This window comes from Benincasa hispida, chromosome 2 (genome assembly GCF_027475165.1).
Source record: "Benincasa hispida cultivar pf3 chromosome 2, pf3_genome.v1.1, whole genome shotgun sequence".
Lineage (NCBI taxonomy): Eukaryota > Viridiplantae > Streptophyta > Magnoliopsida > Cucurbitales > Cucurbitaceae > Benincasa > Benincasa hispida.
The window spans coordinates 25,957,397-26,029,485 of NC_143479.1; the positions used below are offsets into that span (position 1 = coordinate 25,957,397).

Sequence of the window (72,089 nt, forward strand, 5' to 3'; positions counted from 1 at the left end):
TTCAAGACAACGTTGACTCAAAAGTTCATACTTCCATTTAAGGATGAACCCTCGGTCTTGCAATTTCCACTCCAACAATATTCTCATATAGAGCAAGATCATTGGACGTCGTTCGTCAATGAACGATTGAGTGAAGAATATGAGGTAAGTCACTCACAATAAATTACATGTCAACATTACCATTGTTTTGATAGGTAACTTCAACTAGATTTGTTATACAGAAAATCAGTCGTCTTAAAAAAGAAAGACGTGTGAAATGTGTATATAATCACCACATTTCTCGAAAGGGCTATGTGAATATTGCCCAAGAATTAGTGAGTTATTCGACTTAAATTAATTTTTTTATTCTAATATGTTTATGCTAATTAAATATGTATGTTCATGTAAAACCTATCGAATGACTCTTTTTATCGGGTGACTTTATGGAAAGAAGCAAAAAAAGGAAAGAATAATGAATACTTTGATAAAGTTACTCGAGAATGTGCCAATCGGATTGTAAGTATATATTGTGCAAAGTTTAAGATGGCATATATATAATGTTTGGAACTTGTGATGATATAGATATTGTGTGAAAATTGTAATATGTTTTACAAGATAAATTGACTGAAGTTCATGAAGGTGAAGATGTTTTCACCAAAGCATTGGGTACGGAAGAACATTGGGGACGTGTTAAAGGAATGAGTGATTTTGTTTCCCATTCTCAATATTTTAAATTAGTAAAACCAAAGTCCTCAATGAGACAAGAAATTGAAGGAGGCTCTAGTGAAAAAATGTTCGACATGGAAAAGTGTCAAGAGAAAGAACTCATAGTAGACAATCTCATCAGTCCAAATCATCTGTTGGAACTGTTACATTAAGTGCATCTAAAGAAGAAGATATTGAGAAGATGTCTAAAGAAGATTTGGAGGTAATTTATTTGTTGTGACTTTTAAATTTTAATCATATTGTATGTGCTTAACCATACATGACATAAGTTCTTTTAAATTTGTTAAAGGGGACACCGTGCCATTGGGCTATAGGAACTGTAGATAATATTGTTGCAGTAGCCACAACATTTGATGATGATGTGTCATGCTTAACTGTTAAAGTTCTTATTGACATTGTCATTGGAGAATATTTGCCTATACCAATTCCTGTGAAGGGTAAAATAGAGTTCTTAAATCAAGCAATGGGCAACTTTGTAAAATGGCCGCGTGAACTTGTAGTTATGGTTGACGAGAAAAAAATATGTCTCTTTTTCAGTATATGAGTTTAGTTATTTATTATTTCTCCTACTTTGAATTTTTGTAACTTTGGTTATGGTAGGACCAATCAACAATTAATAGCTTCAGCCAGTCCCCCAAATATACTAATACCAATGGTACTATCAAACTATTGAACGGACATGCCATGAATAACATGAACGATGTAGACATGATCCGTATCACTTTGGACGAGCATATATGTAGAAGAGACAAATTTATTTATTTAGGCCGCGATGATCTGATCCAATATTGCAATATGGTTGAAATAGGCTACATGTGTATTTTGACATACATTGCGTAAGTATTACTCATCTAGATTCACTCATGTATACTTTGTTTCCTATTTATAAATAATAACTTTTACTTTGTTTAGGTATCTTTGGGATGAATGTGGTCGTGATATTACGAAGAAGTTTTTTATAATTGATAAAGCAAGAATATCGCCACACGTGAAGTCTCAAGATATCCGATCCAGAAATTTAGCCAATAAACTAGAATTGGCTAATTTAGACCAATTAGTCCTCATTCCATATAACACAGGGTAAGTAGATACAAGTTCTTAAGTTATTTTTAATTTGCATTATACACGTACTAATATTTCAAAATTGTTACTTATTATAGTTATTGTTGGATATTGATTGTAATCAATCTACAAGAAAATTGTGTTTATGTTTTGGACTCTCTTCGAAGTAAGGTTCAAAAGAATTTTCATGGAGTTATAAATATGTAAGTGTAATTGAACTTTCTTAGCTCTTAATTGAAGTATTTATGTTTAACTAATTTTTTTAAACTATTTAGTGGATTGAAAACATGGGAAGCCAAGCATGATCTCTAACACCATCGGTCTTTTCCAAAATGGAAACCTGTAAAGGTAAATTTGCATTTATTTTTTTTTAACAATTTATGTTCATTCGACTTCTTTATAACAATTTAATAATTGTTTTCAACTTCTTTATATGCAGTGCCCTCGTCAATTAGATTCTGTAAGATGCGGGTACTATGTGCAAAAGTATATACACGAAATAGTGTATAATCCTACTACTCTTATTACTAGCCTCGTACGTAAATTATTTATTTTTTATATAGTACTAGCTTTAATTTAATAAATGGACGTAAAGTTATGTTGAATTTATCTTTTTTTTTTTTCCTTTTTGTAGTTCAATACAAAAGACGCATATACGCAAGGAGAGATTGACGTAATTCGAACCCAATGGGCAAGTTTTGTTGGCTGATTTGTGTAAGGATGTAATTCTTGTTTTTTGTCTCAATAGAATGTAAATGCTAGCTTAGAATGAATGTAAATTTATCTAACCATGATCTTTGTGAATGGAATTAGTACTAATTGATATTTGTGAATGAGAGAAACGATGGCTTGATGTAAGTATTCTATGAAAGTCTGGTTCTGGTATTGTTATGCAAATGTTGGTGATTAGTGTGTTTATTTCATATTTGGATGAGTATATGTAATGGATTGAAAATATTGATTCTTGTTTGTGGATAAATTCATAGGTGGAAGACATGATCTGTTTATTATTGGAAGATTTATGTATAATATATTTTTTGTGTTCATGGGGTATTTGGTGCTAAGTATTCATGGAATTAGTACTAATTGATATTTGTGAATGAAAGAAATGATGACTTGGTGTAAGTATTCTATGAAAATCTGGTTCTGGTATTGTTATGTAAATGTTGGTGATTAGTGTGTTTATTTCATATTTTGATGAGTATATGTAATGGATTGAAAATATTGATTCTTGTTTGTGGATAAATTCATAGGTGGAAGACATGATCTGTTTATTATTGGAAGATTTATGTATAATATGTATTTTGTGTTCATGGGGTATTTGGTGTTAAGTATTCATGGAATTAGTACTAATTGATATTTGTGAATGAGAGAAATGATGGCTTGGTGTAAGTATTCTATGAAAGTCTAGTTCTGGTATTGTTATGCAAATGTTGGTGATTAGTGTGTTTATTTTATTTTGATGAGTATATGTAATGGATTGGAAATATTGATTCTTGTTTATGGATAAATTCATAGGTGGAAGACAAATATTGATGGGCTTGCCGTGCAAATTTTTTTATAATTTTTAATATAAAACAATGACGGACATTTTCTGACCCAACACGAGACATTAATTATTGACCAAAAAAATGGATTCGGCAACGAAATTTGAAAAAAACGGACAAATTCGGGCTTCAATGTCGGTTAAGAATTTAAAAAAAAATAACTCAGGCTTTAATGTCGGTTGCAACCGACATTGAAGGCCTTTAAAAAAAATAACACAAGCTTTAATGTCGGTTGCAACCGACATTGAAGGCTGTACTATTAAAGCCCTTTAATGTCGGTTTAAAACCGACATTAAAGGAAACCGACATTAAGGGGCTTTAATAACACTATCTTTAATGTCGGTTGTCAACCAACATTAAATCCCAAAATTCTTCTAGTGCTAAATGATCGTTTTGATTTGACTATGCAATTGTGTAGAAAAGTTCTACTCGATATATAGTATTTGCTAAACTATCGCATAGCTAATGCTACACAATCGAGTAAAGAGTTTACTCGATCGTGTTGCGTTGGCTACTCAATTGCGTAGATGCTCGGGGTAAACGATCGCTGAGTATATGATACTCGATGCATGGCGTGCGCACTAGATAATCGTGTAGGCCAACATGCTCATCGTATAGTCATTGACTACTCGATCACTCGGTATAAGATACTCGATGCTTGTTCCTTGGTCATTTAGACAATCATGCTTCATCGCATAGTCGTTGTCTACACGATTGCGTAGCATGCGTTACTCGATGTGTGCTGCACGATCGCGTGGTCTTCATGCTCATCGCATAGTTCAAAGGCACTTGATCCACGCTACACGATCATTTATACTCGATATGCGTTACTCGAAAATATCGATTTTGAGGCTATTGATTCTTGGTCTTGAACAATGGGGCCCCGCACTCTCATGATCGAGAGGGTCATGGTTTATTAGTTGGACTATAAATCAAATTGTTCAATAGAGGATCAATGGGAGCTTAAGGAGCAAGATGTATTTAAATGGGTAAAATAGTAATTTTGACCTAGCTATAAATACAAACAATCTATGAAGGATTGACTTACTGATTATGGTTAAAGTAGACAGAAATATATCTATAGTGAGGAGGGTGCAAGTATCGAGCTATAGTGGTATGTCTCGATAGTTAACGAATCTTGATTAATTTGGTCTAAAGAGTTTAGCCAATTAATCTCAAATCGTTGGAGCTCATGATTTGGTGGTCCATAAGGTCCATCTACTAGGTTGTTAGTTATATCTTGGATTAGTGAATTGAGCATATTTGAAATGTTCAAATTCAAAATTACAGTTTTGAATTTGAAGGGTTCAAATTCAATTAGGGTTTTTGATTAATTGTATTTGATATAATTAAAATGTTTAATTTTAGTGAAATTAAACGAAATTGGAGAGTTAAAAAATATTTAAATAATGATTTAAATATTTAATGAGGTAAAATATAATATTTGATATTTGATATTAAATTAAATTAATTAAATTAGTTTAATTAATTATCCAATTTAATGAAATTCAAATTTTGAAATTTGTATTTAAAATTGGTAATTTGATTAATTGAAATTTTGGATTTTTTGATAACTCAAAATTATATAAATTAATTTAAAAACTGAAATTTGAAAGATCAATTTTAATTATGTTTTATTTGATCAATTTAATTTTTTAAAAAATTGGACTAAAGATTAGAAAGTGAGAAAATCGAATTTTAGAAATTGAAGTGGCATCAGCTTTGCATCCTGAAGTGCATGGTCCTGCACAATAAATTGAAGATTTTGACTACAATTTGAATAAATGCAAGCTGAAAGTCTGTTGAAACTCTGCTGTGTTTTTCCTCTCCAAACCCTCTTCCTTCTCAATCCTATTGCCCTCAATTCAGTGTTTCTACCATACAATCTAAGGATGAGGATAGTAGAGAAGATCCTCCTAGTGATCTATTGAAAGATTGAAGGACAAATTCGTGAAATTTAACTAAAATTTGAAGGGTTTTCATCAAAGGTAATATGTTTATGAAACCCTCTTTTGAAAGTTTTTTTAATGCATGCTTTTAAACTTAAATTAAGTGTAATTAGAGTACTCATTGATTCTGAATTTTTTTACTTCATGTTACTTTATTCTATCATAGTCCTTTTAGGCTATATACTATAACTTGATTCTCTTTTATGTCTCTACATGAAGTTATAATATTCATATTATATAGCCATGAATTCGTTTCTTAGATTTTATAACATAATGCAATTTCAATTTCAATAACACTTTTATTGAATAAATTCTTCAATAATATTTTTTTTATAAATAGAAATGTTTCTAAGATTACGAACTGTGAGTTTTAGGACATTTCCAATATATAGGTCCCTTTTTCTTGTTTCTTTCACGATTCTCATCAATAAGAGCATGTGAATTATCAAATTTCAATTTCAATAACATGCTTTGTTTGATAACATCCAAGGACAAAACACCTTTTTGAGTGGAGTTACTAATAGTCACAACCAAAGTTTCCTGACTGTCCGACAAAGAACTTAGAAAGAACAAAGCCTACAATTCATCATCAAAATCAATCTTCATAGGCTTTCCGCCTTTCAATTTCAAATTAACAAGTTGCTTGATTAAAAAAAAACTTTATTATGTGTGGTTTTCCTTTCATAAAGACCTTCCAATTTCTTCCATAACTCATATGGGTTGGACTCCTTAGACACATAGTTGAAAATTCTAATACCAACCCACTGCCTAATAGTCACCAAAGTTTTTCTCATTAACTTTTTCCAATCCTTTTCTTCCATTTTCTCTAGTTTTGCAAGTTTAGAAATTGTGCCATCTGCTTTTGTGGTTATTTCAATTAGGTGGAACAAATCTTTTCTATATAACAAATCTTCCATCATCAATCTCCAGATGGAATAATTGATTTATGTCAATTTTATCATCGAACTACCTTTACCATCATTAGTAGACTCCATAACAATGATTAAATTAAAACCTGCTCTGATACCAACTAATAGAACCCAAACAATATAACAATAACACACTAGGATCTCCTCTAAAACAATCAACCAAATAATTGTTCTCCAAAACACCACAATAAATCGTCAAATAATCACCAAGCAATCAACCAACAATGGACAACAATAAACCACAAAGTTCTGGAAGACTAAAAACGAAAAGCACACACGAATTCTACGTGGAAAGCCCCTTCAATATGAAAGTAAAAACCACGGAACTTGTGAGAAGTCCACCCTTATGAACTTCTCTTATTATAATTAGGGGTGATCATCGGCCGGTCGGGGTCGGTTTTCCGACCAGACCGACGCCGAACTGACCAGAATCAGTTTTGAATATGACCAAATTGGTCCCGACCGTCGACTGAGCAGAAACATGACTGGCCAACTGGTCGGTCGGTCAGTCGGTTTGGTCGGTTTTTGCATTTTCCTTTTCCTTTTTTTTATGAAATTATATTTATTTATTAGAATTCTTATAAAAATTGCTGATAGGTAAAAGTTATATTTAGTTATAAATCATTATCGCTATAAATAGCAATTTTTTAATACAAATAAAAAATCAACTATTTATTAACTTATCAATCATGTTTAGTTTTCTCTCTTAATTTGTGATTGTGATTCATAATTCAAGATACTAGTTCATATTTTAATACTTATGGAATAGAGGTATTAAAAATAAGATATTGATATGATTTGATTTGACAACTCTTAATATTTAACAATTAACATGTCCATTGTTTGGGATTGTGTTCGCTTCATTTAGTTGCTTAAATAACCCCTAATACATATTACATCTATATTTGAAAACAAAACTGATATGAGAGTCGAGAGTGTACATCAGAAATAGAAATGTCATATGACTCATAGTCACATACAATCAAATTAGAAATTGCAACATAAAATCAATTGTCAAATACAACTCAATTACAATAAAACATAAAGTCAATTGTCAAATACAACCAAATTACAATAAAATCAAATGATAAATGCTTAATCGATAACTAACAACTTTGCAAAATCTGGAAGGTCATGAATCTATTTTTCATTGTCCATAACCGCTCTGAATCCTATATAATTAAGATTAAGAAGAGAAAGACAACCTCATCAAGATTTTAAACTAACAAGTTACAACTACAAAATACAAATGAATAAAGTTTAAAGTTAAACAATTAAATAAATACATTCTTCAGATAATGAAGCTTCTTCTATGTCATGTTGAACTTTAAGATCTATTGGAACAAAATTTAGCCAATTTTAAGTACAAATAAGAGCCTCCACTATTTTTGGAGCCAATGAACAACGTGATGAATCAACAACACGTGCTCCTATACTAAAAGCCGATTCAGACGCTACAGTAGATACTGTAATTGCCAAAATATCTCTAGCCATACGACTAAAAACCTCAAACCGATGACTGTTCATCTTCCACCATTGAAGTATGTCAAAATCACCTTCATTCTTAACATTGGCTTCCAACAAATAAATATCAATCTCTGAACCCTATTCGAAAGGTGTAGTCTCATCACCGTCAAAATTAATATCAATTGTATCATAGACAAACTCTTCACCCATCTTTTCAGTTGGATCACAATCAATCATGGTCTCTGAGGCTGAGATAACTGGTGTATTAGTAGTAGTACTCCCACTCCCACTCCCACTCTTGAGTATAAGTTGTACTTTACTCATGAAAGAGACGTCTACAACATTGTTCCACTATATTTCCCATAGAATTGGCAAGGCCCAAAAAATTATTTAAGGCAAAAAGATACAAACCTTAGTTTTTTTTCGAGGATCTAGCACAATAGCAATATACAACAATAGATTATTTTTTTCATTGTTCCCCCTAATATTTCTCAAAATTGGCCTTCATGCTATTGGCCATTCCAACTACCATTGCATTTACACTACCAACATTCAAACATATACAATTCTAAACCACTATAATCTGATGCAAAATCATATTTGAAGTAGTGTACAAAGACCCTAAAATTTTCAACGTCACATCATAAAAGACCTTTAAAAACCTAATCAACATCTTAGCATTTGTCCAATCTTCCTTATTTGGTAACAAATCGTGTCTATCAGAAGCATCTTCATCTTCTAATCTATCAAAAGCCTCTTCAAACTTCACAGCTGCCTCAAGTATCAAATATGTAGAGTTCCATCTAGTGGGAACATCAGGACACACATAACTCTTACAAGAAATTTTTTCAATTTCAAAAAACGTGCAGGAGAAGATCTTATAAATCGTGCAGCATATCGAATCCTTTCAATGCAATCATTATGTTCCTTAAAAGCATCACATACTATGAGATTTAATATATGAGCAAAACAACGAACATGCAGAAATTCTCCACCAAACAATAATCTTTCAGAAGATAAGTAATAGCAGTGTCATTCGAACTTGCATTATCAACCGTCAAAGTCATTACCCTTTCAATGCCCAAATCCTTCAAATTCTTTTCAATGGTTTTACCAACAGTATCACCTTTATGATTCTCAATTGGAATAAAACTAAGTATCTTTTTATGTAATCTCCAATCAGAATCTATGAAATGGGCAGTTAGTACCATGTAATTTATATTTTGTCCCAATATCCAACAATCTGTAGTGAGAGAAACTCTATACTTCTTGTTCACAAACATGTCTTTCAAACGCTTTTTCTTATTAACATACAACTTAAGCACATCTCCAGCCACAGTAAACCAAGACAGAACAACAAATCTAGGTTGACTTGCACATGTTAATCTATCGACAAATTTCTTAAATCCTTTACCCTCCACAAACTTGAATGACAATTCGTCAACAATTACCATTTCAACCAACACTTCCCGACAACTCTCTAAACTATATGACTCACATACAAGTTGTGATGTATTATCCCCAACATTGTCTTTGTCTTTACTTTTGAAAGCTAATGTCATTTGGGTTGGATCTCTCTTCTTTTGGTAAGAGTATTTTTTACAATTTTCCAAATGATTCTTCATAGTCCCAGTACCATTACGTTTAGAATGACATGCATAAACAACTCCACAGTACTTACATTGAGCATGGGGTCTTTAGGATCACCTTTTAGCCTCTCAAAATGATCCCAAACCATGGATTTTTTTACAGCCTTCCTTTTTTTTGGTGGATTTGGAACATCTGATATCTCATTTGCTAAATCAACATCAATGATATTTGTATTGGCATCCGTTTCTGCATCTCGTTTATTTTTTGAAGCATCAGCTGCAGTTCCATCAATTTCCATATCCGTTGAATCCATGTAGCTGAACCACACCATGTCAAACGTCAGTATCACACAATTCACAAAAACTCAAAATATTTCAGCTTTACAAAAACTCAAGTCTCAAAGTATTTACAAAAACTCAGCTTCTCAAAGTATTTACACCACCTTCACATACTTTGATAACTCAAAATTAATCTTAGTAAGATTGTTAAGTTCATGCACACTAAGGATGGCTTGGACAATTGTTTTAAAAAAATAATTTCCATTTTTGTTTTCAAAGTACAAGATTATGGCACTGGCCACTGTGTATAATACATTACAATTGCTACCCATACATCCATAATTTTACATATGAAATTAAAACGACTGGGATGGAAGATATCAAGATACAGACTTGCAGAATTGGCAACGGTTGGAATGGAAGGAAGAACGAAGAAGAATGGCTCAACTAGAATGAAAGATACGGCTGGAATGGAAGATACGACTGGAACTGAAACGGCTGGAATGGAAGGCGATCGATGACGGCTAGAATGAAGAAGATGGCTAGAACGAAGAAGAAAGATGGCTGGAACAAGAAGAAAGAAGAAGAACGACGACTGGAAGTGGAAGGATTTGATGGCTAACCGGCTGCTGGCTGGAACGAAGAAGACGGCATGCTACTCAACGAACTCGAACGAAGAAGAAGATTGTTAACCCTAATTTTTTAAAATGGTATTATATATATATATATATATATATATATATATATTAAATAATAAAACGGTTGGGTCGGGTCGAGACTCGACCCATAACGCGTCCGACCGTCGCTAGAATCGATTTGAAAAACCAAAAACTGACACTGACCTCTCTGAGTAGATTTCCGACCGTCCAACTCCATTTCGGCTAGTTTGGGTCGGTCGTGTCGGTTTTTTGGTCTAACATGCTCACCCCTAATTATAATAAAATTGAGGGAAAAAAGAATCATAATCAGTCATACAAGTTCACTACCCACCAATACTTTCATATATAAATGATTAATACTTGAGAGATAAAAAAATGAGAATCACCTAGTTTTATAGGTTTTGTATGACGGTGATTACAGACAAACTAGAGCTTTCAATGATGATCCAATGGTTCAAAATGAGATTCTATGTATCTTGAGCCGGCTGACCAAATTTAAGCACAATCCAACGGTTCAAACTTCAACAAGCAACAACTTTGTGGAAGTTATCGCTGATAACCGAATTGCTGTTTTTCTCTCCGATGTTCTCTTTTTTTTCACTCTCTTTTCCTTAATTCATCCCCATATCACATAAAAGAAAACCTAGGACTTTCAAGATGGACCAACCTGAAAATTAGTCCCAATAGGGCTCATAAAACACAAATTTAAAAATAAAGTCTTACTTGTGCAATAAGTAGGTTAGACATCCACATCAAAAATCAGCTAGACACTCATTGATGTTAAGAATGGAGAATTGACCATGTATGTTAATGATCAGATGACTTCAATTTCCTCTCAACAATGAAATTCCTTAATAATATGGAAGATTGTAGCATAATCAATCAATTGGTAGAGTGCCAGACCAATGATGATGAGAGAAAATAATAAATGGAAGTTGATAATGCAATGTTGGAAATTGATAATGCCATGTTGGAAAGCACCCCACATGAGAAAACATTAGACTGGTACCAATGCTTTGCAGATGCCTTAATTACAAAAGAAAAACAAAAGAAATGGCACGATGCCCATCAACAAATAAAATTCCACAAAGGCCAGAGAGTTCTGTTGTTTAATTCATGACTTCGTCTTTTTCCAAGAAAATTGAAATCTCGGTGGTTTGGACTTTCACAATTCATGAAGTGCACACGCATGGTGCAGTGGACCTGATCTCAGCAAATGGGAAAGATTGCTCAAGGTAGCAAGCATTGGCGAAAGCCATATCAGACGTGTCTCACAATATTTAGCCTCTCTTTGTAAATTAGATAGTTAAAGAGATTTATATTTTACAATAAGACCATATGTAACTCAATTTTAATCCTGAGTGAGTTATGAAGTTCTACCTGTGAAGAACTCCTCCTTTGATTTGCATTAGTGAAAGTGGTCAATGTTGTCGACTCAATATACCTACCATTTTAAGGACTTAACCAAATGGAGAGTTGTGAACGTAATTCCACAACATGGAATTCACTTTTTCCTATATAGCATAAGTAGATGAGTAGTTCTGTTAAGTGCTGACTTTGGAAGTTAAATCAGGGGCTCCATCCTCTCACTGGCTCGAGAATGACTTCGTTTATGATTGGACTATAAACAAATGGCTTATTAGAGATCGATGATACGTAAGAAGATAGAGGTAATTACAGGGGTAAAACGAACATTCGATCCAACTGTAATTACAAACAACTTGTGAAGAATCGACTTACATATAGTTAAAATAACAAGATATGCATTTACAAAATTACAGCATGCTATAGCTTATATTAAATGATTAATTATTTGAATAATATTATAGGTTAAAACCCAATTCAATAAAATTAACAATTGAATTGAAGGGAACCATGAGCGAAAGCAAATTGAAGGATCCCCTGTAATTACAATAAAATTAATAATTGAATAACTGTAATTACCTTCTGAAGCAAATTGAATTCAATAAAATTAATAATTGAATTGAATTAAAATTATTAATGTTCCCTTTAATTTGGGATCCTTCATTGTTTGTAATTATTGAATTGAAGGGAACCATGAGCGAAAGCAAGGTCGTCCTAATTCCTATTTTTCATTTAATGTAGTTTTTACAGTAAATAAATAACAAGATATGCATTTATAAAATTACAGTATGCTTTTAATAAAAAAAAAAAACTTAGAGTTTCAGAAAACCATACCTTTGAAGACTTTTTTTAAGAATCACTCGAACAGAATACAAACACTACCATAATGGTTTTTTCGGTATTCTCAGGCGAGAATCCAGAAGTGGTGGATTCTGACTATTTTGGAATGAGAGAATTCGATTTGAGTAGAGAGGAGGAAGAGTTAAGAATGTTTTCAACAACTCAAACCTCACATAACTATATTTCTCTTTCTCACAGTGTGTGTCACCAAGAAGTAAACTCTCTCCCCTCTTTCTAAAACCAAAAAATACAGCAACCACCCATTTACGTGGGTGGAGAGAAAAGATGGGGAGAGAGTTGTAATTCCCTCCCTCATTTTAATTATAATACTATTTAATATATATATATATAATTATACTTTATATCAAATATGACATATAACTTATAATTTTAATATTGTATCACATACAATATAACCTATAGTCTCTTTTCTCTCTCATATGGCGTTTAACATAAATCACATTTATATTAAATTTAAAATTTTTTAATCCAATTCATATAAATAATATTTGAATCATAATCAAATATTTATTTCCTCTCACTAAAGCTATAATACATCAAATACATTATAATAATTATATAACATATAATTAAAATAACTTAATTATATCATATATAATTAAATCCCTCTATTAATTTAAACAATTCAAATTAATCTAAAAACGGATTCTCATTTAATCCTATTGAGTTGCCAAGGGGACCTCATGGAGTTGTAGCTTGAAGCTCTGACGATACATGAATAATAATCAAACTCTTTAATTAAATTATTCACCATCCGTTAACTATCAGACACTTTACTAAAAACCGATAGATGCACTCTTTGTACTACAGATATATTTTTGTGTCCACTAGTTATAACCAATCAACAGTACGATGACCCTTCACAAATTGCTAGTAAGTACAGCTAGGCCAAAATCACCATTTTGCCCCTCTAGTCACATCTAATTCCTTAAGTACCACTGATCCCTCTAATGAACAAAAGATTATAGTCCAACTATGATTAACCCCTCTCGGGCCAGGTGAGGGTGTGATACCACATTGTTCAAGTCCCAAAATCATCTCTTAAGGGAGCAATTTATCTACTTACCTAGACCTCGGGGAAGGAGTGAACTTCTTTTTGTGTAGCTGTGTTCCCAGCTCTCCAATCAGACGAATCCTCAAAATGGTAGGCTTGTAGAGTCGGCGATCTGGTCACTCTCACCCATACAAATCAAAGGACCGCCTCATAGACAGGGGTTCACAACTCACTCAGAATTCAAGTCATGTTACCTATAGTTATCCTGGTGCAATGTAAGTCTCTATTATGAGCAGTGTTATATAATGAGACTAAACATTTCGTAGTCCAGTCTTATACAAACTCCTTTGTATAGAATATACCCGCTCACATGTCTAGACATGAATGATCAGGATCAAATCATTTGTAGCACTTTACAATAATTGTAACACCTACAAAACGGGCCATACTCGTAGTGTCACCGGGATAAGGTACCCAACCATATCCATCTACTACATACCATTTAGGATATCACTTAAACATGATCCACCCGTATTTTTCTACATACATGTTTAAATTACAAGATAACCTGGGATGTTAGTTTATTGGTTTGTGGTTAATGCAACTAAAATATGAATAAAATATCATATATTTTATTAAATGGACAACGAGTTTGAATAAAATAACATATATTTTTATTAAATAAACAATGAATTTGTTCAATACATTTACAACTATAGGACCCTATGAGATATAGGGCATCAATCCCAATAATCTCCCACTTGACTTAAAGCTAATGGGGTGTATAATATAGTCAAAATACAAAGTACACAAATAATAAACTAGGGCATAACACGTGCCCAATACAAATCTCCCATTTGTCCTAGTCTAGACATGGCTTGTTCCATAGACCCATACTCTGCAGATTACCTTCAAACACCTTAGTCATGAGGGCCTTAGTAAATGGATCAACAACATTATGCTCTGAAGCTATCTGCATGACAATCACGTCTCTTTGATGCACAATCTCTCGAATGAGATGATACTTCCGCTCTATATGCTTCTCGTACTTGTGACTCTTAGGCTCTTGGGAATTAGCCATAACACCACTATTATCACAATCAAGTGTGACGGGCTTTGACATATCTGGAAAAACTTCCAGCTCAGTCAAGAATTTCCTGAGCCGAACAACTTCCTTAGCAGCTTCATAACCCGTTACATACTCATCCTCTATAGTGGAGTCAGCAATGCACCTTTGCTTGGTGCTTCTCTATACTACTGCCCCTCCGTTAAGAGTGAACACTCATCCTGATGTGGATTTCCTAGAGTTCTTATCAGTATGAAAATCAGAGTTCATGTATACCGTAAGGATTAAATCCTTAGAACCATACACGATCATGTGGTCCCTCATTCTTTGTAGATACTTGAGGATGTTTTTAACGACGGTCAAGTGATCTAATCCTGGATTAGATTGATATCTACTAACTATCCCTACTGCATAGCAGACATCAGATCTCGTACATAACATCGCATACATTAGGCTACCAATAGTCGAAGCATAGGGGATCCATCTCATTTTCTCAATCTCTTGAGGTGTTTTAGGATACTGTTCCTCAGACAATATCTCTCCATGTCTGAAAGGAAATAAGCCCCTCTTGGAGTTCTGCATCGAATATTTGACAAGCATCTTGTCAATATACGATGCTTGAGACAGAGCTAGCATTTTTTTTATTTCAATCTCTAAAAATCTGAATACCCAGAACAAACTGAGTCTCTCCTGAATCTTTCATTTAGAATTGAGTCGCTAGCCAGTTCTTAACTTCAGTCAGTAATCCTACATCATTCCCAATGAGTAGGATATCATCTATGTATAACACTAGAAAAATCATTGAACTGTTGATAATTTTCTTGTATACAAAAGGCTGATTAAGCTTGCAAACCTTTTGCTTTTGACCTTGGATTATGAATCTCTTGAGCTGCTCCATGTAAATGGTCTCCTCAAGATTGGCATTTAGAAAGGCAGTCTTGAGGTCCCTCTACCAAATCTCATAGTCATAATATGAGGCAATGGATAGGAGAATCCAGATAGACTTAAGCATGGTAACAGGTGAGAAAGTATCCTTATAGTAAACTCTCTCAACCTGGGTATAATTATTTTCCACGAGTCTAGCCTTGAAGGTTTGCACTTTCCCATCAGCACCTTGTTTCCTCTTATAGATCCATTTACAACCTATAGGTTTAACCCCATCAGATTGATCTACAATATTCCATACGAAATTGAAGTACATAGACTCCATTTCGAGATCCATCGCTTTGATCCATTCATCTTTGTCACTTCTTGTAAGACAATGGATCCTCAACTTCACCATCAGCTACTATAACAAAGATTTCTGTTAAACCCATATAGCGAATAGGTGGGTTCGTAACCCTCCCACTACATCAAGGTTCCATCAATACTTTAGGTGGATTCGACCTACTAGATGATCCTACTTCAATAACTCTTGTTGAGGTACTAGGTTCTTCAATAACTTTTGTTGAAGATTCAGTAGTTTCTTAGGAAATTTCATTCAACACATTCTTACTTCTGGGTTTGTGCTCCCTTATGTGACTTTCATCAAGAAAAATAGCATTTGTCGATACAAACACTTTGTTTTCTTTAGGATCAAAGAAGTAATCACCTCTCGTTCCTTTCGGGTAGCCTACAAATAGTCACAATCTTGAACGTGGTTCTAATTTCTTAGGATTAGCCTCAAGCACATGTGCTGGGCAACCCCTGCTTTTGAAATGACATAAACTAGCTTTACAACTATTCCATAACTCCAAAGGTGTTCTAGCAACACTCTTGGATGGAACACAGTTCAAGATGTACGTTACAGTCTCTACTGCATAACCCCAAAACAAGTCAGATAAGGAAGTGTAACTCATCCTAGATTGAACCATGTCGAATAGGGTTTGAGTCCTTTCTGATACACCATTTTGTTGAGGTGTATCAGGTGCTAAGAGTTGGGATACTATTTCCATTCTATCAAATAATTCTGGAATGTTAAATCCATAAACTCTCCACCTCAATCAGATCGAAATGTTTTAATCATTTTGTTTAATACATTTTCAACTTCAACCTTGAATTCTCTAAACTTTTCAAAAGATTCAGACTTATGTTGCATTAAATAAACACATCCATATCTTGAATAATCATTAGTAAAAATGAAAAATATTCATAACTTCCCCTAGTTTTTACATTCATCGGACCACAGAGGTCTAAATGTACTAGCTCTAAAGATTCTTTGGCCCTGTGACCCTTTCCAGTAAAAGGTCTATTAGTCATCATGCCTTCAAGACATGATTCACATACACGTAAAGAATTTTCTTTTAACTCGTTTAGAAGTCCATTCTTCACCAACCTATCAATACTACTGAGAATGATGTGTCTTAGTCTTCGGTGCCAAAGTTGGGCATTTTCTTTAGGAGAAATTTTAAGCCTTTTATGTTGAGTTACTGCAGTCTTAAACATTTATGTGTTATAGAGGGCATTAATTGCTAACAGTCTTAGTATATAAAGATTATTTTCCAGTTTTGCAGAACAAATATCAACACCATTTTTAGAAATAGATATTTTATTTACAAGGAAGTTGATAGAGTATAAATGTTCAAGCAAACACTTTACAGATATCGGGTTCATTTTTAAATCAGGAACTACATAAACATTTTCTAAGATAAGAAATTTGTTCTATAAAGTCAATCGGAGACCTCCCACTGCCACAGCCGAGACAACGTGCCCATTTCAAACCTGCATCATCATCTCACCAACATCTAGTTGTCGTTAGGAACTAATTCCTTGAAATAAAGAACAAACATGGTTAGTGGCCCTAGAGTCTATAATCTAAGTAGAATCATCATTCTTCACTAAGCAGGTTTCCAATACAAGTAAATCATATTTACCTTGCTTGGCCTTCTTCTTTTTCGCCAAGTATTTGGGACAGTTCCTCTTCCAATGACCATCTTGGTTGCAGTGAAAACAAAATCTCTTGAAACTTTGATGGGTTTTCTACCCTTTTGAGCAACAACTACAGGGTTAGCTTTCCCTTTTCCACCATTCTTTTTCTTCCACTTTTTGGTGCCAGAGGAAGAAGGCACATATGTAGTCCCAGAGGTTGAACCTCTATGGAATTTCTTAGAAGATGAAGTAACGTTTGCTTCACCCTTTTGTTCCTTGAGTTTTATCAAGGATTGGTAGGTCTGTAACTCATTGAGAAGAATGGTCAGGTTGTAGTCAATCCTGTTCAAAATAACATTGCTACGGAAATGAAGGAAATGTTTAGATAAAGATTCCAAAATGAAGTTAACCTGGCTGGCTTCATCGATGCTCGACCCATTCATCTCTACCACGTTGAAGTGGACTATAACGTTGAGAATATATTCTCGAACATATGCACCTTCTTGCATATGGGCATTGAAGGTGTGTTTCAGAGAGTCATGCCTAAGTTGTGCATACGATTATCTGAACATTCCCCTCAGAGACTCCATGATTTCACGAGCTATGAGCATGGGCTCATGCTTCTTGGCCAAGAATTCATTAAGACTAGCCAAGATATACACTCAGGCCTTATCGTTTGCCTGTGTCCAACGATCTCAAGCTTTCCGAACATTTTGAGGAGCATTGAGAGCTGGAATGGGAGGAGAATCCTTCATCAGGACAAAACGAAGATCAAGGATGATCAATATTGTGTTGATTGTGTTTTTCCAACTAGTATAATTCTCTCCCGTTAATTTATCCACGACGAGTAAATTTAAAGTAGCGGTAGCCATATTCAAGTAATTGCTAAAAAAAGAACAAATTATTTACATTTAGTCTACTTGTATTAAACCACTTAAGACAACCAATCAGATTTTTAGCAAATTAGTCTAGTGTACCCTAAGTTACATTTGTTTTACAATGATGTTTCAGTGAGACAAAACAAAAGTCACCGTAGGGTGATTAAGTGCCTCTTCACTAAAATGAGACATTCTCAACCATTAGACAGAAAACAACACATTGTCACTATAACTAATAGTCACTATTTAGTTTAGAATTTGTTAACATCCTTAACAATTCTTGTAAGTATAACCCCCTCATTTTAAGTTCTAGAGTTCCGCCCCAATGAGCTAACCGTAGGGGGACACCCAGATGCCACAAGGCGATGCATGAAACTTTATTTAACTTAATGAGAGAGACTGAGGGATGTGATGTCACACGTCCTGCTCCCACTTACTATAAACACTCTCTTCATTCACCTTGTTATTGACCTATCCAAATGCCACCCGAAGGGGACACCCATGGTGTCTCGAGTCCAAGTGTAGATCTCACGGTGTGAATTTACAAGGAGAAACATGTAGAGGATAAAATGAAGTATTATATACCCTATTTTTCTCCTACTGAATGTTTTACCTAGGGTTAATTAACTTAAGAAATTTTGGCTACTAATTTTTATCTAAATGTTTGTTTAATTTGCTAAAAAACAACACTTGTCTTTGATGACTAAACAATTTTGGTTGAAGTCCCATTAAACTCTTTAATAGACTTTGATCAAACTTGCATGCATGTAACAAATCTATCTAATTCACCTTTCCAGGTAGGTTTCCAGGTAGGGGCACGACATTTCCATCAATTTAAGTACCCCAGCCTATCCAGAACCCCCTTAGCCAAAAGGTCCCTTATAGATACATTTGTTACATATTTAATCTTTTATTAAAAATCAATTTAATCCTATTAAACCAATTAAAAGACTAAACTAAGATTTCTAATCTCATTAGAGATATGATCTTAGGTCTATCTTAATCATGTTTTAAAAAATGATTATAACCTAAGGTGTGCAGGCAACTCTTAATTATTGATTTTAATTCTAATTTCATTTAGTTATAATGATTATAAATAAATGAAATAATTAAAACATCTATTGCATGTTTGACATACTTTAGTTAATCATAACATTTATAAATTAACCTAAGGTAATGTCATGCTTCATGCAATCTCCATTCATTACTAATATATAAAAATTATATAACTATGTACTGGACCATACTATAGCATACTTTGCATACATTCATTTAACCAAATATTAAAATGCTATAATTACATGTATACATATACTATAACATTTATACTATATGATGCATGAGCATGCTATATAATTTAAATCATGTTATATTAACACTTATAATATAAAATGATGCATGAATATAAATGCATAGCCTATGGTGAGTTTTAAAACTATATGACATATAAGATAAAACATACATCATATGTATATTTAACACAAATAGTTAATGGAATGGGATAGGATACTTAAAAGGAAACTTTAAAAAAAAGTCTAACTATTACATGAATAAAAGTCATCTGGATCGAAACAAGTGAACCAGGCCTTGAACCGTTTGAACCGAACCACCACCAAGGAAGTCTCAATGGTGATCATGTAGCAAATTAGTAGTAAGTGTGTAGAAATGTGTTGCACGGTCTTGTAGCATTAGCTACACGATCATGTAGCAAAAGTTACACGATCGTGTGGCAAAAAAAATACACGATCTTGTAGATACGCTTTCTTCTTCATCGAAGTAGTGCTCTGAATTTCTTCTTTGAAGCTGCCCAAGAACAACACGAGCAACTCAAAACAATGAATACAGACTCTATAACAAAAATATGCCCAAAATAGGGGCCTTTACAAACCAAATTTGTAAACGAAATAAAAGCCTTAAAACTAAGTATTCTATCCTAAAACATCCTTCAACAAAACCACATTCATATTCAAATCATTCATCGCATGAACTTTAAACAGAATGTAGAATAAGTAAAACCCACCAACACTGTAAAAAATGATTCAATAAAAAGATGGAATTTGGGATTAGTAATGCAGAAACTTGACTTTGATACCAATTGAAGGATCCCAAATTGAAGGGAACCATGAGCGGAAGTAAGATCGTCCCAATTTCCATTTTTCATTTAATGTAAGTTTTTACAGTAAATAAAGAATAAGATATGAATTTACAAAATTATAGCATGCTTTAACAAAAGAAAAACTTAGGGTTTCATAATACTATAACCTTGAAAACTTTCTTCAAGAATCCCTCGAACAGAATATGAACAATACCACAATGGTTTCCTCGATATTCTCAGGTAGAGAACCTAGAAGTGATGGGCTCTGACTATTTTAGAATGAGGGAATTCGATTTGAGTAGAGAGGAGGAAGAGTTGAGAATGTTTTTCAACAACTCAAACCTCACAGAACTATATATCTCTTTCTCACAGTGTGTGTCACCAAGAAGGAGACTCTCTCCTCTCTTTCTAAAGCCAAAAAGTACAACCACTCACTTTTCTGGGTGGAAAGAAAAGAGGGGGAAGGAGTTGTCCCTCCCTTATTTTAAATTAAAATAACATTTAATATGTATATATATAAATTACATGTTATATCAAATATAACATATAAACTATAGTTTTAATATTGTATCACATATAATATAGGGTAATTACAATTGGTAGCATTTTTAGGAATAATAACCAAGTGTATAACATTATTTTAAAAAATTACAAATATAGACAAGTCTATCATCGATAGACTTCTATTGTTGATAGACTCCCAAGTCTATCGGCGATATACTTCTATTGTTAATAGACTCTTACCAGTGATATGGTCTATCACTGACAACCTCCTACCAATAATATGGTCTATCACAAATAGACTATTAAAATTTGACCAAATTTGCAATTTGTTTTACATTATGTTATATCTGCTAATACTTTGGATCTAATGTCTATATTTGCAACTATCCCTATAATATAACCTATAGTTTCTTTTCTCTCTCATATGACCATTTAATATAAATCACATTTATATTAAATGTAACAATTATGAATCCACTTTGTATAAATAATATTTGAATCATATTCAAATATTTATTTCCTCTCACGAAAGTTATAATGTATCGAATACATTATAATAATTATATCACATATAATTAAAATAACTTAATTATATCACATATAATTAAAATAACTTAATTATATCATATATAATTAAATCCCTCCATTAATTTAAACAATTCAAATTAATCCAAAAATTGATTCTCATTTAATCTTGTTGAGCTACCAATGGGATCTCATGGACCTGTAGCTTGAAGCTCCAAAGGTACATGAATAATTAATCAAACTTTTTAATTAAATTATTCACCATCCGTTAACTTTCGGACACTCCACCAAAGACCAACTGCTACACTCTTCGCACTACAGATATATTTCTATTTCTACTAGATATAAACAATCAACAGTACGATGACCCTTCACAAATTGCTCGTAAGTACAGCTAGGCCAAAATTAGCGTTTTACCCCTCTAGTTACATCTAATTTCTTAAGTACCATTGATCCCTGTAATGAACAATAGATCATAGTCCAACTATGACTAAACCCCTCTCGAATTAGGAGAGCGTGTCATGTCAGAGAATCATCCTTAGGGGAGTAATTTATCTACTTACCCCGACCTCGGGGAAGGAATAAATTCCTTCTTGTGTAGCTGTATTCCCAGCTCCCCAATTAGACGAATCCCCATAATGGTAGGCTTGTTGAGTAGGCGATCTGGCCACTCTCATGCATACAAATCGAAGGACTACCCTCTTAGGTAGGAGTTCACAACTCATTCAGGATTTAGGTCATGTTACCTATGGTTATCCTGGTGAAATGTAAGTCTCTATTATGAACGGTGTTATATAATAAGACTAAACATTTCATGGTCAGGTCTTATATAAACTCTTTTGTATAGAATATCCCCGCTCACATGTCTACACGTGAATGATCAGGATCAGATCATTTGTAGTACTTTATAACAATTGTAACACCTACAAAACGGGCCATACTCGTAGTGTCACCACGATAAGGTACCCAACCTTATCCATCTACTACAAACTATTTAGGTTATTACTTAAACATGATTCACCCGTATGTCTCTACATACATGTTTAAGTTACAAGATAACCTTGGATGTTAGTTTATCGATTTGTGGTTAATGCAACTAAATATGATGAAAATATCATATATTTTATTAAATAGACAATGAGTTTGAATAAAATATCATATATTTTATTAAATAAACAATGAATTTGTTCAATATGTTTATAAATTATAGGATCCTACGAGATTTAGGGCATCAACCATAACAAATGGGACCTTAAAGTAGAGAGAGAGATAATTAATCTCTCTACTGTTATTTCAACGAGTGAGCTGCGAAAGAAAACATAATCATTAAGCACTCTATTTCATCAATTTTAATTTAAAATTAAGCATGTTCAACAAATGAAAAGAGGGTTTCAGAAAATACCTTTGAAGATCTCCTTCAAACTCGAAAATCAGCTGCAATCTTTTCCTCTTCTAGTCGTAAACCACCACTAAATCTTCCTTACTATCCTCTGGAGCCTTAATGTTAGGTTTTTAAAGGATGTATATTTTCTAAGTCAATTCCCCCAAAATTGTGTTGATTATTTGCTTTAATTGCTAATTTTATAGGATTAAACGATCCCGAAGAATTTTGGAGTCATTACAAGAAAATTGTGCCAAAAAGATAAAAATAACCAAGAAAATTAACAAATTGAAGAGAATCGAGTAAACACCCAGGAGAGCATCGAGTAAGGTTGTTGGAGCATCAACCATCGAGTATTTAGCATAATATTGTCAAAAAGCATCAAGTAAAGACTATCGAGTATTCAACCATCTTCCATCGAGTTATCGAGTTCCATCTGTTTCATCTTGCATCGAGTTAAGGCAATCGAGTAAAGAGCATTTAGAGCGTCGAGGATCGAGTATTGACCGTCGAGTATCGAGTAGTGAGTATTAAATAGAAAAACTCGATGCATTCGTTCTTCTTTCCGGATTCTGACGTGATCCATCTGCGCGCTTTGTGATGACTTCCTGCTGGTATAAATGAGTTTAGTTGTTCAGCGAAGACAGAGAGAGATATCATTTTTTTTTTAGAAATTCCATCATTTTCTTGAGAGAAAAACTTAGAAAAAGAAAAACCTATTTTTTTTAGAGAGAGATTTCTATTTCCGAGAGCGATTCTTGTAATTTTCTGTGAGATTAAGTCGATTTTATACTCAGACTTGTATCAATATGCAACTATCAATGGAATGCTTAAAGAACTTCAACCTCCATGAGTAGGTAAATCTTTTTTTTTGGGGGGGGGGGGGGGGGGGGGGGGGGTACTATGTATGTAATCAGGCCTTTTCTTGAGTTTTCTTTCATGTAATTACTTTCTTTTGAATGTTCTTACTAAGATTTAGAATAAAATTGATTAAGATTGAATTGACGAATCAAGATTAATCAATTTTTGTATTCAAAAATTACATGGTTCTATAACAAAATTGTAATTGTAGTTGTAAGAATTAGTAGTCTTGATAGAAATATGGACTTCTTTTCCTCTTTTCTTTAAAGAATCTATTAATTTAGAACCATGTAATCAATCTTGAAATTTTAGTTTTTTTTTATTTCATGATTGGAATAGTTAAGAAAACCCATGAGTTCAATACAATTTAGGCATTAGTTGTGAAATGTCTTTAGTAAGCAATTAAAACCTAGATTAGAGTTTATTGTGAAATTAGCTAATTAGGGCATTAGGAATTTATTCTTAATGAACTCTTGAAAAATTTAATTGCATGATTTCTTATTAAGTCAATGGTAGAATTGCCTAGTTATATAAAATCTTCAAAATTTCATTTCCATTGAATTTTATCTCACAATCTCTTTATTATTTCTCTCATTAATAAATTTCCTATATCAATTCTTGTCTTTTGCTTAGTTAGTTTCTTTTAGTTCTTAAAACAAACAAACTCCCACATTTAATCTTTCGCATTTAGGAATTCAAATAGTCAATTTTTAGGCCAATTATTTGTGGTTCTCTTGGAATCGACCTCTTACTTCCACTATTACTATGAGTTAGTTCTAGTTGTAGTTAGAGTTTAAATAAATTTCATTTGTTTTGGGTAGATAGAATTAACGACACCTACTTTACACCGAACACTTAGATTGAGTTGTGGGACTGAAAATAAGCTGAATCAAAGGGAATTAGGAGAAGAAGATGACTTTTTCCAGAAAACTGAAGAACTCTTATTCAGTAGAATTTCTCAGCAAAAATCCCTTTTTTCATGTTCTTTTTTTCTGAATTAGAACTTCAATTTTGTACCAAGAATACTTGCAATTAGATTGCACACTCTAACCACATCTCCTACAACAATTTGAATGGGTTATGTGGTTCTATGAATAAGGTGTTTAAAGTGAAAAAATCCCACATTTAGTGGGTTTTTCCAATTTGGATTAAATTCAAATTTTAAATTAAATTTAAAAAGAATTTAAAATCAATTCTTATTTTTTAAAATATATAAATCTAATTGAATTTTCTTTAAAATTCAATTTTTAATTTAATTTTCCAAAACTTAAATTAAATAAAATGGTTTTCTAAATTTGAATTTTCACAAAATTCAAATTTTACATTTTAAATTTAATTCATTTTAATTAATTAAATAATTTAATTAATTAATTTAATATCAAATATTAAATTATTAAATACTAATTTCATCACAATGAATATCTATTCATAAAATTAATATTTAAATTATATTTAAATATTACAATTAATTCTCCAATTTCGTTTAATTCCAAAACTAAACGTGTAATTATATCCAATATAATTATCAATTCCCTTAATTCAAATTTGAATGTTTCAAATTAATTCATCAAGCTATTCTAAGGCTTATTCCGTTTGTGAGCTAGTAGGAGACTAATGGACCTATAGATCATGGGCTCCAATGATCCAATATTAGTTGGCTAAATTCTTTAAACCGAATGAACCCACATTCGTTAATTACCGGGTCACTCTACTAAAGCCCAGTAGTTGCATTCCATATATTGTGTTCACTTGATACAACCATGATTATTAAGTTAACACTTAACAAGTTGTTCATAATAACGGTTGGGTCAAAAGTTGTGTAAGATCCTAACATTAAATCTAAATGGGAAGTTAAATAGAGAAAAAAAATCCTAAGTAAGGATATTAGAACAAAGGGAGGAAAACATCAAAATTATCCAAAAAGGTGACCAAAATCCAAATGCCTATAAAGGGCTTAAAACATGTTGGACGCAAGGAGGCATGGAGGATGGAAGCTAGAAAACTTGAAAAATGGCATACATGAGGACACGGGCAGTAAGCATGTGTCGAAGTGAACATGCTAGGTGCGCCATCCATGCGTCGAGGCCAAGCACACAGGCCATGCACCAAGCGCACAGGCCATGCGTCGAGGCCTAATGCACGGGCTATGTGTCAAGCGTGCAGGCCATGCGGAAGGACAAGCACAGACCGTGCGTCAAACGCAGCCCATGTGTCGATGGTGTACGTCGGGCACGCAGCCCATGCGTCGATGAGTGCCTGCCTATGCGTCGAACGAACAAGCGAGCAAGCCCTCCTATGCACTGTCGGGTAACCATGCGTCGATGTGCCAAGCCAAGCACACGCCCACACGGCTGAGAATGCCTATGCGGCTGAGCATGCCATGCGGCCAACCGTGCAAGCACCTATCACACCATGTGTCGATGGTTAGCACCATGCGTTCATGTCTAGTAGGCCGAGCAAGCACACCTAGCAAGCCATGCGTCGAGGGTGAGCAACCACCTTATGCGTTGGTGATGACCAACTCAGGCGTTGGCTAGGTTGGACTTTGATGAAGGAAAAGTGTGTTGCTATGCGTTAAGGATAGAAGGTGAGGCTAATTGATGGAAAACTTCAAGGGAAAATGCCAAGAGTATACGAATATAAGACTTAAAAAATTTAAGTAGTGAAATATGTGAGGTATTTAGGTGATTTAGGTGGCAAAAGGAAGATCACATAAAATCCAAGTAGGAGGTGGCTAAAGAAGATTTCATGCAATTCACCCAAGCATGAGGCGGGTGAAGGAGATTTCATGCAACAAAAGAAATTTTGGCTGGCAAGCTGAAAGGAGAACAACTCAAGGCTAGGCTAAGAATAGGCTGGGTAGCAACTCCAAACGGAGACAAATGAGAGTTGTGTTGTCAACATGGGGTGAGTTTGAAATGGCTATAAATAGGGGAGTCGAGCAAGGGAAATTCATTCGTACCAGCACCTAAATCGTGTGTTGAAAGCATATTTAGAGAGTGACGTTTGAGTTATTAGGCTAATTGGAGATCAAAAGAAATAAGGTTGCGTTGTTGAGGTATTGAGGCAGCCAGATGCACAGCCAGCCCAAGGCAACTGGACGCACAACCAGCCTACGCCTTGTGCACACGCAACACTGCGTCCATCCGTCCATCCGCACGCGCATCGCTCGATACATCTCGTGCCCCAGCCCAACGCAGCTACCTTCCCCGTGCGACGCAGCATGCCCAGCGCACGCCCAAACGCGCTAGCCCTTGTGCGGCACAGCACGCCCACTCTGCCTACTGCCCAACGCCCAGCTGCCTATCTCGGTCCAAATAACCTCTAAAGAGGCTAACTTTGGTATTTTGGCTAATTTTAATTAGGGTAAGCTGGTCTTTTCAATATATAATGATATTTTGGCTAAATTTGACACTATTTATTGATATAACAAGTATTAATTGAAGAATTTCCATTGATATGGAGGAATTCTTAGGAAGGTAGTCTGACGGTGATTTTAGTGGAAAAACTTGCTGACGGTGAGTGTTTACTTAGCTTTATGCTTTGATATGTGAATAAATGCATATGTAAGTACAAAATACCTGCTTATGATGTAATGATGATTGCCATGATATAGTTTGTGAAATTGCTATGGAAACTAAAATTATACCCATATTACATAGTTAGCATGCTTAACAAAAGGTGCTTGGCGGGAAAATATAGTAAGTCTCGGTCGGCAGGAAATAATAGTCGGTGACGACAGACGGGAAATATAGTCAAGTACCTAAGCATGACTAGCGGGATAAAAAATTGTCGGTGTGCACATTAACGGAAAAAGTGGGTTATAGGAAAGTTTCCATAAAAAGTTATGATGATTGATAATGTGTCCATGATATGAGTATGCCACGTATAGCATGAGACTGGAGGATGTTGATTGAATGAACATATACATGATCATGCATAAATTATACTGGAATTATGATTATGTGATTGATTTCCCAAAAATATGATTTGCAAAGTGATTATTATTTTAAAAGAACCACTCACTGGGCTTAGTAGTTCACACTCTTCCAAATGTTTTCTTATATACCCCCCCAGGTAGCAAAGCGGAGCGTTCAAGGAGGAGTCTACTAACCACTATCACACTAGGACTTGGTAAATTCTTAGGCCACGGCTCAAATCATGTAATAAAAAATATAGGAAATTAAACTATGTGTATGAAAGATAGATAGAGTGTTGTAAACATGTTGAAATCCTTAATAGATATGGGAGGAATGTTAAATTTAAATGTTGTCTTGAAATACTACTAGTTTACCCTCACGCTCCCTTCCCGGTCTTGGGGGTTAAGGCTAGGGAGGGATTGTGACAAGTTGTTTTACCCCCGAGATTACCTCTTGTTCCTTAAGTTCCACTGATCCTTTAATGAACAATTGGTTTGTGATCCAATCATTAAAACGAGTACTTTTCTGGCCAATGAGAGGGTGGGGCCCCTTGTTCAAGACCTGGACTCAACACTTAAGGAACAACCTTTCTACTATCTCTAAAAACGGGTAGGAGTGAATTCCATCTTACACCCTATATCCCAGCTATCTACCCGGTCTTACCCCTAAAATGGGAGGTTTATTGAGCCGGCGCTATTGAGCCAACCCTCACCTATGCAAATCCGAGGATAATCCCAAATAAAGAGAAGGTCATAGTTAGCTCAGGATTAATGTTAAGTTACCTAGGTCATCGCTTTGAAATAGTCAGTCTTATACAGTAAACAGTGTTATAAAATAAAAGTGACTCATTTCTTGGTTCGATCTTATGCAAACTCATTGCACAGAACACCCCAACTTTTCATGTCACTACATGAATGAATTAGGATTACTTCATTTGTAGCACTTTACAATGATTGTAACAACTACTAAGTGAACCGTATCCAATAGTGTTACCAGAATAAGATACCCAACCTTATTTATATATTATAGATTATTTTGACTATTTACTCGAACCCGATCCACTCTTATGTCTTCACATAAAGTTCAAATACTCATGTAATAGTCATGGATCTTTTAGTTTATTGGATTTATTTTTTAAAACGAAATAAGCAATTCATATATTCAATAACAACTTTATTGATTTGCAGAATAAGTTTATCATTTACAAAGCACAAGTTTTAGGACATAAAATCCAACATCTACAAAGATAAATTCTCTTATACTTAACTTTTTTACATTGTAAATGTTTTGTTTTAATTCTCACTACAAGAAAATATACTTTTAGTGACAAATATTTAATGTTGCAAGAAATTTTTGTCGCTAAAAAGTAACTTATAGCAACGTTAAAAATATGTCACAAAATATTATCATCTGCAATGCATTTTTAATCAACGTTAATAAAAAAAATTTGCAACACATCAATCAATCAATCCCACTAAATATTGAATACCGTTAGCATCACATTAAGGTAGCCCTAAATATAGGGCAAAATTATTTTCCCCCACTTTTCACACTTAATTTTACATTTCCCACTTACCTCCTTCATGTTTATAGATTTTCCATTTTCACTTTCCCTTCTAAATTTAGGGTGAAACGAAGAAGACCCACGCCTACCATGTCGAAACAAGACGATTACAAGAACCTCACGCGAACTTCGACCACTCCACGCGAACGTCGACCACTGCACGTGAAGGTCAGTCACTGCACGCGAACGTCAACCACTGTGCACCCACGCCTACCATGTCGAAACAAGACGATTACAAGAACCTCACGCGAACGTCGACCACTCCACGCGAACGTCCACCACTGCACGTGAAGGTCAGTCACTGCACGCGAACGTCAACCACTGTGCACGCAAACGTTGGCCACTGGACGTGCCCGCTGGCTGATTCCTGGTACGATTACACGCGCTAGTGACTTCCGACTTCTGATATGCGCACCCAAACCAGTTTTTTCCCTTGAGGTTCTTCCATCAACATTTTCGCTTCTGAATTTTGAATTTTTTTCCTTGAGATTTACTAGGATTTATGTTTGAATTATGAGTTTATTCGGGCCGAATACCCTAAACTTTGAAATTAGATTAGAAATTATGTAGTATTTAGAAGACACAAAGAAGATACAAAATTAAAGGGTTTTTTTTTTTTTTATTCCATTTGTTGTTTATCGTGGTTGTTCTTAGCTCTTTCATAAGCTTTGCGCTTATAGTCCGCAGATTCTCGATTTTTCCATTTTCTATAGTTTATGGTAATGGCAACTCTTATTATCTTCGTTCTTGTTGTTTTTTCTCCCCTCCCATTCTTTGCTGTTAATTTTGTTTTGAGTATGTGCATCTATGGGCATCTACTGGAACTTTACTTTATATTTCATAGACTGCAACATTATGCTAGTCTGTATTGATAAAAACAAGAAAAAAAATGCTAAACTTTAATTCTTAGTCATGGATCTTTAATTCTAAACTTTAATCTGTTTTGGAATTTTTGTTCTTTTGACTGATTTATTTTTAGGGCTTCAGCGATAACGATCATGAAGATTTTGGAGAGTGTTGAGTTTGTTCAACAAACAATTGTTCTTTTTTATGAAGTTCAGCAGATAAAAACTCTCTTTAGATCCTTTAAAACTCTTTTTAAGATGCTTTATAATTGTCTCTAACACTTGAAACTTTTGTTCGTTTTCGAACACCTTTTTGTTTGGTATCAAGTCATTTTCGGTAAGTTTTAGAGGTTAAAACTCTGTTTAAATCCTTCAAATGCGCTACAAAGTAGGTTACAATCCTTAAAAACTCATTTGGTAGTTTGAGACTAGTTTGAAGTGTTTGAATTAAGGTTGGTATTAAGATAAGGAAATCTTTCTTGAACATTATTGTAATATGATTAAGATTGTTAGACTAAATTTAACCTCTAAATCAATATTCTTGTTGAGTAAGAAATCTTGCAAATGTATGAGGAGCACAATAAGTAATTAGAGTTCAAACTAGCCATGTTGTGTTCTCTTTAAAAGGTAATATTTATAACATTATTATTAAAACTCTAGTTCTAAAGTATTAACTTAAAATATGTGTTGGAGTATTTTGGCTATCTTGCAGTTGTGGTAGTCATAACCTAGTTATTGTTTATGGTTTTCATTAATATTTATGTATTTGTTCAAATGAATTTGGTTGGTATTACTCTTTTTTCTTAGTTTAAATAAGTTTACTTTATTGGGTTGATAAATTTAATTTAGTTCTTGTTACCATTGATTTGTTTATGTATAAGTTTTTTGGTTTATATTTATATATTTTCCAAATGAAATTGTTGTTATTAGTTTTTCTTTTAGTATGATATGCTTACTTGCTTGAATAGTAAGCTTACTTTTTTTGTTTCTTTCAGTATCATATGCTTATTTGCTTGAATTGAGTTGTTTGTGTTTGTGTTTCGAACTTGTTTTGGACTCCTTCGTATTCGTTTCGACGAATGAGGATAAGTACGGAGTTCAAACTAGCAAGATATGTTCCCTTTAAGAGATAATATTATAAGACATTCTTCTTAAAATCTAATTTGTTCTAAAGTGATAGATTAGAATATGTGTTGGAGTGCTCTGACTATTCTGTAGTTATTAGGGTTCATAAAAATCCCCGTGGAGTCGGGTCCCAACCCCGATCGGGGTGAAAAATCCCTAGTTTGACCAGGGATGGGAGTCAAACTAAGGATAGAAAATGGGTCGGATGGTATCCTCGCTCCGTCCCCGACCCCAACCCCGACCACGTCCTGGATATTTTTTTTAATAATTTTTAATAATAATAACAATAATATATATATAACAGTAGCTTAGCTTATTCTTTTAACCTTTTTTTTACTTTTTTAAAATTTATTTCATAATATAATTATCTTAAACTTTTTATTAAATCTAAAATATTTTTAGTTATTAATTTAAATAAATAAAATAATTGTAATACTACATTGTTATATTAAATATTTAAAATTTGAATATAAATATCAAAATTTAATTGATTTTAAATAAATAATTAATTAAAAATAAAAAATATAAACGAAAATTTTTTTTCCTGCGGGAACCCGAATCCCAAACGGGGATTCTCTGACCCCGACTCCGACTCCGACTCCTCATAACGGGGAATAGGGTGGGGACGAGGATTATATATCTCCACAGGGAAGGAACCGGGGAGTACATCCCCGACCCTGCCCCGCCCTATTGCCAACCCTAGCAGTTATGGTAGTCATAACTTAGTTATTATTTATGTTTCCATGAGTTGCTATGGTTTCTTCTAGAGTTTGTTTTAGTTCATGAGTTTCATTAACTTCTTGTTGAATCTATTTCTTTTTATAAGATTAGTTGTTTATAAGTATTTTTTTGGTTATGCATTTTGTCAAATGAATTTGGTTTTTATTATTCTTTCCTCTTAGTTTTGATATCTTGTAACTTGCGTTGGTTGATAAGTCAGTTTCCATTGAGTTCGTTTGTGTTTGTAAGTATTTTTGTTTATGTTTATGCATTTTTCTAAACGAAAATGGTTGCTATTAGTTTTTTTTCTCTTAGTTTGATAGGCTTACTTATTTGGATTTATAAGTAATTGTCCATTGAGTTGTTTATAGTTGTTAGCTATAGAAGAATTTTTAAGCATCTAAGGGGTTAGTTATTGTTTATGTTTCTATTAAGTTTTTTTTTTTTTTTTTTTTTCTATTAGTAGGCGAGGAAAGATTTGTAATTAATTAGTTTTACACATTTTTTATTAGGTAAAAACTCTCTTTAGACCCTTGCAAACTCAATTAATGTGTTATAAAGTAGTACATAATCTTGGAAAACTCTTTTTGTAGTTCAAGACTAGTTAGTGTGGTGTTTGAATTAATTTGTAAGGTTATGGTTAAGGTAAGAAGATCTCCCTTGAAAATTATTGTAGTTTAATCAAGAATATTGGACTAAGTTCTAAATTATATTGGAAAAGAGGTCTGTATTGGAGTTGTGACTAATTTTATTTGCTTTATAATTGTTCCTAACACTTGAAGCTTCTGTTTGAAGCTTTGGATTCTTTTCAGATATATTCAGTTACTTTTCAACTAGGTCCCAAATCATTTTTGGTATGTTTTCCAAGTGAATTTGTTGTTAATTTTGTTTATAGTTTCCATTGAGTTGTATGTGTTTATAAGTTTTTCGGTTTATGTTTATATATTTTGCAAAATTCTAGTTTGTTGTGTTTTCTATTAAGTTTAGGAGCATCATTAACTTGTTGAGTTTATGTTGAATCGTTTATGTGTGCCTTTGTGTTTTATGTTTGTGCATTTTACCAAATGAATTTGGTATTTATTAGTCTTTCGTCTTAGTTTGAAAACATTCAGGATGGAAGTAGGAAGAGACTTGAGTTCAAGTTGGGTATAGTGATGTCGACGACTTCATTAGGAAAAAGCTATGTATGGTGAAACTGACGATGGGACTTCTTGAAGTATTTAAGCTAAAAAAAGACAATTATTTAAGGTCAACAAGTAATTTTAAGACTTTAGGGTCTTGTACTTATTATAGTTATCAATTTTGTTGATCTTTGTAAGTTGATTATAGCTTGTGGAGGGACGAACAATTATATTATTTTTCTTGAAGTGAAAGAATTAATTGCTATGTTTGTTGAAAGTTGTGTATACAAATATCATATTACTTTTATTATACCTATATAAATATTTGTAAGTCAACCTTCTTCGATGTTGGTCAGTACCCCTATAATGTTGGTTTTCGACTGACATTATAACTCTATTTTATACTCGTGATAACAGGTTTATATATTAAATCGAATATTATTTTTTAATTAATGAAATATTTTGATCGGTGCATACATATGTTGCAATAGATACTTGCAATGACCATTGATCCACATTTAGCAACAATCTTATATGTTGCTAAAACTTAACTTTTAGAAACGAATTTTCAACGTCAATGTATAACACAAATAGCGACAAAACATATATTGCTAAAAGTATGTAAGTACGCTTTTAGTAACACGTTAGCATTAGTAAAAGTCATGTTTTAGGGGCGTGTAGTGGTATGTCACTGAAACTTTTGACTATGTACCTACCGCGACATTCACAGCGATGCGCCTCTATGAGTTACTCATACTTTTAGCGGCTTTTTATTTTTTATTTTTTTTTATTTTAGCAATGTATTTTACTCATCACATAAAGCTATTTTTGTTGTAGTGTCTTTTGGGAATCAAAGTGTGCGATTCAACCCCTTCCACTGCGGGATTTGATCATTTCAAAAGCTTCTCCCAAACTTTGAATGAGATCTAAATATAACATCAATTACTCATCTCTTCATAAACAATCACTCTAGTTTAAATAACTTCTAGCAACACCCTTAAGAGTGAGGTACAAAAAGTTCACGAATAGTGCATAAGGATTAAGACTTAGGCGATCTTTCGAAACCTTAAATAAACCCGCATCTTCTTCAAAATGACTAACCCTTCAAAGTAAACAAAGCCCCACAATATATATGCCCCAGCCTTGATAAGATCTTCCAGGAAAGAAAATATTCTTTACAAAAATAGGAAAGCAAGTCAGTGAATTTGCGTTACACGTTTCAACGAATAAGTAAAAAATATCCAATCATAACCTACAAGATAAAAAACAATGTTGCTTGATAGTACAAGATATTTTATAAAACACGTTGCTCAAATCTTGCATATAACAAAATAAATCAATCATACGTTCCTCCTTTAATAGTATGGTACTCCAAAATAAAATTTTTAGGGCAAATTGTAAAAACCACCCCTAAGATATGGTTGTATTTACAATTATACTCTCAAACTTTCAATTATAAAATTTTAGCCCTCAAACTTATTCAAGTGTTGTCGAATTGAGCTTAACTCAATGATACTGGCATACACTCTAATCCAAGAGGTCGGAAGTTCAACCTCCCACCCCACAATTATTGTACTTCAAAAAAAAAAAAAAAAAAACTCATACAAGTGTTAGAATTGAATTCTTAAACTTATACAATTGTAGAAACTGTAACAACTGAGTTTAAGAGTTAAATTTTTATCATTTGGGAGTCCAATTTCTACAATTATTACAAGTTAAAGGGTCCAATTTTAACACTTCTATAAGCTTGATGACTCATATTTTTCCTATTGAATATAGTTTTTGCAATTTTGTAACTACCACCATAGTTTGAATATAGTTTTTGCAATTTGTCCGAACCTTAATCACAACTAAATCAAAGAACTTGAGTAAATAGATTGAGCATATATCTCTTAACCTAATCCAACCAACTTTTTATTATCTAGTTTGCACGTGGTCAAGATTGATTCGAGGAAGAAACATCTACGCACATGCTATGACAAAAGACTATCAACAATGACCACTATCAACAAATTGGCACATAGGGAAATTAATTAGTAATAAAGATAGGCACTTTGACAACAAAAAAGCATAATGATTCCTTATATTTAAGATACTGAGATGGGATATATGATCAGACAGTATTAAAAACTTACTTAAGACTTTGAATTGGCAAAGAAGGATATGCATACAACATAATTCTTAAGCCTGATGGAATACGTAACTAAGATGCAAAATGCTAATTAGGTTGTTGATTTCAATTCATGAACTAATTATGGAATAGAATATATGAACAACTAAGCAAAAGATGAAGAATAATGACATAATTAATGGATAAGCACAAAAATAACCCTACATTGAAGATACAAAAATTCGGAAACGTGATCATATTCAACTTTCTTGTCTTAAAGCAAAAGCTTATAAGAATCTAACCTGTCTAGTTGAACACATTTAATAGATACACCTTCATATGTCTTCTAGAACTAAAGAAACTTATAACTATACATATACAAATGTGACATCAAAAGAATAAAACGAGTGAGGTATTGAAACTTTGAAGCTTTACTTTTAAAGAAATGAGTGCATTTCAATTATTACTGAGTGTCTAGACAAGCTTACGTACACTTGGATTAATCTTACGGGACAACTTATCTAACCCTTCTGGGTGTTAAGAAAACCCATAGGTTATTAAATTCTATGTAAGTGGTCATTGTGAATTGAACACATGACCTCTTAGTCCTTTATTAAGGGCATTCCCCTCTTTATCACTAGGGTAATTCATGACCGTTGTTGACCAAACAAACTTATGCACCAACCACAAGATTTTGAGAAATTTATTCGAATTTATATTTGGTAATTGAGTAATTCAATTGATGTGTTATGTTAATCACACATTTAGTTTTAATGAGCTCACACAAACATAATTGAACTGATGTATAAAGTTCATACTACTATCCATAAGGTTAAAGGGTTCAATTTCTCGGTAAAAAAAAAAAAAAAAAAAAAAAAAAAATCTAATCCTTAATTGACTTAAATATTTTAAGTTTCATATAAGACTCTTTAAATTTATTCTTTAACAACGACGCCCCTCGATTGATTGATATCGAAGAGTATATGAATGTGACATTAATTAATGGGAATTTTAGCTCAAAAACCAATGTCTATTATCTCATGGAATCTATGGAAACAGCAGGACACGAGCTGTTTTTTAGATTATTAATAACATATATAGATTTGCAAAAGTGGAGAAAAGTAAAGGGATGTTGCTTTTTTTTTTTTAATGTTCTTTTTGTTAATTTTTTTTTAAGAGTGGATTGATTCTATTTATAGTATGTTAAATCAGCTTTATATTCCTGTCAGCAAAAAATATTCTTCCAAATTGGTATACGACTGAGGTTGAGCATCTAAGCATCCATCGTCTTTTTTTTTAGACATATATGCTTCTTGTTTTCTCCCACATTCCTAATTTAGTGTAGTCATAATGTAGACATACGTCTCTCTCTTTAATTCAATAAGAATTTGAATTTTCTCGTCCAATCTAGCCTTCTATGAAAAACAAAACAAGAAATATAATAATTTGGTACAGAATATATACATATTTGAAACTACAACAAAATTGTTTTTAGTTTGTTTCAAAGATCTCATATTGAAAGATTAATTAGTATGTAAATGGTGAATTAAATCAATCACTCCCCTAAAATATCCTGTAATTGTGAGAAAATTAGTAGACTTAGGGTTAGAGCAGATAAAAATTGAAGAAGAAAAATCTGCAGACAAGAAGGATGACGAAAATAGGGAAAGCTCAACTCTACTTCCCTTTTTCTCTTTTCTGTATATTTAATCTGTATATCTTTTTCTCTCATATATTTTGGTACAGAGGCTGTTGCTATATATATACAATTGTGTTGAATAAAGAACAAAGGAAATAAATCAAATCTTGTCTGCAGCAGGTAAAGAACAGCCGTTGCAACGAAGTTTGTTAGTGAGAGAGAAGGTCCACGGTGTCACTGATGTCAGCTCCTACATGGCACTTCGTCACCTGCTGATGGGGCTGACTTTTATCCTTGTCATCCCCCATCAAGCAACAGGGTAAATCCATTAGCCCGAGCCTGCTTCGAAGCTATGAAAAGGTGTCAAAAGGGAGAGGTTTGGTTAGACAGTCGGCCAGTTGTTCTGTAGAGGGAACATAGCGAATATGAAGTTGATCATGAAGAACAAGATCCCGGATGAAGTGCACATCGATCTCAATGTGCTTAGTTCTTGCGTGATAAACTGGATTAGCAGCTAAGGCACCTGCGCCCATGTTATCACACCAAAGAACAGGAATGCCTTTTGAAGGGAAGCCAATTTCAGTCAGCAGGTTTTTCACCCATATAATCTCTGTGGTAGCATGTGCGAGAGCTCTATACTCTGACTTAGTGTTTGATCGGGCCACGGTCAATTGATTCTTAGAAGACCAGGAGATGAGTGTGGATCCAAGATAGATACAATATGCTGCAGTCGACTTTCGATCATCAAGACTCGAGGCCCAGTCAGCATCAGAGTAGGTTGTTATATTAAGGTGTGGATCAGAGTTGATGTTGAGTCCAAAATGAAGAGTCCCAGCAAGATACCGAAGCACACGTTTAATAGTTGACCAATGAACATCAGTGGGGGCTTTGAGAAACTGACTGAGTTTGTTAACAATAAAGGCAATGTCGGGTCTTGTGTTGGTGAGATACTGAAGGGCACCAACTATGCTGCGGTGAAAGAATGGGTCATGTAGAGGTGTGTCAATGCTCAGTGAGAGTAAAGTTCCAGGTACAGCAGGAGTCGGGCAGGGTTTCATATGTTGGAGATTCAGTTTAGTCAGGAGTTCAGTGATGTATTGGGCTTGATGTAGATGAAGGCCAGAAGGTGTGTAATTTATTTGAACACCAAGAAATTGACTGAGTTTTCCCAGGCCTTTAAGAGAAAATTGGTTATTAAATTGTGAAATAAGATGATCTATGTAGGTTGGGTCACTACCAGTGAGTATCAAGTCATCCACATAAACAAGCAGCATAGTAATAGAGAAGGAGGTATGCATGTAATATAGAGAGGTGTCTAGAGAACTCACTGTGAAACCGAATCGACAGAGAAATGCTTTGAGTTCATCGTTCCAAGCCCGAGGAGCCTGCTTAAGGCCATAGATAGCTCTGTTGAGCTTGCAGATATAATGTGGGTGAGTCTTGCTTTCAAAGTCGGGAAGGTTGAGACATGTACACTGTTTCCTTCAGCATGCCGTTGAGGAATGCATTGTTAAAGTCAATTTGACGAAGGGGCCAATGATTTGATACCGCCAGTGTGAGTATAATTCTAATAGTGGAAACCTTGATAACAGGGCTGAACATATCAAAATAATCAAAGTCAGGGTGTTGGTGAAAACCTTTGGCAACGAGGCGTGCTTTATACCTTTAGACAGAGTCATGAACATCACATTTTGAACGATATACCCATTTGCAACCAATAACAGTTTGATCAGGAGTAGGCGGAACCAGTGTCCAAGTATTGGTACGCTGCAGGGCAGCAAGTTCTTCAACCATTGCTACTTGCCACTGTGGAACTACAAGAGCATGAGAGACAGAGCTAGGTTCAGTCTGAGTAAGATCTTCGTTTAGCTCAGCAATTCAAGCTTTTGGCTTGAAGATTCTAGCCTTCCCCCTGGTGATCATTGGATGAGTGCTGATGAGAGGTTGATCTGTAGGTTGTATGGGTTGTTGTGGGGATAGTGGTGAAGAGGTTATCAGAGGTGACACTGTAGTAGGACGAGGAGATGCTAAGGGGGATAGTGGAGGTCTGTAAGTGGAGATGATGGACTCGATATTAGATCAGGTAAAGTGTGGAGGGACTAAGGTTGGACAGAGGTATTAGTTTCTGGTGAGTGTTGATTTGGGGGCGGGTAAGCAAGGGGTTGAGGGAACTATGTGGAGATTGGTGGAGCTGAACTGAAAGGGATGGAAGGCTGAATGTTGGCAAAGCCTGTTTGGAAGGGAAATTCGTCTTCATTGAAAATGACATGGGCGGGATATGATAAACTTTCCATCCTCAGTGAGACATCGGTAGCCTTTGTGTATTGGTGAGGGACCAAGGTAGACACATTTGCTGCTATGGAAGGCAAATTTGTGGGTCTGATATGGTCGAAGATATGGATGACACGCACAACCAAAGACCCTGATAGACAATAGATCCAATTTGCTGCCAAGTAGTGCTTCCATCGGGCTGTTATCCTGAAGAGTAAGAGAAGGAAATGGGTTAATAAGGATAACGACAGTTTGAAATGCATACCACTAGAGATGCAGAGGCATCCTAGCTTGTGCTAAGAGTGTAAGACCAGTCTCAACAATATGGCAGTGTTTGCACTAAGCACGACCATTTTAAGCTGAAGTGTAGGGGCAGAAAACCCTGACTTGAATTCCTAACTGATCACACATATGTGCAACGGCTTTGTACTCATCCCCTCCATCCATTTGCAATGTACGAAGTGTTTTGTTAAATTGAGTATGAACAAAAGCTTGAAAGTGTCGAAAGGCAGTGGCAGTATCACTTTTCTATTTTAAGGGATATAACCAAGTGAATTTGTTGTAGTCATCAATGAACAATACATAGTATCTATAGCCATCAGCTGAAGGCATTTGGGCTGGCCCCTAGAGATCAGTGTGCACTAATTCAAAAGGTGTTTGTGCATGAGATAAGGAATCAGAAAAGGGTAATTTATGGGACTTTCCAAACTGACAAGCTTTACAAAAATACTTCTCATTATCAGTGATTTTCAAGTTACATCCACTAATTACTTTTGACAAAATTCTAGGGGATGGATGGCCAAGCCGCTTGTGAAGAAGCAATTTGGACAGTGTCGTGCTGGTTTGAAAAGTAGATGTATGAGAAGACAGGGTGGACTGAGTAGTCAAGCTAGCATCTGATGATCCTGAAGCAGTCAGTACATTATTTATCGACTGGTTGATAGTGTCCAATTGGTAGAGCCCATCTTTAAGCCGGCCTTTCAGAAGTGCTACCCCCGACTCCTTTTCCTTAACCACATAAAAATCAGCATAAAATTCAACCACAGTATTATTGTCCTTGGCTAGTTTAGACACACTAACTAAGTTTTTGGCTATGGTAGGTACGTAAAGTATGTTGAGAAGTGAAAGAACACCAGAATCAGTAAGTATATTGGAATGTCCATAACGAGATATAGGGAGAGAAGTACCATTTCCAACTACTACTTTATCAGTTCCTGTGTAGGTAGAAGAGGACTGGAGGAAGGTAGGATTGCTGGTAATGTGCGTGGAGGCTCCGCTATCTACATACCAGTTGGGGTTAGCGACTAATTCAGATGAAGCCACAGCTGAGTGAGTAAGCAGAGTAGAGGTGTTCTGTTCTTGATTTCTACTTGGTGGAAGCTGAGTAGATTCAGCACGGGTATGTGTCTGCCTGAGGTTGTTAAACTTTTTGTTGTACCTGAAGTAGCAAATATCAGCTATATGACCAAGTTTTCCACAAGTTTGGCAGGTTGATCTGGTTGTTGATGCACTATTCCAACAACCACATCCTCTGTTACGACCTCCTCCTCCCCTGAAATTCGAAGGCTGGGTGTTTTCATATGAGTTACGAAAAGTGTTTGCTGAAGTATTGGAGTTACTATGCACAACATTGACTGAAGGTGGGCTAGGTGAGAATGAGACGTTGGCCATTCCAGTAATTCCAGTTTTGAATGCAAACTAATATTCAAGCCTCTTCTCATATGACAGCAGATCAGACTGTAGATCAGACCAACGTGTTATTCCTTTGCTTTGGACTACAACTACTGCTGGGTTGTATTCCTCATCAAGTCTAGACAGGACTTGTGATATAAGGTCAGAGGAGGAGACCGGAGAACCTGCAAGAGCAAGACCATCAGCATACTGTTTCATCAGGGTTTGATACTCACTCATTTTCGAGGCGCCTTTGCGGGTCTGCTGGAACATTCTCTTGAGATAATCTATCTCAGCCCTGGATTGGAATCCAATCAGCTCTTGAACAGCTTCCCAAAGTTCTTTAGAAGTTTGGAATCTCATAACTTATGTAGCGATTTCTTGGTTCATTGAGTTGTAAAGCCAACCCAAAAGGAGCTGATCGACTGCTATCCAAGCATCGTAGGCTGGATTTGGTTGCATTTCAACATCAGACATTGCAGTGATGGTTGGATCAGCACTCGAGCTTTCACCGGAGTGCTAACTAGTTTGTTTTGAAATGAAACAGTTTGGGCAAGGGTTTTCCCCAATTAAGTAGCCTTCCAATTGATAGCTTCTGAGAATCGGCCAAGCAAGGTTTTGCTAGAGTAAGAAATTCGACCTATCCATTTTGATGGATGTCACTTGATTGAGTAACTGATTTAAGGGAGGTCCTGTGATGTTACCATTGTTGGCAGCTCCAGGGAAAGTAGAGAGAAGATAGCTGGTGTATTCACCATTGTAGGCTAGTCTTACCTAAGCTCTGATACCAGGTTAGAGCAGATAAAAATTGAAGAAGAAGAAAAATCTACAGATAAGAAGGATAACGAAAATAGGGAAAGCTCAACTCCACTTCCCTTTTTCTCTTTTCTGTATATTTAATCTGTATATCTTTTTTTCTCATATATTTTGGTACAGAGGCTATTGCTATATATATACAATTTTTGTTGAATAAAGGACAAAGGGAATAAATCAAATCTTCTCTGTAGTAGGTAAAGAATAGTCGTTGTAACGAAGTATGTTAGGGAGAGAGAAGGTCCACGATGTCACTAATGTCAGCTCCTACGTGGCGCTTCGTCACTTGTTGATGGGGCTGACTTTTATCCTTGTCACTTAGGAGATTTCTTCAAGAGAGTGAATCTAAGAGTTTCATTTAATCAACTTGTATTTGTTCTTCTTCTTCAAGAAATAAAATCTTTAAACTTCTCTTCAAAGTGTATGTAGGTCAATTTCGACCGAACTACTAAAAACATTTGTGTTCTATCTTCTTTCCTCTTCTCTAATATCTTTCTTTATTTCTAAATATTGGTATTAGATTCATTCTGCAAACATTCCATAAATGTATTTTGAGTGTAAATAAGATTATCAACTACTTGTTTTACATTCCAAACCACGGTGCAAATTCAACCGATCTCATACTATAGTGATGTTTGTTAAGGAGAACCTCCTACTACTATAAGAATAAGCAAAAAAAAAAAAAAAAAAAAAGGAAAAGGAAAAGTAGCAATAAAATTAGAAACACGGAAATTTGCGTGAAAAACTCCCAACCCAAAGAAAAACCACGATCCACCCAAAAGAAATGTATTGTGTGAATATCTATTACAATCACATAGAATATAATTCTCTCCTCAATCCCAATTACTCTAAAAAAATTTACACTAGTCATAGCTGTAGGGGTCGTTTGTTTTGCTAACATCCTAGATTTTCATGGAGTGAGATCTGGATCACTGTGTTTGTTTTGTGGTATTGTAAGTTACCCGACATCTAAAGATTCCCTGACATCCTATGATGGTCAGATGGAAGGCATCTGGAGAGTTTTGGATACTCTCCTGAAACATGGATTTTCTAGATGCATGCTCATTTTACCTTTTTATACTTTCTTTCTTTCTATATATATATATATATATATATCCATTTGCATTATATAATTAAAATAAATATTTTCAATCATGTATATCATATATTTTTAGTTATATCATAATTGTTATTATTTTTTAGCAATATATTCAAATTTAAGTTTAAATTAATATTTATTTTATAAAAATTCTTAAATTGTGATATATTATTTTGTTGAGAAAAATAACATATAAAAATAATATAAATTGTATTGATTTTAATAGAAATTCAAATTGATAAATACAGCTATGTTATATAAGTTTAAATTATATCAAATTAATTATCAAGTAATAAATAGTCGTAATGACATTCTTGGAATTTTATGTAAATTTAAGATATTCCCGAGTAAAATTCCTAAGAAACAAACACCATTATCAAAATATTTCCAAATGTCTGTAAAAGTATTCCTACAACAGAAAACATAGTAATTTAAAATGTTAGACATCTATAATTCCTCATATTTATATAATTTCGAACATCTAAGATTTTGATTATCTATATTTCCAAAAAGCAAATGGCCTCTTAATTCCATTCTCAAACTGGAGAATATAAAATAGAACTTAACAAAAGTTAGTACACCCAAATTTAACTACTCACATCCTTTAATTCCATTCTCAAATTAGAAAATACAAAATAAGTCGTCACTTTCTTGAACTATTTCGATGTGGAACAAATGGTAATTCTTGTACTTTACCAAAATTTAATAATGTTGTCTACGTTAATTCTCTTCAATTCTAGATATCTTTGAACGATGTTGGCAGGCTTCCGATTTGAGTGTGCTAATCATTATGTAGAAACATTTTTCCATTAGACCCAAAAAAAGTACATTTTAATATTTTAAATTCATTAAAAAAAAATTGTTTTTTTTCCGACTACCCTTGGCTGCACTTTGATCTACCTATTCAAATTATCACATTATTATATCGATGATAAAGAACAACTAACATTTACATATCTCCATAATGATATATATTGTCCAATTTAAGTATAAATTTTCGTGACTTTACGTTTGGTTCACCTGAAATGTCTCATTTCAGTGGACATACAATTATCCTTACTTATATATCCACGATCATTCCCTTCTTTAATCAATGTATGATTTTATGTTTGTTCCTAATAATTCTCCCCTTGAACAAAGTACTATCTTGAGTCTCCCCTCATGCGAGAAATTGTGAGAGATTGTTCTTATGAAGGCCTATAGCAAAGCTAGATAGAGCATAACCATGAATAACATTATGGAATGTACTTGGTGTCGGCCACCTGTCACACCCTTATTAATCTCTCTCCTCGAACAAAAATATATTTCTCCTACTAGTCTACCTAGCTTGATAGGTCAGCTTGGTGTCATATCTCAAAAATATATTGGTACCAAGCTGCCAAGCTGACCTCTCCCTCCAAATCCAGTTAATTTGATAAAGCTTTATTTGCTAGTCATATCTCAAACATTTTTTGTTTGGTCTGAAGATTAATCCACAAGACTCGCTACTTTTGTTTGAAATCGCTTAGGATCTCATCCACACAGTTAGGTATATAAAACCGCTCTAATGTCCACATAGTTATGTAGTTCCTTTCATGTTGTTCTCTCCAGGTATGTTTCTCACATCTACACAATAAAGTATCATATTCTCAAACAAAAATAATAATAATAATAAATAGAAGTTGATTTTTGGTTTCATCTAGAAAGTCAATTTTGTTATAGACAACGACGACTCTCCACAATGTCTTATAATGGTATGACACTGTCTATTTTAATTTGAGTATAAAGTCTTATAGTTTTGCTTTTAGTTGCACCCAAGATATCTTTGTGGAGAATTTCTAGCCAATATGAAACTTTGTTTAAATTTCCAACGGTCATTCATTCATCAGGGAAATGTTTGACTAAAGAAGTTGCAATTGGGAGGGATTTCACTTCTTATTTGGCTCAAAAAATTTATAAATCCTACAATTAAAAAACATTAATTTCATACTTTATTAACTCGTTATACTGTAAATTATCGACTAAATAACTTCACGATCTTAACACCTTCATCCTTTGTTCCAAAATTTGGAATAACGGACCGTGGAGATTAATAAAAGGGAAGAATTTTGAAATCATTCTCAAATCTTTTATAATATGGAAGAAAAGAAGAAGAAAAAGTTGGTCCATTTTATTTTATATATCATAAAAAAGTTAGTCCAATTGTGGTGAATGTTCTAGAGAGAAATGTCAAATGTGTAAAGAATAATTATTGGAGAGTGTGATTATAATTAAATATATGTATAGTTAATTTGACTTATAAAGAGACCTTATGCAATGCATGCGCATCTAATATTATTCCAATAAAGGAAATATGCATTATACTGTTGCTTGTGCCTATCCATCACTCACAATCAGCCACCTCCCACAATTTCAAAACATTTAAGTTATATTATATATATATATATTTTTTTTTTTTCTTTTGAGAAAAGAATACTTTAATTATAAAAAAAATATTTTTAAACTTCAATTTTTTGGATAATATTCAAATGTGCTCTTAAGCATTTAAAAAGTTCTCTTTGAATTTTGAATGTGTCTATTAAAATTCAAAATACACTATACAATTATTTCAGGATAATTTTTGTCTATAATTTTAATAATTTATATATGATACTTTCATACTCACTCTAATTACGACTGGAATTGCTAATTTCTAATCAATACGTATTGAATTTAGAGTTAAAATGTCTTTTTTTCTAAAATCCTATTCGTTAAAATGAATTGAATTCTTTGAAATGGAATGACATTGAAAAATCAGACTAAAAGTTTATAAAATTTGCTAGATTTTATGTAATTTAAAGTTTCAAACTGAAGTTTAAGAATTTCACATTTTTTTTAAGGTTTTAAAGATCCTTTCAAGTTCCTCCCCTGCGTGAGGTTTTATCGGGTAGCCAGTGACTATCTTGTGAGAAGATGGAAAGATGGAATCAGATACTCTTCTAAACGATTGGAAGAAATTAAAGCTGACAAATGATGAAAATAAATAAAGTGAAGACTTTGGTGAAGATATTCTATAATAGATCACCAACCAATTGGGATTCTGCCTTATTGGTAAAATTCTCGTAGGTAGATCGATAGCTACAAATATGATCAAGAATGCAATGAATAATGCTTGGAGAGTGAAAATGAGATTTTCGGTGGAAAATTTAGGCAAGAACCCCTTTCTTTTCAAATTTCCGCTCGATAAAAGACAAGGAATGGGTAGTGAATTCAGGGCCTTGGATTTTTCATAAACACTTGATAATTTTGGAGATACCGAAAGTAGACTATAACATTTTGGATTATGAATTTCGATTCGTGACCTTCTGGATTAGAATTTTGGAACTTTCCCTGAGTTATCAAAACAGCTACATGGCAGCGAAACTAGGAAATATAATAGGAAATTTTATAGAGGTTGATTCAGATCAAGAGAAATTTTGTTGGGGTGAGAACATGAGAATAAGAGTTTTGATTGATATTAAAAAACCATTACGCCATAGAATTAAGATCGAAACAGCAGAACCACCTAAAGGATGCTGGTGATCTCTGTTATGAACGTCTCCCTGAATTTTGTTTTCAGTGCGATTGTGTCGGTCATACCATTAAGAGTGTTCTTTGTCCTTAGGACATTTGAAAAGGAATGTACATGATAATTTTTAAAATGGTCATTGGCTTAGATTCTAAGGGACAGTTGGCTTAGATTCTAAGGGACAGTTTGTTCAATGAGGAAATCTTCCACCCCAACTCGTTCAGTAAGTATTCCTTACCCAGAAACAAGGAATATGCCTGATGAAGAATCTCCACTTAACACAGATAAGAATAAACTTTTTAGTACCAATAAAGACAAGCAAATCGAAAGTTTAAAAATGTATCCAATCAAACCACAACAAAGTTTTAAGGTGACGATTTATTCATTCAAGTTAACATTAAACAAAAAGCAAAGAATGATGAGTTCTTAAAGTTTTCTATGATGAATGGTCCTTCAATTGATCTAAATAGTACATCAAGTAAGAAAATGATGAAAACCCACCAAGATCTCCAATTGTTAAGGTGAATGTTTGTGATCATGCAATTCAAAAATTAAAAACTTGGAAAAGGAAATCAAGACCTAGCAGTTTAATACTTCACCTTGCAACCCTAAGGGATAATCTTAAAAGGAAGAGTCTTATCTCTCTTCCTGCACAATTCACTCAAGTTAAGATAAACTATAATACTCAGAAGGATAAATGGGGTACTAATGAGCTTATCTCACAATGTGTGTAAGAACAAGATAGGATTAAGAGAGAAAGGACAAAAAGTACTCATTTGACAACAGGCTCTTATGATAAGAAGAAAAGAAAATTTGTAGTTGCTGCAGAAGGGACATCTCAGCAGAATAAAAACAAGAAACAAGTTATTGAAAATCCTTGTTTTTTCTGCAAAAGGAAAGATCACTTCAAGAAAGATTGTCCCAAGTATGCCAAGTGGCATGTAAAGAAGGGTAAACTTCTTAATGGCGTGTAAAGAAGGGTAAACTTCTTACTTTAGTTTGTTCTGAAATTAATTTAGCTTCTGTACCTACAGATACTTGGCGGGTAGATTCTGGTGCTACTACTCACATAAGTATATCAATGCAGGGTTGCTTGTGGAGCCGGCTGCCAAGTGATGTTGAAAAATTCATCTATGTGGGTGATGGCAAAGTAGTTCCAGTTGAAGCTATTGGAAATTTTAGATTACTTTTAAAAACTGGATACTATTTGGATTTGAATGAGACTTGAATTTAGTTTCTATTTCCAGTTTGGACAAATTTGGTTTTTCTTGTTCTTTTGGAAATAATAAAGTTAGTCTTTTTCAACATTCTAAGCTTATTGGTACCGGTTCTTTAACTAATAGTCTATAATATATGCTTGATTCTTTTGCTTCATTTAACAAGATCTTGTTATCTACTCCATGTGGTACAAAGTGTGAGAATTCTGCTATGTTGTGGCACAAGCGTTTAGGTCACATCTCTAAATAGAGAATTCAGAGACTTATGTCAGATGGAATTCTTGATTCCCTTAATTTAAGTAACTTCAACGTTTGTGTTGAATGTATTAAGGGAAAACAGACAAACATAAGAAAATTAGGTGCTAACAGATGCTCAGACATCTTAGAACTAATACATACAGACATTTGTGGTCCATTCTCTACGGTCTCTTGGAATGGACAACAATATTTTATTATGTTCATAGAAGACTATTCAAGATATGGGTACCTATATTTAATTCATGAGAAGTCTCAATCCTTGGACGTTTTCAAGTCTTTCAAAGCTGAAGTTGAACTTCAACTTGGAAAGAAAATTAAGGTTGTCAAATCTGATTGTGGTGGTGAATATTACGGTAGATATGATGGATCAGGTGAACAATGTCCAAGGCCCTTTGTCAAATACCTAGAAGAATGTGGAATCGTCCTGCAATATACTATGCCAGACAAACCCAGCATGAATGGTGTAGTGGAAAGGCAAAATATAACACTTAAGGATATGGTAAGAAGTATGATTAGTCATCCTGCAATACACTATGCCAGGAAAACCCAGCATGAATGGTGTAGCGAAAAGGAAAAATATAACACTTAAGGATATAGTAAGAAGTATGATTAGTCATTCTTCTCTACCAGAATCCCTCTGGGGTGAGGCACTAAAGACTGCATCATATATCCTTAATAGGGTACCTAGTAAAACAGTAGCCAAAACCCCTTATGAGTTGTGGACAGGAAAGAAGCCCAGTATTAGGCATCTTCACATTTGGGGTTGTCCAGCTGAGGCTAGGCCTTATAGGCCTAATGAAAGAAAATTGGACTCAAGAACTATTAGCTGCTATTTTGTTGGGTATTCTGAGCACTCTCGGGGTTTCAAGTTTTATGATCTCAATTCTAGATCATTGTTTGAGACAGAAAATGTTAGATTCCTTGAGGATGTTGAGTTTGGGGGGAAGATAACATAAGGAAAGCTGTCTTTGAAAAGAAATTGGTTTCTTTTCCTCATGTGATCAATTCCTGACTTCATTATTGAACCAATTATAGAACAAGACAACATTGAAGTCCCCGTTATTAAAACTGAAGTTCAAACTCAACAACCTCAAGAAGTGCCACTAAGAAGATCTGTTAGAGAGAGAAGAAGTGCAATTCCAGATGATTATATTGTATTTCTTCAAGAACATCAGGATGATGTGGGCGTAATGGAAGATGATCCAATCAACTTCCAACAAGCTTTACAATGTTCTAACTCTCAAAAGTGGATAAGTGCTATGGAAGAGGAAATAAAATCCATGAAAGACAATGACTTTTGGAAACTTGTCGAACTACCATTAGGAGTGCAGAATCAATTTTCATCTATTAATGCAATGATCTTATACTTTAAAGTTGTTGAGATATTTAGGCCTTAATTTATATATTATATATATGTTTAGGCTATAATTAGGAAATTTGGTTATCTTCCTTTCTATAAATTCCCCAGGTAAATCTCAAGTTAATACAAGAAATTATTCAGTCAAATATTGTTTCCACTATCAGAGCTCAAATCCTAGGGTTTTATATTTCTTAATCTATTACTTTTTTTAGCTCCCTACCTCCATCGAACGGTCGTTAACAGAGGTAGATCCATCTCTGATCTACACTACTCTACTATACGCACAAATCCAAAGCTTCCATCGACTAGATTGTGCTTATACTTAGATCTGAACGTTTATGTGTGCAACATCGTTCTAGTGTTGGTGTTCGACCATTCAAACTCGACTCGGTCTAGAACTCGATCCAAATCTTGATCCGGTTCAGAACTCAATCCTTAATCTAACTCGATCAAAGTTTTGATTCAGTCTAGAACTCCCCCACTGTGAAGAACTCGATGCTCGCCTAGATCTGCTGCAAAACAAAACCCACTCGACGCTCGCCCCTACTCCAATCGATTCAGATGGACCGAGTAGTTCAATCAACTTGGTTTGATTTCATTTAATCAGCCCAGTTAGTTTAATTTAGTCAGCCAAGTTTGGTTCAGTTTGGTTCTTAGTTGATTCTTTTTTCGATTTCATTCTTTGTTCAGTTTTCAGATTTTTCTGAGTCTCTGTTTCGTTTTATCTTTGAATATTTCGTAGATCTCTCTATTTTCGGCTTAGAAGTTTGTGGGTTTTGTTTTAGATCTTTACGAAGGTCTCTATTTCCAACCTAGAAGTTTGTGAGTTCCTATTTCCAGCCTAGAAGTTCTCAGTGTTCTAGTTCTTTATGGGGTTCTGCTTCCCGCCCAGATCTACCATGTGTTGATTCAGAATTGCTTCTTCAGTTTCTGTCATCCAATTGCTTTAATTTATCCGCTCACAAACTCAAGTTGTTTCTCACCTTGAGTTTAAGGGAGGGTGTTGAGATATTTAGGCCTTAATTTATGTATTATGCATATATTTAGGCTATAATTAGGAAATTTGGTTATCTTCCTTTGTATAATTTCCCTATGTAAATCTCAAGTTAATACAAGAAATTATTCAGTCAAATATTGTTTCCATAAAGTATCACCACCATCGAAATATATCTAAATAAGTGTTTCAATTTTTTGGGATAATTTTTTTCTTTGGAAGATTTTCTTTTATTAAGAAAATTGTGCTCTCTCTAAATGGTAAAATACATGTAGGTATGACATTGATCAAAACAAACAACACTAGAGTTTTTCTTTTTTAAAAATTTTTGGAAAGCTATTTTTGAACAAAGTATAAACAAAAGATATAGATGACTTAAAATATGGGTTGAAATGAGATTTCATGACCTATATTATCTCAATTTTAAGATTTTTGTCATTCTATTTACATCTTATTCGGTGAAATTACCAAAATAGAACATCGCACATGTAGGTTGGACCTCTTGCTCTCTCGCCCTCTATTATCCTCTCTCACTTTCTGATCTCTTTTCTTGCTATCTTGCTCTTCTCTCTCTCACTGGTGACACATCTGACGGTCACCCATCTCGATTTTCTTTCGCTCTTTCTCCTCTACAATACTCGCCAAACATCCAATGCTCTAATTGTTATCTCGCTTTCCAACGACCCCACACATTCGACGTCGATGCTCCAATCCTACTCGGGTGACCCCACAACACATACAACCGTTCCAATCCTTTATGGTTGGTAACATCTCTACAACTGGGAAAGAAGGGTGAAAGGAAAAAGATCATGAAGAGAAGAGAGAGTAAAAGGAAAATTAAAGATAATTCAGTAATGTTGGCTGGTGATGATGGATGTGACAAAATTCTTAAGTTTAATAAAGTGGGGCAAAATCCATTTTATTCTTTTTTTATTCTATGCAATTATCTCAATTTTTCATATGGCTAAAAGAGTATCTGCTAAATATAATAAGGAAAAAAGAACAGTCAAAATCCACCACTTCTCAAAAAGGTAGTTGTTTGGATCCCAGCTTCCTCCTTATATATAAAGCATGAAAACGGGGTGGCCATTGTAATAAAAATCAGCCTTCTTCTATTACTTTCCTTTACCTTTTCGTCTCTTTTTGTGCTCATCCCATTTCTCAATTGGGACCAAAAAAATCAACCATGGCTCCCAATTCAAAGCCCACTGTATCCAATTGCAAGAACAACCATGGAGATTGCAACCATGACGGTAAGAACTACCTCGACCCACCTCCTTTGCCTCTTCCTCTTCCTCGTCCTCGTCCTCAAGCCCCTATCGATATTAATACAGGCGGAAGCACAATGGCAGATTATGATTTTGCTCCAGCAGCATGAATAAAGAAATCATATACATGATTACGAGATAACCTAACATCTTTTTGTTGATAAGTTTGAATGAGCAGCAATAAATATTTTTATCTTTTGAATTATGTTCGAATTGACAGTTGATATATTTTATTAGATATATTGATTGTTATAGTTATTTTTGGAACGTTGATGTGTGTTGCAAGTTGAGAAATAAAAAGAGTATGAAAATAATTGAATAAAAAGTAATGAGATGATTTTGCGGGGAAAATGTATGCTATACAAACTTATTTAGTTCTCAAAATATTCAATACAACAAAAATATTTAAATTGAGAATAAACTTTTCAACAAATTTCAAAGAGGTAAATAAGTAAAATTCCAAGTAACATTTCACATATGTAAAAAGTGAATATATATATATATATATTCATAAAACATATTTGGTCCATCAAACTTGGAGTTGATATCTATGAAGAAATTTCAAAATATATAATTTAGGTTGGTCCATCAAACTTGGAGTTGATATCTATAAAGAAGTATCAAAATATATAATTTAGTTTACAGCACCACTTAACGATTCCATTAACATTCGGGTTTTTTTTTTTCAAAGGTAAGAATTAAAGCATATCTTTTAAAATTTTAGGATTAATTAGACATTAACTCTAAGTTTTATGGACCAAAATTACATCATTCTTAAAAAAATTAAAAATGATATAAAGTTTGACAAATCACAAAATTTTGACCATCAATGTCATATGGGACCCAATGGTTTAGATTCAAGCACATGTGACTATTTTGCATGTTTTTCTTCAATCGTGAGGCTATATGATCCATCATTTTCATTTTCAAACAAAAAAAGATTATGCATCGTTTTTGTTTGGGACCATGGAATCAATATGTCAATCGCTTTAAAGATCAACGCATAAATTTAAATATTTTTCTTTAAAGATTTGGCATCGAAATTGATAGTATACATTTTATGTCAATTAAGTTACATTATATATATACTTCTGTTGGGTGAAAATTTAATTTTCAAAACAAGAGGGAACCAACCTTTTGGTTGGAGAATCCCACATTGAAAAATTTGGTATTAGAAGTCTCCCTTATGTACTCTAATCTTAAGTTTTGGATTGGGTCCCAAGGGGTATCCATATTTTGGGAGTGAGAAGATAGATTAATGTGGGTTCGATGGATGTCCCACACGCGTCATCCAATCGGACGTGTATGTGAGTTTAGTTTTTAATAAAAATATTATTTTTTTTATTTTTTTTTCTTTTAACCAAAGAAAAAAAAAGAAAAGGTCCTCCCCCTTCACGCTTCGTCCACGTGCAAACGTTTCGTCCGTACACATTCTGAGGCTCGCCGCCTTTTTCGCTACTTACTATTCCACGCTGAAGGTCGATAAAAGGTGTGGCCTTCAGCAGTTCGAAAGACACAATTCACTTTTCCCTTCATTCCATTTTTCCTCTCCTACCTCTTCCATTTTAGTTTTCGGAGCAGTTAGTTTAGAAATGGTGTGAGTTCCAGTCGGTAACGGTGCATTTCCGATCGGGTTCCTTTTGACTGTTTCATCCTGGGGACAACGTGGCAATTTTCAGACCTGCTTGCACACTTGGGCAGAGCCGCGGAACGTCTTAAATAGAGCGAATTCCGTGACTCAGCCTATAACAAATTTCTGTTTTGCAGGTTTTACTTTTTGCTTGACCGCCGTACCTTGACCGTTTACTGTTCGTCGTTTTGAGGGTCCAGTCATTTCCAACAACTTCCTTTTCTTTCTTTTAATAATTATAGTTATCTCAAATGTGAGTATAATTCTACGTCGACAAAATATTTAAATTTTTAATTTTTAATGTTTTTTTATCCAACTATTTGAAATGAGTTACAAAAGAACAGTTGTTACACAAATTATAACATCATGATTAATATATTTTGTCCCATTTGTTTAAAACAGCAACATAAAAGGATCCATCCATGAAAGTAAAAGCCGGTTGTTTGTCAAGTTGTTAATGGACCAAGCATGTTTAATCCCTTCTTTAATTTAGTTATTTTAAAAATATTTACTTAAAGATTAATTATAAATAATATGTAAATAATTAATTATTAGTTACAATGTAATACATAATTGATTAATTGTTAATCATCAAATAATTGTAATAGAAATTCAAAGGTTGAGGAGGTAAAAAGCTTCTCCTACTTTAAAGATTTTTTTCCCTTTAATTTAATTTAAGAATAAAAAATTAATATTTTTTAATTAAAAAAAAATGGTACCATAAAAATGAGTTTTCTTGATTACCAGTTATCACCAATACCTAAAGTTTCAATTTATCTATCTTTTTTGTCCTATGAATGCATTGTTCTCCAAGTCTCTTCAATCTTCGATTCATTGATAGATTCAAGTTGCAAATAATGCACTTCAACTTTGATGGAATTGAATAAGAGTGTTTGTCTACAAAAAAAAACCAACCGTCTATCCATTATGAGGAATATATATAGCAAGGGTCTTGAATTTTCTTGGTTACTTTTCTAGGGATACTTTTCTTTCATCGTTCTTTTATAATTAGTATATTATTATTTTATTAAAAATGATTGTTAGAAAAACAACTTATCAATCTATTACATGCTTATGTTCTTTTTGTTGAATAATAAAAAAATCATTAACCTTATGCTCAAAGAAAAAATAATAATTATCAACAATATATTAAAAAAAAAAACAAAGACAAATATCAGTTTACACTCTTAACTTTGGTGTTTTTATTAATTTAAATCCTAAACTAATAACTATATCAACTTAAACCCTAAACTTTTATAACTGTATCAATTTGAGCTCTAAACTAATAATTGTATCAATTTAAACCCTAAACTTTCATAAGTATATCAATTTAAACTCTCCATTATGTTTTATTTGAATATACTTGTGAAAGTTTGGGGTGTAAACTAATATACTTATGAAAGTTTAGGGTTTAAATTGATATAATTATGAAATCAGTGTTTAAATTCATATAATTATTAGTTTGAGGTTTAAATTAATACTATCTCAAAGTTCATGGTTTAAATTGATACAACTATTATTAAGGGTTTAAATTGACACAACCTCAAAGTTTAGAGTTATAAATAGATATTTACGTTAAAAAAATAAAAATGTTGTAATTAATTGAGAATCAAAATGATGGAATATAAAAAGTTGCATTACTTCAATCATGATGAATTTAAAGAACTTTTCTTTAATTATAAGAATTAAAAAGTATAATATGAAACTAAATTATTAAATTAGTTTTATTGCGTATGAAAAATGCTACTATATAAAAAAATAATTAAAAAAAAAGTTAGCAGTATAAGAATCTATAGAATTTTAATAAACAACACAAAGTAATTAGAAAATGGTTCAAATAACTTTTAAAGTCATTATAAAATAAATTTTTTTTTTCTAAAAAGGATGAGGAGAACATTTTTTTAAAAAACATTTACATGAGAAACAATAAAATGTAACCCAAAATTAATTAAGAATGTGGAATGAGATGAACTAATGCGATTCTAATAAATTAAGTATGAATATTAAAGTGAATGGAACGTGAAAAGTTATAATAAATTATTTGTTAATTGTTTTTTTTTTATCAAATTATATTTAACTATAACATACGAAAATTTTGGTATGTCAAATATTTTTATAACTTTTTTTTCATTTCATTAATTCTAAAGTTTTTTGTTGCATTCATTTTCACGAGTTTGAAAGTTTTATTTTAAGAAAATTATAAAATTAAAGTGTATGATAAGATAATTATGAAATTAATTAAGGCTTTGATCATAAGGTAAATTATATAAAAGAATAACAAAATAAAAAATGCATATCCTAAATATTTTGGTTCTACCATTATAAAAAAAAAAAAATTATAATTTTTTAATATAACCAAAATTAACTCTACATATTTGACATACTTTGGTTAATAATAGAGATGATTTTTAATATTATATTTTTAGATTTATACTATAGATCGATAATAAAAATAAGTTTATCAATTTTATAATATACAGGGACTTATGGTAAATGAAAATATAGTTTCTTGTTATAATAGAAAATAAAGTAAAGTACATAAGGTGTAATAGAGTGGTTAAAAATGTATATTATTATAAAAAATGTTAATTTTTACTTGAAATTCAAATAATAAATATATTTCTATGAACTAAAATTAGCAGTTCAAAAATAGAGATTTTTCTCTATAAATTTAATATTTATTTGAAAAGTTATAACTTTTATTAAATGAGGTAGATTAAAATTATATTCACATGAGCCATAACATATTAATAATTAAATAGTAATATACTATAAAAACATAAAATGAATCTAACTAATATTTAAAATAATTCTGTTAAATAATATTTTGTCCAAATTATTAAAATATTAATACTTTAACATTTGAAGATTAAATTACAAAATTTGATCCATAAAATAGAGAAAATTAGAATTTAATCCTTATTGTTTGATAAAACCTTCATAATCCTATAGTAGGTATATGATTTATGAAGATTTGATCAAATTATAGAAACTATTTATTAGGTTTTATCAAAATCATAAGGACTAAATTCAAACTTTCTCCAAATTATAGTGATCAAATTTATAATACATTTTTCTTAGACTCTTCTCATTCCAACGGGTTGGGTTTTGAGATGGATTTCATATTTATACTTTAATTTAGGTGTAACTGTAAAAAAAAAAAAAAAGAAAGAAAGTTGTCATATCGTGTCATTCAAAATTAATTTTAATCGTTCAGAAATTAGATCAAGAAGAATATTGTGATATATTTAAATGATTTATTCAAAATTCCATTCTATCTTTTTTCTCCACTAATTTTAACATTCTATGTGTTTCATGCATTAGGTGAAGCTTGAATAAAAAGATTGCATTGTGTCCTTTTTATTGCATCTATGGATGCCAATTAATTTATGGGTTAGAACCATCAATGACAATCATTAGTAGTCAAAACATTTTCCAACCATAGAGAATATATAATATTGCATGATGCAAAAAATTGATTTGCATATAAGACAAGAAACAGACCATTTTTATGATAAGTAGAAGAATCCTCCTTTGACAATCATTAGTAGTCAAATCTACTCATTGAATCCTATTTAATAGTATTTTTGTTTTTTATTTTCTTATTTTTGAAAAATAAAATATTGATAATGGTTCTTGTTTCTAAATTTTCAGGACATTTCAAAAGGGTGTAAAAAAAATGAAAAACAACATAACCATATTAGATTTTAATTTATTTAAATGTGATATTATCATTGATGTGATTCATGTATATTATCTACTATTTTATTTTTTAGGCCTATTGTTGTATTGCGTGCTCTTGCTGTTTCTATCTTATTTTGAGACAATGCGTTAGGTGATAGAGTTCAATATTTCATGCAAAGCTCTTAGCTGCATACAAGTTTTCTTGAGGTAGATCGAAGTATAAACCTGCAAGGATAAGTTAGTACTGACGCAAGGAGGTTAATGATTTTCTATAATGATGATTCAAGTATATGTATGTATGTTGGGATTATAAACTAAACCAAAACAACGTACATACAAGAGAAAGAGGTTGGAGAAGGGGGATGCGCTAACAGAATGTATAATGCATTGGAATGCAATGTGATAATTCCTCAGTAACAGACAACAAACTTGTATGAAATCAATAGAATGTGATGGGGTTGGGAAGACTATCTGGTAATCTCTAAGTATACATGAGTGATGCGTCCAAGTTCTATTCTCTACTTAAGTATTTCAACATCTCTCGATGCGTTTACCACACTTGTCTTATCTCTAAGATGCATACGTTTGATAAAATGAACAAATCAACATGATTAACTCTATCTCTAAAGTTACTCAATGTTCTAATTACTTTTTGTGTTCCCCAGTCACTTAGTCTCTCAAGCAATTAACTATTTCTACTCAAATAGATTGATCAGATGGATTCAAGCATAAAACGTTTAAGTAAACATCAAGTAAGTTGGACTCACATACATGTAACTTAGCATATTAACATTTAGTTTCACCCAACCCACAATATGGATTTAGCAACTCGTGATGAAGTAAAGTAAGTAAAAGGATGAATTCATGATTGAATTAATATTAATGAAGTATTTCTACAGAATCCCAGTTCAACCAAGATAAATAATAGAAGAAAATGTTAAGAAGGGGAAAGAAAGTGTCAAGCCGTCGGAGTCAATATCTTGCTTCCTTTGGCTTGATTTTTGGTGCTTGTTGTTGTGACTAGGGTGAGGACGTGTTGAAGGTCGTCTCTCTCAAGCTCTAATTCCAGTAGAACCTCTGTAATTGACATTGGAAATGGCAGTTGGGCTCTTCTTCTTCTTGCAAACGACTGAGGAATTGAGTTTATACATAAATTAAGTGTGTCTAACTGTTTTTCAGGTGGGCAGCTTCTCCTTTTATAGGCACCTAGACTCAGCAACTTGTGATTTGATAGCATTAATTTCCATGTCTTACTGTAGCCGCCTGCCATTCTAATTTACTCAGACGTTGCCTTTGAGGTTACCCATACTGCAAGTTGAGATTTGACATTAAATGCACGAGCGAAATGTATTGCCTTGCGTCAAATAGGTCCCAACGTATGCTTCCTACGTTTACTTCTCTACAACACTAGTGAAATTTGTTTCCAAGTGTCAGTAGTGCATTTTTCTTTTAAAATAATGCTTTTGTTTGTATTTAACGAATATATGTAATTTTAAATGTTTTTCTACTAAAATAAATGCATTTCTCATTATTTGACCCTAATTATTCCAACTTTAAGAGAACAATAATTTGTATTTCTACAAGTTATCACCTATTATTTTATGGACCAATTAAGTAATAAATAATTTCTAATTAAGTAAAAGATAATTTTCTAATTAAATACCCTGATGGGAGGTGTTTATATAAAGATAAAATCTAGGGATTTGTCATCTCTATTCCTTATTATGTAGTTCTTTTGAAACCTAATTAAGTTTTAAAAGAAGATCTAGAGAGAGAAACTTAATCTCTTACTAGATCAATATCATGAATTAAGGTATATTATTTTAACATATATTATTGTGAAAATCATATAGTTCAAACATCTTGACATTTATTATTGTATACAATGTTAAGGTTTTATCATATATATAATCATGAAGTCAGAACTTACTAACCAAGTTTGTTGTTTTTGTTTTGATGTTTTTTCCAAAACATAAATTGAATTAGTGTTTTTTGTCATTTTTTAAAATGCATAACATATGCCTAAGAACAAATACAACATAAAATTTGTATTTTTTAAAACTTATTAAAGAACGAGAAATAAGAAAGCTTTATCAAACATGTTTATGCTTTGCTATTCAATAAAAATAATAGGAAAAAAAAAAGAAAAAAAGAAACAGTTTACCAAATGCAATTATGTTTTTCTTGGAAAGAGCGGGAAAAAATGAAGCTTGAGAAGTGCTGTTTGGATTGGGCCTCGATAAGCCCATGCAGCTCACACTAAACCGATTATAGTATAGCCCAATCCACAATATCATTGTGTTGTAAAGTCGCTTTTCTTAAACAATTGTAAATAACAATACATTTAGGCTTTTGTTGTTGGGTTAATTTCCTTAGTGTATTTAATGAAAATCTTATATAGTACTCAAAATTATTCAAAGTTGTATCTGTGCCAGTCTCAACATCTTCTAGAAGCAGTTACAAATATAGTAATAAAACTCAAAATACAGATGTAACATAATACAAAAAAGTGTAGATATAGCAAAATTCAGATCTAGCTTTTAGAGTCTATTAGTGAAAGAATTTATGGGTGATGGAAGTTTATCAACGATATAGTTTATCACTAATAGATTTTGTTGACGATATAATAAATTTTTATCATTGATAGATTCATATCAGTGATAGACCAGTATCAACGATAGAGTTTATCATCGATATTCTATTGTGGGTAGACTTTATCAGTGATATGAGGTATCACCGATAGACTCTATCAATGATTAGAGCTATGACCTATAAGCTTATATTATTTGAAATCTATCAACGATAGCCCGAGATAGTTTTTACATAACATATAGAATTCTAAGTGAATGTTTCGCTTTGAATGGAGGAGCAATAGTGTGGAGGAGTATCAAACAAAGTTGTATTGCTGGCTCCACCATGGAAGCTCGGTATATTGCCGCATGTGAAGTAGCTAAAGAAGTAGTATGGCTCAGAAAATTCCTGACTGATTTGGAAGTAGTTTCAAATATGCATTTGTCGATCACCCTATATTGTGATAACAGTGGAGCAATTGCTAACTCAAAGGAACCTATAAGCCATAAACGTGGAAAGCATATTGAGCGCAAGTACCATCTGATCAGGGACATCGTACACAAAGGAGACGTGATTGTCACACAGATAGCCTCTAAAGACAACTTGACTGATCCGTTTACAAAGGCCCTCCGGCTAAAGTGTTCGAGGGTCACCTAGTAAGACTAGAACAAGTGAAAGAAATACTGGGTATCTGATGCCCTAGTTTATTGTTTATTCTCTCATTACTCAACATTGTACATATTTATATATATATAAAATCCACTGGAGTTTTAGTCCAAGTGGAAGTTTGTTGGGTTGTATGTCCTAAAACTCGCAACTTGTAGTGTTAAACATATTCTATTATCAATAAAGATGTTATTGACATTTATTCAATAAAACTATTGTTGAATATGTAAATTATACTTGTAAAGACTAAATCCATTAAACTAAGACCTATGGTTATTACATGAATATTTAAACTTTATGTGGAGACATAAAGATGGATCAAGTTCGAGTAATAGCCAAAACGGTCTATAGTATATGAATAAGGTTGGGTACCTTATTCTGGTAACACTATTGGATGTGACTCACTTTGCAAATAGTACAAACGATGTGATCCTGAATTGTTCATGTGGAGACATGCAAGTGGGGGCATCCTATGCAATGAATTTGTATAAAACCAAGAACCAAGGAATAAGTGTTGGGAATGGTGTCCTAAATCTCTTTGTAATCTCCTAGTTTGTAAACATTGTATAAACATATTGTTGTTAATAAAATAAGTTTTATTTTATAAGCATATACTCAATCCAATAAACTAAGATCCGAGGTTATTTCATGTAATTTAAACAAATATTTAGAGACATACAAGTGGATATTGTCTAAATAATAATCTAAACAGTTTGTAGTAGATGGATAAGGCTGGGTACCTTATCCTGGTGACACTACGGATACAACCCGCTTTGTAGGTGTTACAAGTGTTGTAAAGTGCTACAAATGATATGATCCTAATCATTCATGTAGAGACATGTGAGCAGGGGTATTTTATACAAAAAGTTTGTAAAAGACTAGACCACGAAATTATTTGTCTCTTCATATAACATCATTAATAATAGGGACTTACATTTCACTAGGATGACCATATGTGACATGACCTGAATCCTAAATGAGTCGTGAACTCCTGCTCATGAAGGCGATCCTTTGATTTGTATGGGTGAGAATTGCCAGATTGCCAACTCAACAAGCCTACCATTTTGGGGATTTGTCTAACTGGAAAGCTGAAAACACAGCTATACAAGATAAAATTCACTCCTTCCCCGATGCAGGGACAAGTAGATAAATTGCTCCCTTAAGGGCTGATTCCGAGTCTTGAACATAATGGTCACACCCTCTCCTGGCCTAAGAGAGACTTGGTCATAGTGGGACTATGACTTATTATTCATTATAGGAATCAATGGTACTTAAGAAATTAGATGTAACTATAAGAGCAAAACGGTATTTTGGTCCAGCTATACTTATAAGTAATTTGTGAAGGGTCATCGCTCTGTTGATTGATTATATCCAATGGACACAGAAATCTGTAGTGCGAAGAGTACAGTCGTCAGTCTTTAGTGGAGTGACTGACAGTTAACGGATGTTGAGTAATTTAATTAAAGAGTTTAATTAATTATCTGTGTACCATTGGAGCTTCAATCTATCAGTCCATAAAGTCCCCTTTGTAGCTCAACAGGGATTTAATTGAGAATTAATTTTGGATTAATTTGAAGTGTCAAATGAATTGAGGAAATTAATTATACATGTGATATAATTAATATAATGTATTTGATACATTATAATTTAAGGTAATATGAGAGAAATTTGAATATGATTCAAATATCAATTGTATGAATGAGATTCATGTAATTAAATATAAATATGATTAATATTGAGAGACATTAAATATTTGGATATGGTCCAAATATCAATTATACGGATGAGATTCATATAAGTGAATTTAATATAAATGTGATTTATATTAAATGCTATGTATTGTTGAAAGAAAATAAAATCTATAATTTATGTTGTATTTGATGCAATATATACTATAGGGTATATATTATATTTGATATAACATATATATATATATATATATATATATATATATATATATATATTAATTTAATTGAAATTAATTAAAGGGAAAGAGTTACAACTCCCTCTCCTTATTCTCTCACTGTTTTTACGTGGGTTGTGATGAAGGTGGTTGGAGAGTTTTTCATCTTGTTCCAAAATTGGCTCTCAGAGAAGAGTTCTCTCCAAGAAAAAGTTTACAGAGAAGAAAAGTTCTTCTATTCCCTTCCTCCTCTCCGTTTCTTTCCCTCTTCCAAGAATTTAAGCAAAGCTCACAACTTTTGCTTGAATCCTTTATTCACATTTACCCGATTTAGGGATAGTAAAGATGTTGTTATATTAAGTACTAATTCCAAGTCTTGAATAAGGGCCCCCCTTTCATTAGCCCGAGAAAGACTCGATTTAGTGATCGGATCACAAACCAATTGTTCATTAGAGGATCAGTAAGCCTTAAGGAGCAAGATGTAATTCTGGGGGTAAAACAACATTTGACCCAACTGTTATTACGAACAACCTGTGAAGGGTTGACTTGCTGATTATGGTTAAATCAAGTGGACAGAAATATATCTATAGTGAGAAGAGTGCAACTACTCAGCTATAATTGTGTGTCTCGGACTCTCCGTAGTTAACGAATATTGATTAATATAGTGTAAAGAGTTTAGCCAACTAATCTCAAATCGTTGGAGCTCATGATTTGTAGGTCCATAAGGCCCTCTACTAGCTCGTAAAAGATTAAACTGTGGATTAGAATATTGAGTGAATTTGAAGTGTTCAAATTCAGTTTAGTGTTTCAATTTGAAGTGTTCAAATTTCAATTTAAAGTTTGAATATTGAAGTGTTCAATTTCAATCTAGGGTTTGGACAATTATATTTGATATAATTAACATAATTGGAGAGTTCAAAATATTTAAATATTGATTTAAATTTTGAAGGATTCATGTTTGAATTAGGTGTTTAATTAATTTAATATTTGATATTAAATTATTTTTTAATTAATTAAATTGATTTAATTAATTATTTAAAATCAAATCAATTTCAATTTTAAAATTCAAATATCAGAAATTGAATTTTGTATTACATTTACTTTAATTATAAATTAAGTATAATTAGAAAATTTAAAATTGAAAATTTGGCTATAGTGGAATTATCCAAGAAATTGGATTTCTTAATGGACTTTTCCTAAATCAACACCTAGCCCATTTCTTGAATGTAATTTGAAGTGTCAAATTGCTGGAAGTGTTTGTTGCTTGCAAGTGTTTATCAAATAAATATTTCAATTTCAGAAATTGGAGAAAATGCATGATGAATTATGTAGATTGAAAGGTCAAATTCGTGGAGAGCAAAAGGATTAAGGTGGAAATCTTCAAAGGTAATGAACTAAAATCCTTGTATGTGAAAAACTAGTTTTTAGCATGCTTCTAACTCAAATTAAGTGTAATTAGAGTGCTTAATGATTCTGTTTGCTTCCGATTTATGCATGTTTACGCCATACAAAAGCATAATTTTATAATTTCCAAGGATTATTAGTTTTGTATGCTTGCGATTGTAGGATATGATTAATTGCATGATTTTCTCATCAAGCTAATACATTTTCTTATGAACATTCCTAATTGTTTTAGATAAAAGATGTAAAATAACTTGTATTTCTACAATTTATCGGTTTTCTTTATGCACACCCTCCCTCCTCTGTTAATACATTTCTTTATTTTTATATTTTATATATTATTAATATTAATTATTTTAAATTAATTTATTATATGAAAATTAAATTTATAGTTTATAAAATTATATTAAAATTTAAATTATAGCATAGGAATCTAACTACTCTAATCTAATCAATACGTACGTACGTACGTACATACATATATAAACAATTGAATATATCCTTAATTTGTAATTTAGTTTAATAAATTAGTTTATATTTATATATACACATATACACATATAAACCTCTCTCTCTATATATATCTCGCAAAAATCTTGTAATTAAAGCGTAAGGTGGGGTACCAGTTGAGTTAGCTCTAAACCAATACTTATTTTTCATTAAATTATAAAGAACGGATGCAATAAAACTATCAATTAATTAATTAAATTATATATATAGTTAGTTAATGATCATTATGATTAGTATGAATTTATCTTTTAATAATTACAATTAATTTATTATTGATTAATTATAATTTATTGATTATTTTATTAGTTAATACATCGTAATTATATAAATTCCTCAAATTGATACATCAAATTATGTAGTCAAGTATCTTTAATTATAAATTACTCATTTTACAAATACTTCTAATTAATAATTTAATTAATATTATTATTTTATTGTCAAATAATTTATTTTTCTCAAAACTTTGAATTGGATTTATTTTTTATTAATTAATTTATTAAAATTTTATAGAGTTTTCATGATTAATTTTACAAATTAAATGCAAAAATAATTTATTTCCATAAAATTATGATAATGTTTCCATGCATAACCAAACACAGTCATTTTTTATTTCTAGCAATCTTATTCTTATATCTAGTATTTTCATCCTTAAATTTCGAGCATCTATAAAACCTCAAACCAATTAACTCCATATTTATTTATTTATTTATAAATTTTATTTAGGTTAAATTATAAAAAATGTCGTTGAACTTTACACTTTGTGTCAAAAATACCCTCGAAGTTTCAAAAGTTTTGAAAATACCCTTAAACTTTAAAAAAAAATTCAAAAAATACCATTGTCGTTAGTTTTGGATAGAAATCATTAAAGTTTTGTTTAAAAAATATTTCTGAACTTTCAAAATGTTCAAAGTTACCCTTAACTCAATAAAAGTTCAAAAATACCTCAACTGTTAGTATTTGAACAAAAACCGTTAACTCCTCCGGACAAAAATTGACTTTAAAAATTAAAAATTTTAAAAATATTCCTACGGATCAATTTGTTTGAAATTTTCTTAAGTTCGAAAGAACCAATTTTAAAATAAACTATAAGATCTTCATTTTTTTTCCATATAGGTACTCTCATATTTTTCTTAATTTTCCAATTCAATGCTTACATGAATTTTTTCAACAACCAAAATTTTAAGTTAAAACATAAAATACCACAAAATTTCACAAAATTTCAAAATCAAAATTTCCCCTTGAAATATACCAAAACGATAAATAGTCAAATAAAGAAAAGTATTTGACTATTTGGAAGGAGTGCAAATGGAAGGAGTGCATCTTCATGCACGCGTATCAAATAGAGAGCGTTGCGGCACCGCAGAGCAGGATTGCAACACTTGCCTAGCAGATTGTCTCTATGAATGGCGCGAGCACAAGTGTTATAGCGCTTACGCAATGTCATGCTTCCTTTGCTCCATTTCACCATTTTGCCTTCCATTGCTTGCATACACTCCATTTAAACCCGAATTGCATCCGGAACATCCCAACGGTTTCTTTTGCTCGATAACCTATCTAAGAACTAAAATAAATATTAAATTCCTAAGAACCAACATGATTTAGACTGATACGTTTTTTATTTGACTATTTATTGTTTTGGTATGTTTTAAGAGGAGATTTTGATTTTGTAATTTTGTGGTATTGTATGTTTTAACTTGCAATTTTTGTTTTTATTTTGGTTGTTGAGAAAATTGGTATGAGCTAAGAATTGATAAATTAAGAGAAATATGATAGTACTTATATGAAAAAAAATGAGGATAATTATATAATTTATTTAAAAATTGGTTATTTTTTAACTTAAGAAAATTTCAAACAAATTGATCAGTCACTAGAAGAATTTCGAGCTTTAATGTCAGTTGACAATCGACATTAAAGATAGTGTTATTAAAGCCCTTTAATGTCAGTTGTCTTTAATGTCGGTTTTAAACCGACATTAAAGGGCTTTAATAACACTGTCTTTAATGTCGGTTGCAATTGAAGCCTAAGAATCAAATGAAGCCCTTTAAACCGACATTGATGCCCAAAATCTGTCTATTTTATCAAAAAGTATAACATGACACATCATCATCGAACATTGTGGCTATGACATATTATTCATGTATGGATTGTAAATCTATTATATTTAATCCGCAAATTCTGCTATAAAATTGTAATTTAAAAGGTCGTACAATAATTCAGGCCTTGAAAACAAAATTACAAGTAATACAAACATTATGATTGTATAAACATTATGAGTTTACTGTCCCACTCCACTTGGTAAGTACGGATCCCTTCATAATTCTTCATAAGCATCTTTGTCTGACCACTGTTGTTCAAAGGATCACAAATAGAAAAGATTTAAGACAAATGATTGAAAGTGAAAATGTGATCAAAATTCATATTGAACTAACCGTGTTTATTGGGAATGTACATAGATGGTACATTCAAGGCAAAATTCTTGTAGTGAATGTGTTGGATCTAGAGTTCCCCAAGAAAAAGAATAAAGAGGTTGTGATACCAAATCTTAACTCCTTTGTTATACCTGCTGTTCACATGAGGCTTCGGGAGAAACATGTTTTGTGGAGTTAAACTTGAGTTGGTGTTGATGTTGATGTTGATTTGATGCAATGTAGTTCGATCTCTAATACTTGATCCTGTAATTCTCTCTCAGTTGGGTGAATGTGCTTGACTTGAAGAAGAAAAGCACCAAACGTGCTTGAAGTAAAAGTCTTGGAAGCTTGAAGTAGAAGTCTTGGAAGAGTCTTTGTGTCTTCAAGGGTATTTTGACTTATAGAAGTGCAACTTCTGGAGTCTTGGAAGTCTTCTGCTTATTGATGAATTCTCTCTGGGCTCTCTGAATGTAGAAACTGCTGCCCTTACAAATGAAGAGAACTTCTTTATTTATAGAATTCTCAGGCGGGCTTCGTGGGCTTGGGCTTGGTTGGTCCATGGGCTTGGCCCTTGGGCCCAATTAGTTAGTTTTGGGTCTGATTTTAAATTTGGGTCTAATTCACTTTTTTTTTTTTTTTTTTTTTTTTTTTGTAGTTTGGACTTTAAACCCAAATAATAATATCAAATTGGGCCAATTTAATCTCGTATGATTCAACCGCGTGGCGTCATCGAAATTTGACTTCAATTCAATTCGGGACATATGTCAACTTCTAATTGAACCCAAATTTAAGGTTTAGAAATTCGTCATTAATTTAGTAAATGACGTGGCAACTTGTGATTGGTTCAAAATTCTTCATTCAACACCTGCAAAACAAGAAAACTCAATAGTTGAATAAATGAGAGAATCTTCTTTTTCAGGATCTTGAAGAAGAAAAGCTTGGTTACCTAGATATAAGATACGAAGACGAAGGAAAATTTTCGGCAGCATAACCATGCTACCACAACAAAACCAAAAATTTACCTTGAACCTGTTCAAAGAAACACAATCCCAAAAATATTTCACAACCATTTATTCTCAACAGAACTATCAGAATTTCCAAAAAATGAATATTCAAGAACACATACATCAATAAGCAAATTTAGCTCACAATGTACTTCAAATCTCAAAAGTTGTCACAAAAACTACCATAGTGCAACCCACAAACTTAAGCACCTTGAATCAAATCTAAACTACAAATAAATAGTACCCATGAGTCATAAACGGGTGTTACATTCTAATCCAATATGGTCCAAAGAGAAATAAGTACACTATAACTTCTCAAATAGGAATTTCCATATCATTAGAGTCACTTGAAAACACTTAGAAATTGTGCTTAAAACTGCAAGCATTAAAAAATGCACTTACCAGGAACAATTTTTACGTGAATCCCTTGCTGTTGCTGCAAGATATCCATCTCCTCCCCACCCCTTCCAAACACCTAAAAAAACACACAAACAATACCATTAAAAGTATATGGTAGAAGAAGAGATTGAGAGAACACAAATGTGAGACAACTTCAATCAATATGAACTAAAGCTAAACTCGTAGGAGTATAACTAAGGAAGCAAGAGTTTTCTTGAAATAGGCACAATTCTCTTAATTCCTTATAATGCCAAAGCATTCTCCCTCTCAACAAACAAACATTCTAAATAGAGGCGAGCATTTTGATTATTCTTATTCCCTTACAGAATTCTTCCAATACATATATTCAAGAACCTACAAGAACAATAGAGGAAATATGGAGTGCTTTCTTGGACATAAATAAAAAATAGATAAAAAAAAAAACTATTATTATATTCAACTATTATTATAGAAAGGTCTACAATAACAACCCTTTTTTTTTTATTGAACTAACCTTGGATCCGCTCGAGTAGGCCCTTGTACACTCCTCTGTCAACCCACAATATTTGCATTTTGCAAATTTTAACTTCCATTATCCCTATCAACACAACCACCATGGGTTACTCAGTTGATTTTTTAAGGTTGATGCTGGTAATGCCGCCATTGGTTGTGTGATAATAGTTGCAAGCATTTCAATTTTCAACTTTGTTATTCTCTACTTTTAATGTTTTGAAAGTACAGAACCGTTATCACAAAACCAATGGCCAACCATTATAATATAGCTATTTCAAAAGCTTTACTTTCTAAAGAAAAGAAAGCTCTAGATATTTCTCTGTTATACGCTACACAATTTTGAAAATAGAGCCTTAGAATTCTGGACAAAAATTAATTCCAAGAATAATTTGTAAGATACAAAAGAGTCCTTAAGCCATATGAATTCCAAAGTTCAAACATTAAATGAACTTCAAAAGAATAATAAATAGAAAAATTACCTTCTCAAGTGTCTCCTTAATTGCTTCATCCCTCAACTTCTCACTCCTATCTTTCTTAAGGATGTTATCACAAAAGGTAGCAAGTAATTCTGCACTAGAACTTCAAGTAATTCAACAAATGTATCATATACAATAAAACCATTAATCAAATCGAATTTCAAAGGCCATAGACACATAAAAAGGCCCAAATCTAGGAGCAGAGAGACATATTGGAGTGAAACCGCAACTAGCTTTCATTGAGACATTTATACAAACAGTTGAGAGACGTAAATATAAGAACACAAATTGTTGTAAGTTTAAGAGAGGAAAGAGAAGAAGAGCATACTGATGGTGACAACGATGGAAAAAGAAGGGAAGAAGAGCATACTAAACATAATGGTGACGGCAGCATGGTGGACAAAGACCTGCAGATGACTAACGAAGATAGCGACGAAAACCCAGACAGAAGCACAAACGAAAAGAGGCTGATGGCTAGGTGAACGCACCTGATTCGGCGGCGGAACGAATGACGAACAACAATGACAGTAGATTTGGTGGAGACACGCAAACGACGATGAAATGAGCAACAGATCCGATGGAATGACCAATAAATCCGAGTGCTTAGGTGCGGCGACGCGGGTTGCAGGACGAACAGACCTGCATGAAGGCCAGATCTACACCATGACAGACTCTTCACTCACGATCGATGGACGAATGGCAAGGGTTTGGAAGAGAGGAGTGAGAAAGAATAGGGTTTGAAGAGGGAAGTGTGAGAATGTGAGTAAAAAGAAAATAGAGGGAGAGTGAAGAGGGAAATGAAAAAAATGTGGGGAAAATAGAAAGTGGAAAAAGTGAAGCGGGTCTTTAATGTCGGTTTAAAGCCAACATTAAAGATCCACTTTAAAAAAAACAAAACTGACATTATACATCCGATTTCACTTTTTCCGACCGACATTAAAGCCCAAAATTCTTGTAGTGTGTAGAAGTATTTTTTAATTTTTAAAATCATTCTTTTATCACGAAGAATTAACGGTTTTTGTTCAAATACTAACAGTGGAGGTATTTTTAACTTTTATTAAGTCAAATGGTATTTTTGAAACGTTTTGAAGGTTTAGAGGTATTTTTGAAACAGAATTTTAACGGTTTCTATTTAAAACTAATGGAAAATGTATTTTTTGAACACTTTTTGAATGTTTAAAGATATTTTAAAAATTTTTGAAACATCAAAACATTTTTTTACAAAAAGTGTAAAGTTCAGGAGCATTTTTTATAATTTAATCTTTTATTTATTTATTTATTTTTTTTTTTTGAGGAACTAAAAATACCCTCGGAATGCGATTCAGCCCCAAATCATTTCCTCTCTTGACTGTTTTCTCTCCTGCAATCTTCGTCTTCTGCTGGCTCCTCTTCCCTCACCATTGTAGCATCTCCAATTTCGGAACCTCGCTCTCTCGTTTTCGTTATCGTTCCCCTGGTTTCTGATGTCGTTTCGAACTCATGATTGTCCTTATATTTAGGCATTTCGAACTAGGGTTTTGTGAGTAATTTGTTGTTTTCTTGTGCAATTTATTCTTTTCTTAGCTTTGAGTTGGGAAGTTGATGAATTGAGTGAAAGTGATGGATTTTACTCTTGACTTTCCGATGATTTTATCATTTTCTGTGTGTTACTTTTGATTTTGTGTGGAGCTGATAATTTTACTCTTGATTTTCTCGTGAGCATTATCAAGAATGAAATATCATCTATAGGATCATATAAATCTAAATATATGAACATTCTGGGAGGGGGTGATTTGGAAAAGTTTCTCTTAAGATCAACTACAAACAATGCAATTTGAAACTGGGATAGAGGAAATCTCCAGAACCCATTTGTAAAATTCAACTAAACCTTCTCCATCACAAAAGAACATCAGCAATCCGAACAAAAAATCTCTTGTTCAATCAAGAGCCAAGACTTTCCTTGAGTTGAGGGTAAATGAACGAAATAGAATTACTAGATAATGACTTTTATAATAACAAACAACCAAGGCTTTCCATGAATTTGAAGTCATAAAAATAAGAAACAGGGGGCAGCAGACCTTAAAGCTAATACAGAGAAAGTGGATGAAGGGTTCCTAGTTCCCTTTTTAGACTGCGCTGCATTCCCATATCCCACACTCGGTTTCCCTTTCACTCTCCTTTTTTCTTTCATCCAGAATTGTGCAAACGGTGAAATCAAAATACCCAATTAAAATTCTTAATGAGTCCAATATGTTTGTATTTGTTGCTAGATTCTTGGTTTTGTTCTATTCTTTATTTTCATTCTCTTTAGGAGTTTTTATCCTTTAAAGTTTAAACTCTTTCATTTCTTTTCATTATATCAATGAGAGGGTGTTTCTTGAGATTTGAAAATACTCCCAACTTTCCTGCCATTCCTCGCAACGACAAGTTGTATAGCTTTGATGCCACTCACTTTGCTAAACAAAGAATCCTTGACGTTGTCTTCGGCCGTAAATTGGCTGCCTCCGCCCGCACCAATGCCGCCAATGCACGCTGCTGCTTCTGTTGCTCGTAATGCTGCTTCTGTTGCCCCCTCCATCGATGACGCCAATGCTGCTCACGCCGCTGCAAGTGCTGCTGACGCTGCTGCTGTTGTCGTTGCTCAAGCTGCTGATACTGTTGATATCACGGCCGATCGTGTTGCCGCTATTACTCAAACTGAAGCTGTCGATGATTCTGAAGCTCTCCTCAATTTATATATCCACTCCTCAGGCTATTCCGCTGCTTTCCGTACTGCTGTTTCGAATGCCTGTGCTGCCATTGAAAATGCCATTGGAGATGCCTCTGCTGCACAGAACGCCGCTTTCAATGCTCGTATTGCCGTTATCACTGCCAGCATGAACGCCAAAGAAAAGCCATAGAATGTCTCCAAACTATATGTCAAAATTTTCACTTTTGTTGCTCACACTGCCGTTATCATTAGCTTTAAAAATTACTTGAAGCCTTCATATTAAACCTTTCGAATTAATATCTTCAAGAGGAAGGCTGAGGACCCACAAAAATCTTCCTCTGATTTCTTTTATTTTGGGTCATCAGGTTATTTTATTGGAAGTTTTCTGTTTGTGAATGTTTCAATATGGGCTTTTGCAGATAATAGTTGGTTTTTCTGTTTGGATTTGGCAATTGTTCTGTTTTTTCTCACAGACCATGATTTTGGTTAATTGTTGTTATCTTTTGCTGTTGATGTCCCTTTTGTGTTACTTTTTTCTCTTTTTTAACTCGCTAGGCCGTGTGCAATACCCCTTTTTTCTTTCTTTTTTGTCAAAAGTTCTACTGTTTAATTTTTTTTTTTTGAAGGACTTTTAAATTTATTTTTCATTTAAAATGCAAGAATTGTGATTGTTTCTATATCAATCCTAAAAGAAACATATAAATAAAATGTTGAAAATTGTTTTCATTTTGGTTACTTTAGTTTCTTATAATTAAAAGAAAAAAAATGGTCCATGTACTTAGTTTTTGTACTTTTAATCAATCTCTGCAGACTGATCTAATTATTGCAGTTTTAGTATGTCTAGAATAGGAGTTGTTGATCATCTATAAGTAGGTAGAAATTTCTCTGGATGTTGAAGTAATGCTTTAATGCCCCATGGACTGCTCATTATGGAATAAAAAGAGCAATTTGCATTTATTGTAAGAAACAACCACTCATCATATCCTTATGCTAACTGCTTAAAAGATCAAGCATTTTGGATTATTCTGTCTACAATGCTTTTGAACTAGACCCATTCCTTGCAACTGCGTATTTGTCTCTTGGCTCATTTTGCCCTGTTCTTTTATGCATGGTGCTTGTTCGTTCTGTCATGGTGCCTAAAACGATCGCCGCCTTCCTTGCCATTCTCTTTC

General features: G+C 33.0%; 1 long non-coding RNA gene and 1 pseudogene across 1 annotated transcript; one reads left to right on the forward strand and one right to left on the reverse strand.

Annotated features, from left to right (window-relative positions):
- Nucleotides 1-7,287: 7,287 nt before the first annotated feature.
- Nucleotides 7,288-9,562, reverse strand: LOC150037771 (uncharacterized; annotated as a pseudogene).
- Nucleotides 9,563-29,075: 19,513 nt separating this feature from the next.
- On the forward strand, nt 29,076-33,135 carry LOC150037772 (uncharacterized). The gene is made up of 2 exons (XR_016527561.1): nt 29,076-29,485; nt 32,835-33,135. It is a non-coding gene; the product is annotated as an uncharacterized LOC150037772 (long non-coding RNA).
- Nucleotides 33,136-72,089: the final 38,954 nt, after the last annotated feature.